The sequence below is a fragment of the Electrophorus electricus genome, chromosome 1 (assembly GCF_013358815.1).
Source record: "Electrophorus electricus isolate fEleEle1 chromosome 1, fEleEle1.pri, whole genome shotgun sequence".
Lineage (NCBI taxonomy): Eukaryota > Metazoa > Chordata > Actinopteri > Gymnotiformes > Gymnotidae > Electrophorus > Electrophorus electricus.
In genome coordinates this window covers 22,155,590-22,225,195 of record NC_049535.1, presented here as the reverse complement: position 1 = coordinate 22,225,195, position 69,606 = coordinate 22,155,590, and the positions used below count along the sequence as shown (strand labels likewise).

Below are 69,606 nucleotides of genomic sequence, written 5' to 3'. Positions count from 1 at the left end.
CCAGAACTCACTGTTGACAGGGTTTTTACTGCTTGGGATCTTTGAGTTAAATTAATTTTTCCACAGAAGTCTGCCATCAGACAAGATGATGAGTGGGTTTAAACTAAGTTTAAACCTGACGGCAAAGGATTTGGCATTTGTAATGTCTGGTATTGTATAGCTGCATGACATTAATTTGCAGGACAAGGACATACGTAACTATGTTTAGTATTTCTGAGGTTGGGGAAGAAGCAAAATTGACCATAAAAAGGCTCTAGACTGCTGTGAGTTAAGTGATCTTGAAAGATCTTTCTTCTTAATGCAGCTGGGAAACAAGATTCTAATTAGTCTTATTGTCACCAAGCGGAAGTGTTTTTCCAGAATGATTACATGCACTGCAATTTTCCAGTGTCGTTCAGTTCAGAAGGGATGTTTGCTGCTGGGAGGGATGGCCTCCCGTGCAGTTGCTGTGGAGCAGGCTGTGGTTGAGCAGTGGTCCCCAGGGGCCTTCCCACATCCAGGGCAGGAAGTGCGTGAACGAGCTCGCATCTCTGCCATTGTCTCTCACAGGCCCTTCTTGGACATGGTGTATAGCGCATTGGACTGTGAAATGGAGGACTACCACGCCCTCTTTGTCCTCTGCCTCCTCTTCGCCTTGTCCCACAGCAAAGGTACCAGACATGCATGGCACTTCGCCCAGCACTAGACCCAGTCTGTGACCTTTACCCCCTAACTGAAGCCCTCAGTAACCTAGCAACACACAGCTGCACTGTGGACACACTACAATGCCTTCATGTTCTTAAAAGACTCCAAGATAAAGAAACACATATTCACTTCCTTCTCCTCTACTCTGATCCCATAATCCTCTTTTGTATGTGTGTTCAGTACACAGTTATAAGATAGTCTTGGGTTTGTTAATGAAAGCTTGTTTCATGGCCTTATGCTGTGCACACCAGCTTGGGGAGAAACTGTTTAAGAGAAAATGACTGGTAAAAGTCTAGGAATACAAAGACCATTTTTCAGTGCTGTGCGTTTTGTAACCATTTTCATAACGCCTGCATTTAGTAGCTGAGAAATTCTATTACCTGTTTCTTTGTTCTGTTTGTTTAGTCCCTTCATTTTGAAAAGGAAAATGCTACCCTGAAACTGGGACATTGTGTGTGTGTGTGCGTGTGCGTGTGTGTGCGTGCGTGTGTGCGTGTGTGCGTGTGCGTGCGTGTGCGTGCGTGTGCGTGCGTGCGTGTGCGCGTGCGTGTGCGCGTGCGTGTGCGCGTGCGCGCTTGCGTGCGTGCATGCATGCATACAGGTATAAACCCAAAGCTGTTGGAGAAGATCCAGCTGCCAGTACCAGGTCAAAAGAAGAGTTCTTATAGTCAAGTTCTGGTAGAGAGGCTGATCAGGGTCATGAATCATGCTACTCAACCAGGTGCCTACACACCCACACACTAGAGCAGTAATCTGATATAAAGATAGTGATGCTTAATATTAGGTTTCAGTGTTTTTAGTTTTCAGATTCACTCACCTGCTAGCAGACATAATTTACACAACACATTGCAAGCCCTCAGTAGGAAGACTTGAATATTAATTGCTTTTAGCCTTTTGCCATGGGGGTGACATCATTCAAGCATATCTTAGTGGATTGATAGCAGAAACCAACATAGTAGATATTTAATTTAAAAAACAACAGTTTCTGTTTTAGAGCTCTACATGAGAAGCTATTAATACAATGCATTTGTATTTGTTGTTGGTTTGTTTTGTTTTCCCACAACAATCATTACTACATACCACTTCTCTCTTTTGAGGAACTCATTGAATGTCACCCTCTCCATAGTGAGATCTCTATTTTCTTCTCTAATGAGGTCAGATCCTTTTTCCGTTTGCGTTTAGGTTGTATGTGAAGTAGAACTTGATAGCATTACGAAATGCTATTTGGTGTCCGTTTGAAATTTTGGTTTCTAATGCTGCTCTTGTTTTTGGTTTTTTTGGTTTTTGTTTGGTTTTTTAAAGTTCCAATCATTTTAGCAGAAGTTCAACATGTGTTTGTGTGTCTGCATCTGTGTGTCTGTATTTATGTCCATGGTCCTTCCCTCCCATCTCCCAGATGGGAGAGTGCGCTTGGCTACCCTGGAGCTGAGCTGTCTGTTACTTAAACAGTCTGTCCTGTCAGGCATCCAGTGCATCATAAAGGACGTTCACCTGGCCTGTCTGGAGGTAGGCCTGCCCCCTCCTCCCCATTTACAGTGTTAGTCCTTATCATCCTCGTCCAAGCAGGAAGCACCTTTGAAGAGTTCTTGCACAACATGATGCAGGATATTCACTTCTCAAAAACAGTAGTGTCCTTCATGCCAGTAAACTGTGCAAGATTATTTGCAATCAGAAAACTCTCCTGTAGTTGTTTCTCTGTATGAATTGCTTCATCATGTGATGCAGAATTCACAGAAACACCTTCCCTGCCCCCTCCCTTCTGGTAACTTATTACCAGTTAGAAACCAGCACATTTATAGAAAGTTGCTGGTGTTTGTTTCAAATCCTTAAAGGAGAGAAAATCCTTTTGGCTTGGTTGTTGTTTAGTTAATAAAATACACAAATTGACTATATTTATTTTATATTGTAATTGTGATTATCTTTTGTAGGGTGCTAGAGAGGAGAGTCTTCACCTTCTTCGGCGATTTTATAAGGCAAGCTCTCTTTTGACAGGGAAGTGGGGGCATGATTTGTGTGTAACACCATTTTTGGCTCATAGCACCTTTTGGTTGGTTTATCCTGCCGTGTATGTTCTGATTAACTCTGTCTCGGCCCTTTTGTGTGTTTTCCCAGGAGCCCAGACTTGCTTCACTAGTAATTTATTTCCTCTGATGACACAATTAAACACTGACTTCACTTTTTGTTCTCCAAGGGAGGCAACTCTCAGCAATACACTGCCCTGACTTGTCAGCCCAACACAGCCCATTGCCCTAGCACCACAAAACAATTAAAATGCAGAGATAATCCTCAACCACACTGCACAACATGCAGAAAGGAAACCAAAACAAACACAACGCATACACCTTAACAGCTGCCCAGACTCATCAGACAGCTTCCTGCAACTTACACAGTCATTTGGTTGTGCTGTTGAATGCGAATGCACCGCATGTTTCCCCTGCTGTAGTTCCGTTTGGCTCAAAAAGAGAGCAGTACGTCGCTCTGCCTCAACCTGCTACACCCGCACCACTGCCTCCTGCCTCCACCCGCTACACCCGCACCACTGCCTCCTACCTCCACCCGCTACACCCCACCACTGCCTCCTGCCTTCCACCTGTCCGTCTCACATCAACAGACGTTGCTAAATGCAGGCTTTGCCTAACCCCTGGTGCAGTATCGCTGAGCCCACACCGTTTTGTGTTTTTCTCGCACCAACACACAGACACAGGGAAAAGAGGAATACCTAGTGTGCAGGTACATATACATAACATATACATGATTGGATTGGTCAGTTTGGCACTGGCTGCCAATTGTTATGCTTCTGAGGTCAACTTGTTCTCTTGTGTTCTTCTGTATGTGCTGGTCTGCTCCATTTTGCTGTTTAGGTGCCCTTCTTCTCTCCTTGCCCCTGGCATTCCCATGCAAGATCAACTGTTAGTGAAATCTGTTTTCCTCTGCTGTTCCCTAGAATATTTTTCCCCCCAATCCTGAACTGTTACGTTTATTGAGAGTATTCTCTTGCCAAAGCTTTAGGAATGTGATGAGCATGGCGCTGAGCCGTTCTCTCCAGTTTCCTCATTTGCGTTTTTTCACATAAAGCCTACCACTTGAGTAATGTTGCCTCTAATTGAAAATTGAGAATATTTTCATTGTCATATTTTCATTACCAAGGTTCCTGGTAATAGCACTCAAGAATGTGCTAGTGAATGTATACTGGTAGCATAAAAGCCTGAACTAATACAGTAAAAATGTTATGCACCGAAAATATTCACACAACCATCAGACAAACACAGACAAATCGGACAAAAAAATCTTAAATGCCTGGATTGATACTGAAATAAAATGAACTTTTGGTTTTTAGTTCACTTTTGGAGTACATACACAGCTATGTTACTGCAGCCTTCTGCATCTATAACTGCTGAGGTCAAGAAACAGATCTGTCAGTGAATTCATAAATATGCCATCAAATTATGATGCTTCATAAACAATTATATATATAAACTAGAAACTGGCTCCTTCATGCAAACAAGCTTGGATTGTTTATTTTGAGACACTTTCGTGAACTTTCGCTTTCAGAATCTTACTACCGAATGCTTTCAAGAAACATGAGACTGCAAGTTCAGATTTGCAACTTCCCAATGTAGTGTTTTCATGGGCTGTCTGGAACATTCAAGGGTGTGTGGGTTCAAGAGCTGAGCATTTCTCTAGGCTCCTCACTTACTTTTTGTGCATTTAAATTAGCTGATATCATAACAATTTGAAAACTATAATGCTTGGTGTCATTTCATGCTACAAAAGCATGTCACTATTAGGAGAGTAGAGTACATATATGTATGCACACACATGCTCTGTATGTCATGTCCTTCTAATGTCATTTATGTGTAGTTTTATGTACATACTGAATATAAGGGCATCTTTACAGCTTGCAATAACATGTGCTTTTGGTGATTGAATGACATTCGGATTTCATTGGGCCATATGAAACCCAGATATAAACAGTCCCATTATGATCAAACTATGGTCAAATTACTCAAAACGCTTTCATGGTGGGTGAGGGACAGATCTTCACTGCAATCGACATGAATGTAAGCAGAATTGTGTAAAAGGAACCATGACTGCTGAATGCTGTCTAATGCTCGTAATGTCCTCTGGACAGTAATGGCACGGTAGACCACTGCAGAAATGAAACAACTCCAAGGCATAGTCTTCTCCTCTGCCATTGCAGGCTGTCAGTGGTTTCACCCATACTGGCAGGTGAAAAAAAATTGTTTACAAAAAACATTTGTTTAGTACGTAAAATGGAAATGATTTTACACAGTCCCACTGGCAAAGCATTTAGTAAGAAGTGTGAATAGAAGGTAGCCAAAGTATATCCAGATTCGGGCCGGACATGAAACACATTATTGCACAGTGTAAACAGGCCCTAATAGGATAATACTCAACTTGCATACAGTGGGAAATTTGTGCAAATGGGGGGGGGGGGTTGGTGTTTGGGTTTGTTGTTTTTTTTTTTTTTTTTTTTTTTTTATGTTTTAAATGTTGTCTGGAACTGTGCTTTTCACTCAGGGGGAGGAGATCTTCCTGGATATGTTTGAAGACGAGTACAGAAGCATGACTGTGAGTCTGCTGAACTCTCTTAAACTTTGCTTTTGTTTGTCACATGTTGATGATAAAACAAACAATTTCTGACTTTGTTGTTCCTGAAACATGCGAAAGTTGCAAAAAACCTTAGTCTGCAACACGTGTTCACCAGCAACAACCCCCACCCTGACACTGGTGTTTATTGTCAAAATAAGGTTTTTTGTTGTTGTTTTTTTTTCTTTCTATTCATGTGTTTAGAGTAAGCCACTAAATGTAGAGTACCTCATGATGGACGCATCTATCCTGCTACCCCCTACTGGAACGCCGCTCACCGGCATTGACTTTGTTAAGAGGCTCCCGTGTGGCGACGTGGAGAAGACGCGCAGGGTGAGCCATCTTGAAGCTGAACTGCTTTCTCGCAGCTGCGACCGAGTGATTGCGGATAGGGAAACTTGCCCCTCCATCCTTGTCCTGAGCCCCACCCACTGGTTGTTGTGTCCCCACAGGGGGTATGCATGGACATCTGTGCCCTCTGTGACATCACAATGTGACTTCCAATTATTCAGTTAGGATTTCCACTTGCTTCTGTGGCTGTTCAGTTTAGTAGAAGGTAATAGCTGGCGCATTTGAAATTGCACACCGGGTTCTTAGGAAAGTCCGCAAAGTCTTAAAATATCTTGGCTATTTATTGTATTCATTTTCAGACTTGGAAAAGAATTGTAGATATTCTTTTGCCAAGGTTATGTGGACTAAACATGTCAAAGTTACAAATATGCTTCAGATTAAAAAGCACAGTCTATAGACATTACCTCATTCTGTGCTCTAATGCAGTCTCCCTATTGTCATATTTTGTTTTCTTTTTCCATTATGTAGTTAATGATCTTTACATAAGGAAGAAAAAATGTGAAGATTTGAAGGCTGTAAAGTTAAACAACTTAATTAAAAAAGTCTTGAGTTTCTTCATGAGGAGAGGACAAGAAACAGTCCTCCCTTTCCACCCAATCGGAGAGCTGATTCCAGTTTGGCGCTGAGCCATGTGTAGCTGCTTTTTTTAACACACATAAGATAACATCTATTTCATAGTAATTCACATTTCTTTATTACTGATTGATATTTAGCTTGAAAAAAAGGAAAGTTAGCCAGCCAAATTATAATTTAATATCAGTTGATTACACTGTCATGGTTTGAGGTCTCTTTTGAGACACACAAATTATTCCTACATAAGCTGTACCAATAAGAACTTTTCAGTCACAATACCACCGAGTATCTTTACCAGTCTGTAAACATAGCCAATGTTGACATAGTATTCACAGAATGAAATGCTTTTACCCCATGTCAGTTATTTATCTTGAGTATTTTTAAACTATTTGAGTTCTTATTGTTTCATGCCTTTATACTTCTCCAAAAGCTTCAAACGCTGTGGACACAGAATTGATCATAAAATGGTTTCTCTAGTATTGCCCTGCAGTCTCCCACATTTACACACACACCTTCACTCTCCTGCTCAACTCAAATTAGTGTTAGAATACAGGAGCATTTTATATGAATGCAAGGTTTGCGTGGTTAATGATGTCAAAAGGTTTGTCCTTTTTTTTTTTTGTTTGGTGTTTTCTTTGGGGGTGGGGGGTGGGTGGGGGGTTCTGAAAATGTTCCATCAAGTAATAAAGTGACTCATGAGCAAAGTGCAGTACTCTTGAAAAGCTTCCAGAGAACTCTGGCTTTGATTTGGTTTTGCTGAGATATGCTTCATAAAGCCATGTTGTGGGGATAGTTAGATAGAATAAGGTGGTTGTTTTGTTTTGGGGTTGTTGTTTTTTTTGGGGGGGGGGGGGGTGTTTATATTTATAGCCAGTTCAGAAATGTTAAGAACCAGGGGTCTTAATACATCTCCAGAGGAATCTTACAGATCTCCTTTATTGTTTTGCCTCTTGTTTAATTCCTCTCTACCATTAGACTATTAATCAGCTCACTAGTAATATTTGGCTTGCTCAGAATTTGTTTTCCTCAGAATGTATCAGGAATGCTGGGTTAAAGCTGAGTTGGATTAAAAATTACAGCACTTCATTTTGTCATTTCAGTCACTTTGCTTGGTGAAAGAAACTTTTTGTAAATTTTCTGTGAATTTATCTGCTAATGTGCTTCTTCTATACTATCATTTTCATAATTTTGTCTCCATGCATCAAAATGCATTACAGAGGAAGTTAACATTTACATTTATGGCATTTGGCAGATGCTCTTATCCAAGGTGACTTAGAAAAGTGCTTTGTCATTTAAACATATAATCCATCCTAGCCAGTACAGTAGGTTAGAGTCCAAGATACAAATGAACTAGAATACTGTAGAAATACAGGGTTCAAACCATTGTTAAATTACATACTTTTAACTAAAATACATTTCTCTCCTTGTGAGCTGGTTAAGCTACAAACAAGGTAAAAGATGGTGTTATTTTGTTGGTGGCCATCACTATTTCCAAATCAAGGCAGCTTTGAGAAGTGCTCTATGCTTAAGTAAATGTTTGGAGGAAACTGCTGATCTTAGTTGACCTTATCAGTACTAAGAACTTCACTTAAGGGCAAAAATATAATTTTTAGTCTTACATGTTATGATTACAAAACAAGTGTTCGTGTGTGTGTGTGTGTGTGTGTGTGTGTGTGTGTGTGTGTGTGTGTGTGTGTGTGTGTGTGTGTGTGTGTGTGTGTGTGTGTGTGTGTGTGTGTGTGTGTGTGTGTGTGTGTGTGTGTGGGGGTCGTCCCCGTCTCCCCCCCTTTCAGGCTATCCGCGTTTTCTTCATGCTGCGTGCGCTGTCTCTGCAGCTGCAGGGGGAACCAGAGACCCAGCTGCCCCTGACTCGCCCCGAGGACCTCATCAAGACTGACGATGTTCTCGACCTCAGTGAGTGTGTGATCCAGTCAAAGCTCAGGGCCATAAACCCAGTGGTATTATTATCATCATAATATTTATTTTAACATATGTGTACATGCCCTTATAGTCACTCCGTGATTTACAGTCAGGGACCTTCACTTTGAAGCATTTTTAAAAACTTTATCTTATTTCAATCTTAGTCATTACAATCCCCGTCCCACATTTCTTTCATCTCTCCATATACACAAACCCTCAAAATGTAACCACTTTGCATGTGACATCCTCCAGTCTTGGCTCCATCCAGTTCTCCCCCACCACCTGTCAATCCTCAAGTCACACGAAGGCCCTGTCTGTCACTCTTTCAGGTTCAAGGGGGCAGTGGTGTAGAGGAGAAAGGAGAGGGCAGTAGAGGGTTTCAGTGGCGTGAGCTCGCGCTGGCAGAGCAGTGAGCAGGGCCTTTCCCAGCACACACCTCGTGTCTAACAGTAAGGCTGTTCAGGCAGCACCCACGCAGATGCCCAGTGTGGGAGTGGCTCTGCCCACATTTTGACTCGCACGAGCCATTGGGAGGACACGCGATGCGGCTTCTCTGCCTGTCTGCCTGCCGGAGCTTCCTGCTTCATGGCTCTTTCCACATGCAGCAATTAAGTCGGGGCAGACACCTTGGAGGGGTGTGGGGTTTGGGTCTAGAAGCCCCTGCAGGCTTTGAATCCTTTTGGGACATGGCACTGGTACTCCTTTTTACTTTTCTTAAGCCCAGTGAATTATTACTGCATTGTTGTAAGGGTTTTCTTTCTCTCATTTCCCTGTATGAAGCAGCTGTTGGCGCAGATCTGTTGATTTAAAAATGTTAGCTAGGGTTCAAGCAGGGATGGCTACACATACAGCATCCTGTTTTGCTTGCCATTTAAGACTTTGGTTGACCTTTGTTCAGGGCGTCGGAAACAGGCATTTATAGCATCATAGAAGTCATCTCCAAATTCTATAACTGGAAAAGATCAGCCCTGCCTTCAGTGCGGCTTATATCGTATGTTTTTTGGCAGTTTTGCCTTGATATGCTCACTAATTGCAAATCCAGGAATGGGTCAGCAATAAAGAGATAGAAAGTGCCCTGTCTCCTATGCACGACTGCAGGTGTAATAAAAAAGACAAAGATGCGTGCACACACACACACACACACACACACACACACACACACACACACACACACACACACACTGATGGTGCTGATGTCAACTGCCCTATTTATAGACTTGCAGGATATGACGCTTTGTGTTGCTCTCTATCAGGCAGACAGACAGACACGGGTGATGATGGCTAACTGTTATGAAATTTTTTTGTGGGCACTTTGAATGTTTGTCAGTGGCTTCAGTTGGGGATCATTTTGAGTAAAGCCTGTAGACTATAGAAATCCTATTCCTTTTCAGGCGTCTTTTTAAGCACTCATTCTCTGTGTGTATTTGTATAGATATACATTTAGACTTCTTTTCAGTTTTTGGTCAGTCTTTGGCTGTGGTTACCAATTTAGCATCATTCACGGGTTGTTTACCCTTGCCTACACATAGACCCAAAAAGGCATTTACAGTAAATAGACCTGTTAATAGTTCCCCTTTCTCAAAAGGGATATCCACATGTGCACAGCAGCCTCTCTGGTCAGGCGCAGTCGCTCTGTCGCTTTAGCTAGTCGAGCCTGACAAAGAGCACTGTAGGGCTCATCTGGCATCTGCACAAGAATCATGTTCTTTGTTAACAATGCAGGAGGAAGTAGTCCCTTCTGTTTCTGTTTCTGAAAGGTCAATGTTACGAAAGAAGTGCTCAGAAAAGGCCCAGCTGTCGGCTGCCACCAGATACCTTGTAAAAATGACATCACAGTTTTGTCTTGTGACTATTAACAACGCCAGCTCCGTGACTGCGAGCATTATGGTTTTATTTCCACAAACCTCTCCATCATGCTTCACTTGCTCTTGAGCTCCTGGCTCAAGAGCGGAGGTTAGCCAGTCAATGTGAACATCAGCCTGCCCATTTCTGTGGTAATTCTTGGCTGCCAGACCGTTCATGAGCTGGGAAAGCGCAGTACAGAGAGAAGCCACGGTCCGGCCTGAGAGCTCAGACAGTCTCAGATGTGATGGTGGTGTCATTATAGATGTTAATGGAGTGGTAGGCCTGCCTGAAAACAACTGCACTGTCATGGCTTTGCCCTCAGCCTCTTCCCCCTCTCCTCCGTGGTCGATGTGATACATTCACTAGTTTGAGTCACTGGAGTGTTTTGAAAACTCCAGCTTGTCAAATGTTTGATATTAGGCTAAAGTTAGACTCACTACATAATCTTGTCTAAATGTCGGCCCAATGTCTGACATTTTCTAACCTCACAGTAAGTTAAGTGGAAACTAATTACCTCAGTTAGCCTTTGCTCATTGTGGGTTTCTCAGGAATCAGTGTTTAAGTTGGAAGCAAGTTCTCTTTAATTCTTGAAATGTCTCCTAACAGTATACTGCAAGTAAATTTAGCTCTATATAAATTCCTGGGATGATTGGCTGTGCATTAGTGGTACTTGTAGGCGTCATATATGCATGAACATTACATAAGTACACGGAATTGTTTTTGTGAAGCATTAACACAAATTACACAAATTCTCTCCCTCATTTTCTCTTTCTATCTCTTTATCTCTCTCTCTCTCTCTCCACACATCCCCACCACCTCACCTGTAATGTCCTGTAAAAGGTTTTGATTATCTTTTTATTGAGTAAAGTTTCTAAGTTTGTACATAAAAATTCTGTTCCTTTAATTCAATGTTTTGTGTGCATTTAGAGTTTATATATATATATATATATATATATATATATATATATATATATATATATATATATATATATATATATATATATATATATATATATATATATATAATAATAATAACATATCTTGTTTATCTAATAATTACCCAATCAGAACTGACTGTTAGCTGTGGTTATTCTTCCCAGATAACAGCGACCTGATCGCCTGCATGGTTGTGAGTAAGGATGGTGTTCAGGCACAGCGATTCCTGGCTGTGGACATCTATCAGATGAGCCTGGTGGAACCGGACACCAAGCGCTTGGGCTGGGGTGTCGTCAAGTTCGCAGGCCTCTTGCAGGTACGTCTCAGCTCCCATCTTACCCATCCCCCAACCTGTACATAAAGATGCTTTGATTTTCCACCTCCCCATCCCCAAGCTCAAGGATTGTATTGTATCCTATTGTATCTTGGGATATCAGATCTGGTCTATCTGGTAGTAAACCTACTCCAGCCATTAGCAGTCTTGTATATCTCTAACATCACACGATTCGTCTCTTATTTGGGAATGTTTTTGGGATATTGACACCATTTGTATCTTCATTGCCATAGTAGTATCCCAAAAAAGCCAAATACCATCCAAATTGGCCAGCTGATACAAAGCGGTATAGCTATGTCTGGGCCTGTAGGGTTTGAAAACACCCATGCACATAACTTCAGGAGATTCTGTTTTGGGTCCACAGTAAATAAACCTTTGGCTACAGAATGAATTGACTGTAGTCAGATCTAATTTCAGGGATATTTACATATTGCAGATAGCCACTGTGATGATTTTGCTTCAACCATTTGGGTTGGCATTGCTTTTATTTATAAATTATAAGTAATAATTTCATTTGCAGTTGCAAATTGGGTGCATCTCTTTCCTCGGGTAATGAGATGAAAAGTTGATATGGGGATTTTGTTGGAAAAACAATACATCTGCCGGCATCTCCAGATCTGGAGAGCTGCTGGATTTTAAAAACATGCTTCCCTTCTTATTGTTGTCGTCGTCGTCGTCGTCGTCTTCGCTGTAGGACATGCAGGTGTCGGGGGTGGAGGACGACAGCAGGGCCCTCAACATCACCATCCACAAGCCCACGTCCAACCCACATGCCAAGCCTCTGCCCATCCTGCAGGCTTCCTTCATCTTTGCTGACCACATTCGTTGCATCATCGCCAAGCAACGACTGGCCAAGGGCCGCATCCAGGCCCGTCGCATGAAGATGCAGAGGATAGCTGGTCAGTCCTCGTCCTTCAGACTAAGTTTTTGTTTGTTTTGCTTGTTTGTATGTTTGTGGGTGTGTATCTGAGATGCCCCTCATCTTCTTGAACCTCGGCGAAGATCTCATCGCCCTTAGACAAAAATGTGGAATTTTCAGTAGAATTGAGGGCATTTGTTTTTTGTTTTTTGTTTTTGTTTTTTCCCCCTTCCTCATCATGCCCTGTAGTTCAATAGAAACATTTGTACTCTTAAGGTACACCTCTCGTACGGCTGAGCAGCCACTGGTGCTAAACTACTCTGTGGGATTTTGGTGTTCAGTCAGAATCCCGCCTAAACAATAAAACAGCGCAGCAGCAGCGGTTGGTCTGGGTGTAGCGGGGCTCCCTCGCAGGGGACCCCAGCGAGTAGAGCCACCCGTGAGCGGGCCGGGCTGTGGCTGAAAGCGTTGTCTACGCTGTAAACGTTTGAGTCATACATTGGATTTTAACACCTTACAGCTACTCTCTGAACGCTGCTGTGTTTCATGACAAGTGTGTGTGTGTTCAGTGAAGCTGTAAAAAATGGCTTTAAAGGGCTTTTATCTGCATGTTGCTCGTACGTTGTACTGCAGATTAAAAGCCCTGTGTGTGAGGCTGCAGTTTATCCCTTCCACAGCCCTCTTGGATCTTCCCGTCCAGCCATCCTCTGAAGTGGTGGGCTTTGGCCAGACCTCCGCCTCTGCATCCCAGCTGCCCTTCCGCTTCTACGACCAGGCACGACGAGGTCCCGCCTTTGCTTCTGTAGATAAAGTTCCAGGTAACTAAGTGCAGCTGGTCTCCAGCCTCTGGGTCCAAAAAAAAAAAAAAAAAAAAACTCATCGCAGCCCACACATCTAGGTCGGGAGGACAAACGTTTTATTATTTAGCATTTATTTATTCAAGCCTTTGATCATGCTGCTTCTACAGTGGTCTATTCTATCTTCGTTGTGACTATTTTTATCTTTTTTTTGCCCCTTTGTAAGCATCCCTTAAAACTCCATGTATATTAACTAGAAATATAATAGCTAATATTCAATCACTGTCACTTAGTAATACAGAACCAGATATTAAAATAATAATCTTATGGAATAATTAAATAGCTATTTAGATCATAACCGTATATATCAAAACTTAAAACACTGTTTTAAAAAACCTGTTTAATAGGCTACAGTTGGCCCTCTGCAAACAAGGTGTCTTTAACCTATAGTAGCCTTTATTTTTATGTTTATTCAATATTTCTTCATTCAAAAACAGTATGATTTACTTATTTATTTGATTATTTATTTATAAGGCCATTGCAATACTATTGATTACATATTACTTAATGAAGAGCAGCCTTCTCAGTCAGTTAATTGCTCAGCAGTGGGACAACCCCACACCCACAGCAGAGTTGCTAAGGCAACTGTGACCGCGCCCCCTGGATTGCCTCAGGGTTACTAAGGCACCTGTGACTGCCCCACCTGGATAGCTCCAGGGTTACTAAGGCAACTGTGATCGCTTCTCCTGGAGGGCCCTGGACGAGCATTTTACATACTCTCACGAGGTGACTTGCTTCATAGTTCTGCGTCCTTCAGACTCTCCGGCGCAGTTCTGCAGTTCAGGGACTGTGGTTTCATATCACAGCTGACACCCTTGCACCACTCGCTGCTTCCTCAGAGGCCAGCCGCTATGGTGCGGTGTACGGTCCACATGCTCCTTCCTAATGTGGAATTCATTCTTCTTCTTTTCGGTTGCAGACAAATGGAACCATCACCTTTTGGTTTTAAATGGAATTTCAACTTGAAAGCTATGATGACTGTTCACAAGAACAGAGAACAAAAACGCATCCTGTTGATGACGTTTTCCTAAAGCTTTTTAATGAATAGCTGTGAAGAGGTCATTGTACATTATGTCTCTCACACAGTTCAGACACATTCTTCATAACAACCAATGAAAATGCTTATCATATTAACTTAATTGATGTATATCTTTTTCAGCTAAGTGAGCATAAGTATTCTAAGGTCCCCTTAGTTGTGTGGGTGTGGGTGTGTGAGAGAAGCTTTTGTGGTTCCCAGAATTAAGTACATGTGGGCGAACTTCTTTAAATACATCTGCTCTGGTCTCTTGTCACTGGTCTATGTTGTGATGAACCACAACTGAATCATTTCAGCAGGGGCTTAGCCTTTATTACATACCCAAATTTTTTTGCCAGCAAACACCAAATCACTGCCAAAAAGCACCAGCCTTTAAAAAAAACAAAAGAAACCCCACTATCTTGATATGTGCATCCAAGTAGGTGTAGATGGGTGGGTGTGTGTGTGTGTGTGTGTGTGTGTGTGTGTGTGTGTTTGGGAGTTTTTTTGGTTTACTATGTTACCAGTTTAAGTGGAGAATTTTTAGAGACTATGGTGGTGAATAAGTATTATTGTTATTATAATTTATTAATTATAATTATTGTTATTATGGTTTTGGAATATGCCATGATGTAGTAATTTTTTTTTTTAATCAAATGGGGATAGTGGTGAAGTAGATCTTTCTTGCTTCTAAGCAACAGATAAACTGCCATAGCCTCTTGATAATGCAGAGATGTGTGTGTGTGTGGTTGCGGAATGAATAAGGTTTTATAGTTAACGGAGATTCATGGAGTACAGAGTGTATTACTGTGCAGTATACAGCAGTATGTGCGACTGTGACACGTATGAAGGTTGCAAATGTGTGATGGCATGTAATAGAGTGATATGTGGGTTTTTTGTTGTTGTGACATGCAAAATTGTGTGGAACATCTTTGAGTGGTGTGTTTATGTAATGGTGTGTGAAGGCTGTGTGTGTGTATGCTTTAAGAGCCCCATATAGGGCCCCACATATCAAGTATTACTTATTAGGTCCTAACTAACGAAGCCACAATAAAGTCCCAATTCTCCATTTTTTGACTTAGTGTTGCAAGTCAACATTTTTGTGCTTCAGGTCTTCTTAATTTTTTCCACTGTCCTCAAGCGATCTACCTGTTCATTTATATAAATTACATGCACAAATATACCATCAGGAAAACATTTTACCATTGCGTTCTTGTTGTATACCATTGTGGTACTTGTAAAATACATCACAAGTCAAAGAATTTAGAAAATAATCTTTTCTGCATCATATCCCTACAAATTTAATTTAGCCCATTATGTCCCATAACAGCCATCACTGGCCTTCCTGTGTTCTACTCTTTACAGCTGCAGACAGCCATAGACTTTACCCAGTGAAGCAAAAGAAAGCTGATGTTACTCAGTCTTTGAATATGTAAATGGATCTCCTTCAGTTTGAAACCAGACATTTACTGTCATTATTAAGTTTTGTAATATATTGTTACATTAACAACTTTTGCCACAGATCACACCATGAATAAAGAATTATGACCAAAAATAGGACTGATTACAATTCACAGCATGTCACCCCTCTTCAAGCCAGTTCAAGTGTCAAGTCATGAGCTTCTCATATTTCCAGATCACAAAAGTCACTTGAGCTGAGTCGAGTCCCAACTCTGTCATCTCAAGCCCCCATCTCTGAAGTGTGTAACAGAGCTGTGTGTATGTACATGCACAGTATTGCATAATGTACATAATGTAATGTGTGTGTGTGTGTGTGTGTGTGTGTGTGTGTGTGTGTGGCATGCACGCTTTCCTGTGTGCTGTGTGTATTTTCTGCAGGTTTTGCGGTGGCCCACGTAGCCCAGCACACCCCCACCCCACCCTCCAATGGCAGTGTCAGGTCAGGTCGCTGTGACTCTGACAATTCCAGCAGTGTATCAGTGCAGTCTGCCATGCAGAACCCCTCAGGTAACACACACTCACACATGCATCTGTGATCTGAGACATCCTATTATCTGCTAGTCAATCGTCTCATTTTCTGCCTTGCAGACACATGCCACACTTCGTAAATGCCACTTTTACTGGCCCTATGAAACAGTCTGCCTTTGTGTCATGAATTGTCTGCACTGAAGACTGCCAGATGGAACTTGCTTTGGCATGTTTGACATGAGACACATACACATACATCTCTAACTCTACACACGTATGACAACCAGTCCATGCGCTTCTTTGTTGAATTCGAAAACAGGTGTGCCTCATTCTACTTGATCAGGTACTGATTGGGTGATCACCTGAGACGATCACCTGAGATCTTAATGAGCAATGTGAAAGACTGGTAGAGAGCATGCCAAGATGCAGGAAAGTTATTCCACCAACTACTCATCCTAAGTTACAACATTAGCTAGTATTGTGTTGTTGAAAAATTAATATTAACTATTTATTTGCACTATTCATGGTCTGAAAACACTTCATTTATTTTGTCATTCAGACCAGTTGTCATTTTCTGCAAATAAATGCTCAAAATGCCAGTATTTTATTTGGATTATGGAAAAATTGTCGGTAGTTTTTGGAATAAAACAAAAAAGTTCATTTTACACAAACCCAGATAAATGCTAAAACCAGAAAAATTTTGCAGTGGTTGCTTAATTTCTTTTGGGGTGGGAAGGTATCCAAGGAACATTCCAGGTGAGTAACTGTACTTTGGTAAAAGATGCAGAGATATTCATAATTGTTCGTACGTACCCAAAGTTTCTAGAGAAACAGGACGTTTTGGACATGGGTCCTTCATCAGCTATGCAGGCACAGTGCTTCAGAATTTGTGGGAGGAAGATTTATCATTTGCCTACAAATTCAGACGCGCTTTGCTTGCACAGCTGATGAAGGACCTATGTCTGAAACGCTGAAATGTCCTGTTTCTCTGGGTATGTATATAAAAACATAAACACACACACATCTCTCACAAGCATGCTGTGAAGTATGTAAGGTTTCCAGAGAAACAGGATATGCACGCACACAGATCCAAAATGTTTCTTTGGAAACTTTGTGTACCTTGGTACCTTGTGTAATTTTGAAATCTACACATACTCACAAAATGAATGGCCACTTATTAGAGACACCCATCTAGTAGCTCATTGGACTTCCTTTTGGTCTTCAGAACAGCAATAATTTGTCATGGCATAGATTTCACTAAATGTTAATTATTCTTCAGGAATCTTGGCCCGTGTGGACATGACAGCTTTTCGCAGTTGCCACAATTTAGATGGAGGTACTAACATGCTCTGAACAGCCCGTTCAAACTCTCCCCAGTGATGCTGTATAGGATTAAAATCTGTGGTCTGTGAAGGCCAGGGAAGCAAGGAAAATTCTGAGTTACATTCCTGGAACTAATCCATGACTAAATCACCCTTGTGCCGTGGCGCACTGTCCTGCTGAAATTGTCCTTCTGCCATTGGGTACACAGCTGCCATCAAGAGATGAACTTGGTTGGCCACAAATCTTAGGCAAAATGCTTAGGTAAGCCCTACTGTCTAAACGTCCATCTAGAGGCATCAGAGGGCCCAGGGTGTACCGAGACAGCATTCCCTCCACCATTACTCCACCAGCCTGAACTGTTGACACATGACAGGAAGGCCTCTTCGATTCATGCTGCTTGCATCAAATTCTGACCCTCCCATCAGCATGGCGCCACAGATATCTGGATTCATCTGACCGGGTGATGCTTGTCCACTGTTCAGTGATCCAATTTTTATGCATTTTTGCCCCCTGGAGTTTTGCCTGTTTTTCCTTAGACAGCAATGTCACGCAAACTGGTTGTCTGCTGTTATAGCCCATCCATGCCAAGGGGCAACGAGTTGTGTATTCAGACATGTTAGTTGGCGGACTAGCGTTGTATCCGGCAGCGGTTTCCTTGCTTGTGTACCGCCTGTTTTTCACAACAATTCTTGACATCCTCCTCTGATCCCTTTCATTGACACATTGTTTATGTCCACAGGATTCCCTTTCACTGGGTGTTTTTCCTCAATCATGCCAGAATACTCTCAACTGCATTACATGAGAAAACCCCACAAGCTTGGCAGTTTATGAAATACAGGCCCTGGCTAGACTAGCACTTAAGACCCTGTCTCCTTCAGTCATTCAGCTCACTTTTCCCATTCTAATGTGGATGTAGACTGAAACTGATCTGTGGAAAACATGCTCACCTGATTTTATGCTGCATTCCAGGTTCACACATCTCTAATGAAGAGGACATTATTTGTGTGTCTGTCGTGAGACAGCAAGAGCTGTAGAGATCATAATTGCCTTGTAGTACACAGGGCGTTTCACAGGTTCTTCAGATGTGTAAGCAAAGCGCTTCTGAAATTATAGGACATAGATGTTTAAAACAACATTCATTCAGTGGGGTTCTGACGTTTTGAAAGTGTTCTAAAGCTTTGAGAAAGTTTTCATTGAGTGTCCTAATGTCCTTGCTGCCAGAGCAACAACTTGCAACATAAACACACATGTTGTTAATGCAGTGTTCTTTAGCATTAAAATGCCTTGCCATTGAAGAGGACAAATCCTTAATGCTTTGGCATGTACACACAAATATGTTTGCGTTACATGCCAAAGCAAGTTTCATTTTGCAGTGCTTAATACAGATAATTCACAACACAAAGGCAGACTTTTTTTCAGGTATGTGTTCTGCTCCCATTCAACATATAGATGCCTTGCTAAATAATTGATGAGTTACAACAGCTATGTTAGTGGCAAGAAAATACAGCAAGTGCCCCTGGGCTAGGATTAAGAATTACTGACCTAAGATTATATAAAGATTTTTAAAATCTGCCCTCAGTTGTAAATAATGCATGAATCTATCTCATCCATCTCACAGAGCTCTCTCACCCAAAAATCACCACAAAAAGCAAATGGTAATATTAATTGCACAACTTTAATATATAAACTTTGTTATATTACTAGAATTTATTAAATTAATAGAAAAAAATTATATCTTAAGATTGTATATCTGATTACTTTCACCTGGCCCAGAATGCATGTGATTGTGATTCATGATGATGTAGGTCTAAATCGTGTTGTCTGTTACTACCCTTAGACTTGTTGGCACACATTCAGATATTGGCGCATTTGCAGTTTCCAACCCCAACTATGTTTGTTAACAGCATGTCTCACTTGATCTAGTGCTATGTGGTCACTCTGCCAAAATCTGAAGGGAATGGTCACGTACTGTCTTTTATTCTTTATACAAACAAACCCTTCTAAAGCCCATGCACAAATGGATCACATACAGCCAGAGTTTAATGCTTTATCAGATGTCTGATACTGAGTGTGGTTCAGTCACCTTGAGATAACACTCGAACTGGAATTGTGGAGTTCAGGACCCTCTTCCTGCTGAGCTCATCTTTATTTCTCAGAACTCCACAGGCACATTGTTTTACGGCAGTGTGCCAAAAGATGTGGAATGTCCTGTGTTGTTCCAGATAGAGCCCAAAGCTTTTTAGAAGAGGCCCCATCTGTGATTGGCCCAGGAGATGGGGCAGCCTTGACTGGCTTAGATTCATCCTAGGTGCCCACAAAGGCATCTAGGGCGTGTGGTTAACGGGAGCGTGGGCCAGCACTAAAGGGGCCATTGCCGCCTGTTCAACTGTAAGAAAATGGCTGGTGGTCGAGAAGTGTGGTTGTGGAAAAATCTGAAAGCCTTTCAGCATCTTTTCACCACAGAAGCCCTGGATGGAACCTTTGGTGTCATTTGAAGAGATAAGTCAGCATGTTGTGGCTTTTCTAAAGTCTCCTACAGATTTCGGGCTCTGAGCTGGAGGCGGTTGATTAATTCAGACCTAGGGGTTTTTTTTTTTCTTTTTGGTGTAATGCTCTCACCTCCACAATTAGCCATAAACAAACTGATTGAGAGCATCATCCAGAGTGCTGTCCAACACTCCCTTTCCCTTTACTAAGAGGAAGAGTTCAGCAGACGGCTGCAAAGATGGATGATGGTGCCATGTTCCCCACCCACCCCATATTAGGTCATTGTTTGGTCAGCCCACCCTCTCTCACACTGCACTCACATCCCCTTCTACAGTAAGACCTCATCTTATCATGAATCATACATAGCATGTTTTTCAATTCAAAACTTATCGTCTGCTTTAAACATACTGTGCATAGTTTTTATCCATCTTTAAAGGCAGTAGATGCTAAAGTTTTTGCCCCTTAAAGCATACAGACCTGATTCTGACATTGCTACTAACTGCCTTTTGGATCACTATAGCTGTGCAACTGGTTAAATCAAGACAGGCAGGGGTCTCTCAATTCATAATATGCGTTTTGTTTTGATAGTTTGATGTGCATTGTGGTTGGAATCAGAGCATAGCCAACCACATTGAATGCACCGTCTTAAATCTCACCACCTTAAGGAAATTATATGAAGGGCCAGTGTACTTTCAGAATCCACAGCACTCTTGGTGAGTATTGGGCGCATTCCAAGTGCCCTAGAAGTTTCCTACGAAGTGGACTACATAAGGAATTTGACCATTTTAAGGTAGATTCCAAACCACAGAGAGTGAAATGGTTGAATTCAAAAGGAATTTCCGACTGCCCAGGGAGTAGTGACAGTTTATCGCAATGCAGTCTACCCATCAATCACTGTGTGACTTGTCGAGATCTTCTGGTGAGTTGAGTATGTTGATTGGCTGATTATTGGAGAGCAGCAAGTCACTGGAAGTATTTTAGAGTATGTGTGAGTGCTTTTAATACTTCACAATCTTTTCCTGAAAACTATCAATGATTTGCAAGTCACCTGTTCAGAAAGTTACCAAATCAGCCACAAAACTGATTTATCTGGTTAACCCTTATCTAGATAGCTGATGTTAGTTGCCAAGTTGTCAAGCCAAATAATCCAGATATTCGTTTTATAGTTGACATTTCATAAATTCATTTTAGTATTTAACCACATTAGCAGTAATGTTTTACATACGTTTTTCACTTACCTCAGTCACAGTCTACAGTGAGAACATGTTTGCCATTCAGATTCACTGATGTAAAATGGTGGTCATCAGCTTCCATTACCTGTTAGTTTAGCATCAATGCTTCAAAACTAAAGAAGTGAACTTTGTTCACCAAACATGTTTGGGCTAAGCTTTGACATAAATATGTGTAGATTTATATAATGCCCCTTTGAAAAAAAACTGAATTCCAGTAACAACAAGGATGCAGTAGCCAGTAGTACCTCCCTCTGCATCAGGGCTACCTCATAGCTCCACAAGCACCCTCCTCTCCCCTCCCCTCTACTGTGCTGGTGTGAACAGATGAAGCTGCATTTTCATAGGGGTGTGTCAAGCTCTCACCAGTCCTGCTCTTCCTCTTACAGCCCTGTGCCCAGCCCTGGCCCCGAGCCTGACCCCTACCGCCCAACCCACCATCTCATTGCTGTCAGACGCGGATGGCGACGCGCTTAGTGTGGACTCCCTCACCCTGTTACCCCCCACCGACCCGCCCCACCTGCGTCCCCTCAGATCCGCAGCTGCAGGCCTGTCCCTGGAGGATACAGGCTCAGAGACATCCATTGTGCAAGTGGACGAGGAGGAGGAGGAAGAGGTCACTACGATATTGAAAGAGGATGAGCCTTCCTCTGACTCCGAGGCAGCAGAGGTCAGCCCGCCTGGCACGTGTATCAGAGAGCGAGAAGAGTCAGAAGACGAACCCAGGCCTCTGGAAGCGAACAAGTCTGCCGATCCCATTCCCCAGTGTGACTCCGAGCACTGCCCAGACGTGGAGCAGGAGACTGAAATAGACTAAGCGGATCAGCTCCTTTTTGAGATCCTGTCACCTCATCTTGGTTAACTCACAGCGGGGAAATCATTCGGCGCCTACTGTTTAAGAACATTCTAGAAAGCAGCATTCTTTCTTTGAGAACACTGGAGCACTCATGTGTACAATGGCGTCATTTGTTGGGAGTGTCCTTCAAAGCACAGCTTTGTTTTTTGTCTGAGCACCATTGTTTTGTTAGGGGTTTTTTTTCTGCCATGGTGCTACATCTGTAAGCAGTTTTGAGTCAGAAATGTGTCTACAAGAGTGAATGAGTAGGTTTGGACTGTGTGTGTGTGTGTGTGTGTGTGTGTGTGTGTGTCTGTCTGTCTGTCAGTCTGTGCGCACGCGCGACTGATGTGAGAGGAGGAGGAGAGCAGATCTGTTTTTATAAATATGTCCAAATGGGCGAGAAACTGCCCACTTGTTTTTACCAGTCTTAACACTGAGGAATGTACAGAGACGTTTGGGTCTGTCCGGCGGTGCTGTCTTCTGGAGGACTCTCACTCTGACTGAACATGCAGTTGCACTTCAACAGTAGCTTGTGTAAAGTCCTTTGAGTCATCTCCACACTCCCTCAAGGTTGTAAGTGAACACAGGTTTGTATTCAGTTGGCACTGAATTCACAAGGCATAAGAGGGGCTGCAGTGCAAACTGCACAGAATTCCTGATTTCCCCCGTCAGAGCCTATGCTCCCTAAGAAAGGTTCAGAGGTAAAATCAAGGTTTTGTTGTGCAGGAATTTTCATCTGGAGACCCACTGTGTCAAACAGTTTAGGGCTTAGTGTTTTAGATTTAGTTTAGTTTTGTGTTCCTCCTTGCTGAATTATTCCAGACAGCTCTGGTTTGTTAACACTAAATTTGGGTTAGCACGTCTCTCCAGGAATCCGGACACCTCTCGTTCAGGGTCTTGGCTTCAGGCCGAGGACATTTTCAAACTCTAATCCTGTGAGCACCTCCAGTCCGTTGACACATTAGAATGTTCTTCTTCCTCCCAGGCAGCTGCCATCAGGCTGTGTAATAAGATGGCTAGGCAAGATGGGGAAAGCAGGGGGAGACGGTGTGCCCAGGATGAGCACCGAATTGCAGCGCATTGGTGCGTGATGGCAGGCTTGACTAGTACAGTGTGGGTCAACTCTGTACTGAGGTGTTAAACCCAACTGCCGCTTGAACCCATAATCACCAGTGGGGGGAGGGGGGTTGTTTTGTTTTGTTTTGTTTTGTTTGTTTTTTTAGATTTTATACTCTTGTTAAATAAAAAAAACAAAACAAAAAAACAAAGGGTAACCCGCTCGGCTTGTGCGATTAATCCGCACAAAAGCCAAAAAAAACCCATCTGCTGGAATACACACCAGAAATACCAGATTTGTTCAGATGTAACTGGGTTTGCAGTGTGTATCTGAGTCAGTAGCCTTTTGGGGGAATTGGGCTGTCAGCTACCTTTTTATGATCACTTCTTTCCCCATTGTTCATGTAATTCTTACCCTCATGAGATGCTGATGACAAGAATTGGTTAAATATGTTAAATCATACAAGAATTATACCCTACAACATGTTCTGGGGGCACATAAGTCTGAAATCAAATTTAATTGTGATCTGCAATAAGTAATTTATTTTTTAAATAATTGACTAATTTATTTCAATTAACATTATTCAGCAGTAAAGATGGGAACTGACATTTGAATTTTTTCCACTTCTTAAACAGTAGCACATAGAAAGGGTGTACATATGGTCAGGTGATAATGCAAGAATGCTATGGACAAGTATTTCTCTCTGGAAGAGTTGTTTGTAGTAAAAAGCTGGCAGATTTTGTAAAACATAATATTAAAAGCAATACAGTCATTTGCGTGAACTTGCAGTATTTTCACTCTAATGTAAACTTATCCCTAAGCAGAAAAGAAAAACAACAAAAATGTGTCAAATGTTTGTTTGTATGCTGTGTAAATTGCAATTTGCTTTTAATCTATTATGATTCCTTTACCAAAAGACATTAAAGAACTGCAATAAATTATTCTACATACAGCAGTTGGATGTGATTTCACTTTGACCCACCTTTAACTCCCTTTGGGCACCATCATTTTCGTAGTTGAATCTTGAAGTTCTTTTCTTGGATACAAGTATGGCTGTAGCCATTGTCTGTAATTGTACTCTTGTCCAGATTTCCATTTGTTTCTTCTAATCTGTTGTGTTGCACTGATTACTTTCCAGATTTTTATATTCTCAAAACTGCACAAGGGCTTAGTGTTTTGTCTGCATTTTGGCATCGACAACTCCAGCTATCCATGATGTCGTCAGAGTGGAAAAGAAGTCTCTGCAATGGGACACAACTAATTTCTCATTCTATAAAATCAGCAACAATATCATCATGCCACATCTGTAGGTCCACAATTCTTCATCTGCCCAGAGTTCAAAGGTCTCGTCTTCAGAAGAAAACGGGTAGGTGTCCTGCTAGTTTAAAGAATCAAGAGGGTGACATTAAAAAATGTTCACAAACCACATTTGCAAAAAGTGGCCTTCCTTTAAGATCCAACTTGTTTCCCATAGAGTGGAATTTTGATATGGAGGAAGTTTAGACTGCCGATCCCTAGCTGGGAAGGAAATAAAGATGTTTTTATAGCTTCTATTAACAAAAGGGCAGGTGTTACGTGGATGTTTTTAACATAAATAAATACTGTAAATGCACTTGTGCTAACTAAACTGTTAAGAATGTAGCACAAACTAAATATATCCAGACAATCATATGGGAAGCAAATTAATGTAAAATTTATGTAAAAAATTTAAAAAGTTGAGGACTACAAGTTCTTTTAGTAGGCCAAGCCAAGATCAGGGTTCAAGATCATGAGTTGAGAATGACAACTGGTTGTCCAAAGTTATGCTCAGGCTATGAGCATTAGCTCATATGACTTTATAGGTTATTATCCCAGGCTAATGATCTAAAAGCACTGAATGGTCTTGCCCCAAAGTACCTTAGCAAACTCTTACGCTTTTATGATCCATCAGGTCTGATTAATTTAAAAACTGCAGGCTCTTTATTAGCAGCTGGAATAATCTTCTTGTTAATGTTCAGGACTCTGATACAATCTCAATATTTAAGGCTACACTGGAAACCTATTTGATTAGTCAGGCATATTGTTATATGCTTATCTTGGGTAAAGGTGTAGATCTGGGAGTTCATGGGGTTTGAGATTCATGGTAAACACGAATGTTGCGATGCAGTCATGTCAATGTTTTTTTGTCACTCAAGTTTGTTGACTGGGGGCGGCAGAGTGCTGTTTTTCCAGGGAGCCCACGGCCCTTTTACCTGTGCTACTATAGCTGGATCTGCTATATTATATATAGTCCACGCTTGCTCGTTATATACCCATATTTTACACACTGTAGTATTTGACCATGCCTAATAAGCTGTCCTCTCTTTCAGATTACTGGAATCTGCTGGGCTGAGTATTGGGCAGCTGTTTCTGAGTTGTTCCTGTACCATATTGGTTTTGGACACACTTGCACTCATCAAACCCAGAATAGACTCCTATTGCTTATTTTGCTTATGTAGTTTTTTATTAAAATTTTTTCCTGGTGTGCTGTCTGGTGTTAACCAGAGGAGGATGGAATCCCCCTTTGAGTCTTGGTTCCTTTCAAGGTTTATTCCTCATGCTTAGGGAGTTTTGCTTTTCAACTATCACCTTTAGCTTGCTACTGTCACATGCTGTCACATGCAATATTAAATAAATATTAATATTAAATAAATTTGTCTTGACTTGAACTTTCCAGGAGGACAACCCGGGGGGAACGATTGTGGATGCACATTTAGCACTTGAGTTAATCTGATTCTTACACAGTTATCTTTAAAGGGATGCATCTATTGCATAAGAGGATGCTGAGGAAAACATGTAGTATAATGAACATTTGAAAAAAGTCATGTTTTGAAGTTAGTATTTGCATAATTTAAATAATACCATGTTAGCCAACTTTCATTCAAAAAACATATTTTTTTTTTGTTAACAACATATAAACATCATTGATCATTAGTCTGGTCAATTCAGTTTTAAGCTCGTTATGTCTGTTGTGTTATTGTGGGTCTTGTCAAAAATTGGTTGTCTGTGGTTGTCACTTCCTCTCATATGCCTGACTTTCTTGTGTATCACCATCTTCAGTAAAACGCCTTTTGTTATATTGGCGTCATCTCAGCTGTGTGAAAACCAGAGCCAGGTAGTGAGACACTGCGGTGAAAGCTCAGCAGTGGGTCAAGAAACTGAGATAATTCTAGTTAGCTGTAGATCTCATTCAGCTGAGAGATGCCTACCAGTGACATTAGTTCTGATAAATGGTATAATAAAAAGTTTGTGTATTTGAGCCTGTGATAAGTAGCCATCCAAACTGAGGAGAACCTTCAACTGCTGTCATTGGACAGCCTTTGCAGCTCAGACTAGCTCTCCCTTTTCCCTTCTGCCGCCTCTCTGTCTCACACACGTACTCTGTCTCGCTCTGTGACTCACTCTTAAAACACTAAGTGGGCACTAACCTTGTCATGTTTTGTTGCAAGAAGAATGGAATGTGTCTCTTTGCTATGTTTGGATGAAACGCACTGTTTGAGAGGTGAAATCGCCACCCACCAGCTCTCAGTGCAGGCCACATGAGACCTCCTACCTTGATGTGGAATGAGGAGCTGTCATAGTTGTCATAGTAACAATTAGGTTGCAGGTGGCGGTATCTCTTGTCTTCCTGGAAATTCAGTCTTATGGCTTGAAACATAGAAGGTTAAAAAGTACTAATTTCAGGGGTCTTCTGTTGTGGTTACCATGGAAGAAAAAAGAGGTTACAGTGTCAAACACTGAGTCAACTGGTGCAGTTCTGGCTCAGTATATGTTCAGTCAGTGTGGGAAGTAAAATGTGTGCATTTATTTTTAAATGTTATCATAGCCGATATATTTAGCCTATTCAATATTATAAAATCGTTTAGTATCCGTAGTACAGAAGTACACGTATCATGTCCCCAGTGTGGTCCATTGGGGTCCAATGAGCATTTATGAACATCCTTTATAAGTCTCCACACACACCCAAACACTAATGTGATGGGGTTAGCACTGCCCCCTGAAGGAGATACGTTTGGTGTGGATACTTTGCTGTGTGTGTGTGTGTGTGTGTGTGTGTGTGTGTGTGTGTGTGTGTGTGTGTGTGTGTGTGTGCGCGCACACATGTAAATATGTGTGAGCTGAGGCCAGATGCAGTGGAGATTAGGGGCACTTCAGGGAAACCCAACTGTTTCCTTTCCTGGAAGTGACTATTTTCATGTATGTTCTTAACCACCAGCAGGTAAGGAGTGATGGTCTGATTATACCAGTAATGCCAAGAAGGTGTAATCCTGAATGCTAAAATGAACATATTTCTATAAAATAAACAAAGAAGACAAATGTTTACATCAGTAGTAGTGCATTAGACTGATCAAATGATGTAGCCTGAGTAACCTCCTTTTAACAGTCTCCATGTTGTGAATGTCAAGATGTCATCTTATGTCAAGACTGCAGTAAATTAGAAGATTCAAATCCTCATTAATTTAATTATATGAAAAACAAACTAGTCCAAAGGGTAAGTAAAAATATTAAAGAATACTTTGATTTCCACAATTCTTCAGAAATCTCTTTTCACCCCAGTTCTTTTATCAGAAATCACACATTTGAATTCCTAGGAAGATGATGTCCAGATCTCAACAAAGATTAGGCATAGCATTATGTATTGCTTTGTTCTGTAGCTGGTTTCCGTAACAAGCCACCAGAGTTTCACCCCAGTCTGCTTCTAACTAAGCAGTTACACTTTCAAGACCATGTAGTGATTCAAAAAAAAATCAGGAAGCTTTCAAGAATTCTTCATTCATGAGTGACATGAAAATCATACGCTGTCATAAATGTGGTAATTTCGTGGAAGCCAAGACTTTATGATTCAGTTGAGACTGTCTGCCAGAGCTCTAAGGTTTAAGTTCATTTTCTTTAAAGAACAGGGTAGGTTAAACCTAATGTTGTCTAGAACAGTGTGAGTTTAATTTTTATCTATTTTGAAGAAAGCAGGCTCAAACAAAACCTGACTTTAAACATTGATCAATAAAGCTTATTCATCTCTCAGCAAACTTTGCTGCTTTTTTTCTCTTCTAAACCAGGAAACACTGCATGATGACATAACTACACATGATTCTTTTTCTAATTGTAAAATCACTTCCTCCTCTCATGCATGGAATTATAATCACCGATTTACAGTTTACGTGAACGCTGATACATACTCGCCTTATCTCATTCTTACTCATTTCTTGAGTAATCCTATACACATTTGCTAAAGCATTTTCACTGGCAATGTCTGTGTACCTCACAGGCTCCGCCCCCTGTCTGTTTCTTGTAAATGTCTGTCTGAGCCATAAAGAGTTACCGTCACCGTAGCTCCGCCCCTCAGCTCTCCTACTACCCAGATCATTCATATGACAATAGTTGTTCCAAAAAGGCTTGTGTCATTTCAGAAATGCAGGTACATCTAGGCAATATGGAAAACACGTGAAAGATACTGTTACAATGACAAGTCACAATGTCACTTTTTACCAGCGAACTTCCATTTTTAGAAACTGACAAAATGTTATGAGAACTATTTATATTTCATTCAAATAACTGGAAAGCCTTTAAAACTTTGTTCTTTGTTTAGGTCCTTGAGATTGGTTTCATAAAATTTAAACTGTAACTCCCAAATCTACCTTTTGCTTAGATTTTAGAGGCAGTAAAAGTAAATCTGATAGGTCTTATTAGAACTATCACTTTACTCTCAGTGCTCTGAGTATCTACATCTGGAAGCAAATCTTAAACTGTCATCAGTCTCTTCTAATAAGGAGACAAGTAACAAAAGAATTTTTAAAAATATATTTATTACTAATATAAAAATAATGATATAGGAGTTTTGCATAGCTCCTATTTTTGCATAGCAAAAATATAGACACAGGAATCCAAGCTCCCTGTATAGTGTAAACATTCATGGTCAATGTAAACTTTCATTGCAGAGTGTTCAAGTCTAACTTTCAGAATTGTGCTACAAAGTGCCTGCTTTACACCACGAGGCCATATGGAATATGTCACGAGGCCATGCGGAGTATGTCAAGTATCCCAAGCATATCCCATATCCTTTAATGCCGTCCGTCAGGACTTCACAACCGATATGGGAAGGAGCGGAGGAAAGTTTTCATGGCAGGGATGACGGGGATGCTGTCGATAGCCTTCTCGCCACCGCACGTCTCCATGATCTGCCTTCGACACAGCTCTTGCAGGCTCTGCACGCGCACTCTCCGGTACGGCTGCCCAAGGCTCTTCTTGGCTGAGCTGGTGTAGTGTTCCAGCAGCTTGAACAAGGAGTCGAAGGACTCCTTGCTGCCGGCCAGGCTGAAGCAGGAGCCCTGGAAGATAATCCGGATACTGGCTGGGCCGTTGGGTGACTTATAACTAAGCGTGAAGAAAACGTCCTTTTGCTGGCTGTCCCGGATCAGAAAGGTGCCCAGTGGCTCTTTCTTTAGTCTGCGATGGGCCTCCTCCACAGTCATGGGGCCCCAGTAGAAGCCGCTCTCCTCTAGCATAGAGGTGGTCTCAACGATGATCTTGAATTCAGCCTCATTCCTGAAGGACCGGAAGTGGGTCTCAGGCCTAGCGGCTGTGTGCCTCGGGGAAACCAGCTCTCTGCGGTCTGCTGTGCCTGAGCTATCATCCACTGAGCTGTGTGCCACCATCCTACAGGGAAGACCAACCCATGTGGTCTTCCATAGCGTGCCTCATTAACATCATCTAAATGAGGCCAACCGAGTCTGCTGAAGCAAAGTGCAAGCCATATTTAGTGAAAAGTAACTACTAACTACATTTTACATTTAGCTGACAACAATGAAAAGTAAAACTAAATAACATGACTAGGACTTTTGTGAATGCAATTTATGGTAGAGCTTTATTTTAGCTAGAATCCTTATGCTTCAGTCACACGGTACACTCTACCAACTACTTAAGCATTTAAAACTTCAGACCTAATCCTTAAGGGTTGTGGCAAAGATAAACTGGAAGCCGCAAAAGCAGTTTCTATAAAATGAATTAACCTACCGTTAAACTGGTGGTTGCAGTTTTAAAGAGCAGAACGACAAGTCTGTATCGCACTGGGTCAGTCGGGAGTCATGAACTAATTCCAAGATGAACGAATCTTGAACTTCCATTGACTTACTTCACCGTTACGTCCGAGGTACAGAGTTCATAAACTACCTGTACGAGCTTCTCCCCTCATTACTGACTTTCGTATCTCTCTAACCACCGAGTTTTTATTCAGGTCTGGAGTGTATTGCTCCGCCCCGTGTCCATCGCCCATTTCCCGGAAACTTTCCTTTCGATTTAGCCGGGCTTCTCCGAAATCGGAGAGCTTAGCTACAATTCCTCCAGGACAGTTACTATTCCTCCAGCCGTTGTTCCGAATTGTTTAATTTCCAGATTAGTTTAAATACCGTGTTTATTTAACATTATCTATATGTATATAGAGAGAGATATTTTGTAGTCAATTTTATTAGAAACCGTCAGCAATGAAACACTTATTAATTTTGAATTGTTTACGAATTTGTTTTATGCAATAAATATCTGTAAAGCAATTAACAGCAGAATTCAGATCGGATGTGTATGCTTATTTGGGAGAATTACTGCCAAAGACGAAAGTCGTAGTGGGATTTGCTGTGGTCGTTATATCACAGGCATGCACATCTGCCCTCGTTTGCTGCATGTCGATTAACATGGAGCTTTATATAAATAATTATTTATCGTCATTGTGCAGCAGTGCAACGAAATGTAATGTCGTGCAATATGAGTAGCAACATAAACCCTGTGCAATAAACCTGACGGGATCTAGGTAGGGACTCCTTTTTACCCTGAAATGTAGCATAGGTTTCATTTCTTCATAGCAGAGAACAGAGCCTGACTTCTCCTTGGTGGATCATGCAAAATAGCTCAGACATGGGAAATAGCTCAAACACTGCAAAGCTAGCAACATTTAGATTACCATTAAACACAACAGCTCACAATGAGCTTCAGCGATGAGGCTTTGTATACATTTGGGTGTGTACTACAGTGCGACAATGCTTGTCTTATAAACTTACACATACAGCTGGTTCTAACAATGATTTCATTGTGAAACTAAAATTTCTTCTGCACTATCTCCAACTCACTGACATTTTGAGTCAGAGTGAATTACGTTTATAACTACTTTCGTTTCCATGTATTTCTCAGAAACCATGCTGCAGAGGGGACCTGGCCCATATCATAAGCATGCATGAATGACTTGCTTTCCTCTGAAAATCACTTCTTAGCAACTGCATCCATTTTGGAAAATCTGTCTTAAGCAAATGGGCGTTCTAGTTAGGCTACTGTGCTGCATTTAATTTAATAGCATACCCTTATAGTTTCACTCTATTGACATGTAGGCAGACCGACAGACAAAAACATATATTAGACATGTGGCCATTTTCGTTAGTCACAGTTGTTTTACAGGTCCGTTTATGTTTGGGGATTTTTTACTGGGAAAACGGCACTCACCTGCAGAGATGACGTTGATATTGGTGCGTGTTATAGTGCTCCTTGCAGAGCACGTCACGAGTTCAATCAGCTCCTCTCCGTCAATTCTGTTTTATTACTGCAACTGCTTTATTCCGAAAGTAAAAGAGAAAGTGTAGCTGCATAGTCACAGCCAATAGAGGGCGCCATGTCCTGAAAGGTTAGGAATTTCAGCGTCGGTGTCTCCCTTTGTTTTAGCATACCGTTTCCATAATACCATTGAAAGCTTGTTATTTTTGTCATCTGTATATTATACCAAAATTTACATAAATTAATAATTAATGTTAGACTTGGCATACAAGTCCAGAACCTTCATTTCCCTATTCACCAATCACTGGCTGGGAAATCATAGGCTACCACCACAAACAGTGTTAGGAATTCGCTTCAGTTAGGCAGTTTCGTTATCTTTGCTTACTTTCACATTTAGCAATATTCCCACAAGTCACGTGATCGGTGGTTAATCAGCGTTTTGTCCTGAACGCACAATGTCATCGAGCTGCAGTCACCCTGTGTAGCGTCGTTTGATTTATTTTAACAAGAGTTAGTAATTCGAAAAATCTCTTTCCATCACTTTCATAATGCCTGGTATACTGTCTTACTCCATTCGTATCCTGTAGCGTTAAAAAATTACTGCACTATATTCATATAATATTGTCAATAATATATGTAAATTAATATCTTAATACACTCAAAAATAAATTATGAATGGAGTTTATGGAAAATAATAAAGGGATTCCAACAGCACACATGACTGTGGCATTGACTAAGTGTATTAATGAATCAGTACATCATTTTTCCTGTTCTGCAAATTAATCTTCCAAAGTTTAAACATAAATCAGATCTTTGAAGCCGCCATTATCTATCCAACCCTTACATTGACATCAAATTACAACCACACTAAAACAAAGGCCTATAAAACATTTTGAACGTAAATAGGCAAATATACTCAGGGCGAACACCTGCAGCCACTGTCGGATACATCTGTCTTACATATTCCCTTTGACCCATTACAAACTAACTGGTTTTACATGTCAGGCAGTTTGTCAGCTCGAATTTATAGCTTTTACTAGTTAGTTTCGATCACAGGACCATAGACGACTGGAGAGTATCCAGGTAGTAGACCACTTTCATTACAACAGTGAGCCCACACTGTTAGTGAGCTGATAGTAGGCGCTGTTTTGGCATGAACGTGTCAGCAAGCAACAGTTTTGCTGGAGTTTTTAGACCTGTCTGCGTGGCTACTGACCTGAAAAATATCCTGCCAGGATTGCCTTGCACAATTTGTGAGCAAGTCTCTATCGGTGTTTCTGCAAAATTGCTAGATATTAATCTTAAAAATGATTGTTTTAACTCAGTGGCGGCGAGGGGACATGTGCATAGGCTTAGCTTTGCTCATGTTAATTCATTACGAAGTTGCCTAAATATTCTGAAATCCTAACTAAATACTGCCACCTATTGGTCTGAGTGAGGCTTCGTCAATATCCTATATTTACAGGCCCTTCACTAGCTTTTACTGTAAGGGAGGCATTTTGTTACTGCGTAACAAATGAACCAACAGTGCAATTAGTACATTATTTAAAGGATTTCCATGCCTGCTATGAATCAACACTTTAAAACTGAGCCACAAAGGAGTGTTGTGGCAACAGGGAGCACACAATGGCAGAAGTAAGCAAGACCCTGAAGGGAACACATCCACACAAAGCAGCTGGCCCAGACATCATCCCTACCCAAGCACTCGAGACATGCTCATTAGAGCTGGCTGATGTCCTTGCAGACATTCAAAATGATCCATGAATAAGCCACAGTTCTCACCTGTTTCAAGATAACCACCATTGTCCCACTCCCTAAGAAGATCCTGTCACCTATCTCAATGACTACCAGCTGGTTGCAGTAACAAATGTGTGATGAAGCAACTTTTACATGTGTACCATCAAGAGCATCCTCACCAGTGGCATCTTAGCCTAGTTTGGGAACTGCTCTGCACAGGAGCGCAAGGCACTCCAGAGACTAGTAAAGGCCACATCACAAGAAGGGCTCTTCAGAGGCTGGTGAACACCAGCAGAACATCACAGGTGCAGTCTTTCAATGACTGGAGGACATTTACCACACCAGGGTCATCAGAAGAGCACACTATCACAGACAGAACTCACCCCCCCACCCCCCCCCCCCCCCCCCCCACCCAACACAGTCTCTTCACACTCAACCATCATGAACCACGAGAGTCAGGAATAGTTTTTATGCACAGATCAGACTTGTGAATTACCACTGCTGACAAAAGAACCCTCTGTCCAACTATGTGATGTGCTCCAACACACCACACAGACTTTTTGCTGCTGAAACCAGGACTGTATTTGTATATTATACAAATTACACTTTGCTTGTACGGGACAGAATCGGGCAGATGCTTGTGGAAGATATCAAATGACAAAAAGCTCAGTGGTTAATGTACTCGACTAGTAATCAGAAGGTTGCCAGTTCAAGCCTCACTTGTGCCAAGCTGCCACTGTTGTGCCCCTGAGCAAGACCCTTAATTACTCACATTTATGACTGAATACAATTTATGTCACTTTTGATAAAAGTGTCAGCTAAATATACTTGTGTTTAGGCAGTACAAAGTTAGTCAAAATAGAGGTCAAGGTCAAAACCATGTAAAGTCTATCAAACCTTTATTTATTTATTCTTTTTGTAGCCAGAATGGAAAAAATGCAGAATAAGAATATAAATATTTAATTGTCCAGTGAATCTTGATTACAACTGAATTAAAGTGCATTATGCTGCTAACTAAGTCAACTAAAAAAATAAATGTTGATAAATCTTGTAAAAACACACAAAATGTTCATAGTAGATTTGACAAGCTAGCTAATAGTCAGTAACTGTAGGCTAAATCCTAAACATTGCTAAGAGCAATAGCCTAATTTACTAGTTTATCTACCAAGTTAAATCCTATAAGACTATATGTAGCCTTGTTAAAGTTATTCATTTTTGTAGATAGAGCATGTCTTTCTTTTTTTTTTAATAAATTTTCAGTCACAGAGGATCTAAAACTGCATTATGTCTGAAACTGTAGTTCCCTCCAAAATGTAAGCTCTTATCTTTTGAAAGTCGTTATCAGGGGAAAATAGCCTAGTTTTGTAGGCGCGAGTTTTTCATGCAGTGTCATACTTTCTTTCAGAGTACAATATTGAGGTTCTCGACTGGACGCACAAGTAAGTATTTAATCCACTGAATTATGCGCCCCCGATTAACTGTGTTTAGTCGCATATTTACAGAAAAATGTAACTTAAAATAATCAAATTCTCATCGGGTGTTGGATATTACAGCTAAAATATAATTACGTTTGTAATGTATAAATATCGTAGAGCTCTCGAACTGAGGCAATAAATAGTTTCCTAGAAAAAAAAGAAAAGAAATATTTAGATAGTATATATTTATAAATATCTCATAGTGCATTGCGTTATATCAGGAAAGGTGGAACAAACTTTTGAAATCTCTTTGGTTGACCCGGGATATATTACCAGACGCACTGTTAACTAGCAAAATGGCTGGGAGTAGCTAATGCTACGTTGTCCGATACGGCCTTTGTAACATTCTGATAACTGGTTAGATAATAGTTTATTCGGAGAATTAACATTCGGTGCTATGGCTGCAAAAGAATCCGAAACAGGCATGAGGAATCTAGGCAGTTATGTTAGCTAGTGTTTCAGGTGGCGTGAACATGCTAACGCTAGGTAACTGAATAGGTAAAATGCTAAATAAATACCTTAACCTACAAGAGGTCAGCGCCTTTTCCTTCGACTATGTAACATTTACAGAGCAACTGAAAATAACTTACTTGAATATAATTTGACGTTTACTCACAGCTGGTATTTGTAGTAACAGTCAACGTTTTTCGGGGAAAGGAAAGGCAATTCCATGAAGTCCGTTCTGCTTGCGGCATCTGGTTTCTATAGTAACGGCTGCACGATACGATATATGAAGCACCAAGAGTTCAGTACCTTGAATAGTTCATGTGTGAGTTAACATAAATACAGGCAGATGGATAAGAACTACCCCACATTTCAAAAGCGGTCTTTACCTCCGTCTTTACTGACTTGCTTCAGTGCAAACAGAAGAACAGTATTTATGATAGTCACCATCTTTAAGACCACTGATTTGTTGTTGCAGTTATAACACACATGTGTTTCCTCCACAGGACATAACATTCCTTTAAAAGGCCAGTCATGGTGTTGAAAATATTTTTCCCAACGTGCTGCAACACTGCAGACAGCGGCTTGCTCATCGGTCGCTGGATTCCTGGCCAGGATTCGGCTGTGGTGCTTGCGGTCATTCATTACCCTTTCATACCTGGCCAGGTGAAGAAGTACTTGAGCGAAACGCAGAACCAATCACAGGTGGACCTGGCTGTCCTTGGTTCGTGGAGTTTGCCCAAAGATGGCCAAGAAGGGATGGACAGCTTCTTGAAAGACCTTAGCACCATCTTCCCCAATTCACGCTGGCTGCAGCTGAGCCGTGAGATTGGTAAGAGGGGCTTCGCCTGCCAGGTGGTGCACAACAGGATAACACCACCTGACCCCGCACAGGGGGGTACCGACAAAAAAGACCAAATCATCTTTATCCATTATGACCAGAGGAAAGTCATGCTGTCCCAGCTGCACCCAATCCATGAGGAGAGTCCTGGGGAGGAGTCTTCTGAACTGCGTGCGGTTTTTCACACGGTCGCACAGAGCGGGCCCCTGTTTTTGCTCGACAGGTATGACGAGGGGCCCCTCAAGCTCACACACTGGCAGTCCGAGGGCAGGGAGGCAAGTATTGTCGTGGAGCTGTCCAAGCAAGCGTCTGTGCCACTCTGCATAGTGCTCACCTGGCTGGTGTCTCTGTGGCAGTGTGGAATCAGGTGAGTCTGACCTTGTGAAAACAGCCTTGCTCTTCTGTTTGGATCCCATGTAGTGTGTATGATTTTTTAATGTATGTATGTGTATGTGTATGTGTGTGTGTGTATGTATGTGTGTATACATTTTTTTTTATATATATATATATTTCATTCAAGTTCAAGAGGTTTTATTGTCATTTCAGCTATATACAAGTACACAACAAAAACGAGACAATGTTCCTCCAGGACCATGGTGCAACATAAAAACAACAGTGCAACAGACATGTTACACACACACACACACACACACACATATATATATACCTCCAGGACCATGGTGCAACATAAAAACAACAGTGCAACAGACATGTTACACACACACACACATATATATATACCTCCAGGACCATGGTGCAACATAAAAACAACAGTGCAACAGACATGTTACACACACACACACACACACACACACACATATATATATATATATATATATATATATATATATATATATATATATATATATATATGAGAGAGAGAGAGAGAGATTATGTTTCAAACAGAGGTCCCTTATCAGCTGTACAAGCAAAGTGCTTCAGAAGTTACTCACCTGGACTCTTTTTCAGAACTTCGGTGCAGTGTGTTTCTGTGTTTGTGTATGATCGCATGCGTGTTTGTGTGTGAACTGAAGAATGACAAGCCGGCATACACCAGATTATTTCTGTATGTGGTCTGTTGCAGGATACTGAATATATGGCCAGTGCAGTTCATTTCAAGCAAGATGTCTACCTGTGTTCAGACAGCATACAGGACGAATCATTTTCAAACTGTTTTCTCTACAAAGAAAGCCACGTCCCACATGGAATTCATGAGGTGCAATATTTAGTTATGCCAGTGTCGTTTAAGATCAGTTATTTTTTAAGATTATCATATTGGGTAAATGGACATCAGATGCCTTATCCTATTTTGGTGTTCTGTGATGTGCTCTTTGTTCTGTAGGAAGGCAAACATTTTTGTGTCCTTCCTCGTGGACATGTCACTGGGACTGCTGCTCGTCTCCTGGCTCTACAGAGAGAATCACATCAGCCAGCTAGCTAATACCTTAGTGCCGGTTGCTGATGTAAGTGCTGTTTACAATAACAACATAACAGAATTGACCTTGATACAGTAGTAACACTGTATAAGAAAATTATCTCTGTATAGGTGACAGTTTAATTAAACAAAAAAGAGAGAGAATTTTTGTAGTTTGTGTACTGTATAATGCTGTTTTCTCTGGTAATGTTTGTAGCATGTGGCTAAGGAGCTGCAGGAGCTTTTGGAATGGCTCATGGGTGCCCCTGCTGGTTTGAAAATGAATCGTGCTCTGGACCAGGTGCTGGGAAGATTCTTCCTCTACCACATCCATCTGTGGATCAGTAAGTAGGGTATACTGATGTTTCACATTTTGTAAATCGAGTTTACTGTTTTTCCTCCAATTACATGCTCAATAGCCTCCTCCCACATCCTTTAGGAATGGTAGCAATTACAAACTGCAGTAGATTAATGTCTGTTAATATGAATATTAGATATCATGTAGATTCTGTAATTCTGCTGACACTATCTTACTGCATTTGGAAACTGGAAGTTGCCTCTAGTTATTTAGCCAGTTACACCAGCCACAGTGTGTGTTCATGTCATTTCTCTCACCTTCTATGTCCTCAGGTTATATTCGTCTCATGTCTCCATTTATTGAGATGATTCTGTGGTATGTTGGCCTCTCCGCTTGCCTTGGTTTGACCTTTGCCCTTTCGGTGCTCTCAGACATCGTGGCACTTCTGACCTTCCACATCTACTGTTTTTATGTGTATGGTGCCAGGTAAGACCCAAGCTGTTGATGACAACATTGATAACTTTGCCAGCCATCCATAGACTATGGACTAGAGAACAAATGTTCATTTATTCGGTTATCGGCATGCACAGCTGTTTTCAGTTGTTACCAGTAAGCACAGCTGGTGTGTCTATATTGCATGGGCACTAAGTCTAACCACCAGCTGTATGAATAATATGAATCTAAAACTAATCAAATTTGTATTTGTAATCTTTACAAGTATTCAAACATCTGACAGGTGTGACAAAGATATAGCTGGAAAGCTATTAACTAGCCTCATTGAAGAAGATTGATAAACCCAGAACCCAAAAGATTCCATGTAGTTCTGTTATCACTTAGAAAGGTGCATAAAAAATTATATGGATGAAATAAAATAATGTTAAATAGTTTGGATTGTTAAAAAAATAAAACAGTAGCTTTTAAAAATTAACATTTCATACTTATGGTTTTCTACCACCAGAGGGCAGCACGTGCGTGCTTGTTCTGGTTTATTTTGGACCTTGAGTAAACCTCAGTAAAAAAAAAAAAAAATCTTAAACATTTGAAGAATAATTGTTAAGATTAAGATCCATTGTACAGCTTAACCTGAACATACTGCCTGAACTCAGATCTGTGCCAAGCACTGTGATGTTGAGCAGTTGATCGATCAAGCCTGAATCCAAATATGTTCTAAATACAGTGGTGTTGAGCAGTAGACTGGCCCAGTCTGAACCCAAAACTGTTCTGAGAACAGTGTTGTTGAGCAGTAGCTTGACCTACCTCTCTCTATAGGCTCTACTGCCTGAAGGTTTACGGCCTGTCTTCCCTCTGGCGCCTTTTCTGTGGCAAGAAATGGAACGTTCTGAGGCAGCGAGTGGACTCCTGCTCCTACGATCTGGACCAGGTACTAGGGCCCCTCCTCCAACACCTCTGGCACAGAGGGATGTGACCTGTTGTGGGGTTTTTTTTACTTAAAATGAATAAGAATAGTGACCAATTCCTGAGCAGAATCTGTGCCCAGCATTATGAATGTGTATTTTTAACACCTGTCCATGAGTCAAATTTAGTATCACTAATGCCATTTCCATTTTATATTATCCACATCCGCCCTCAGATTCTCGAAATCTTAGCTCCTGAGCCACAGTGACTGTGTTACGTGTTGAAATAGCCCGTCAGCTGTTTCTTTGGCTTCATTTCTTCCGTAGCTGTTTATTGGAACGCTGCTCTTCACCATCCTGCTATTTTTGCTCCCCACCACTGCCTTGTATTACCTAGTCTTCACTCTGGTGAGTTCTTCAAATTACATCGAGGTGGCTTGGAGTCCCAAGAAGAAAATCAACCTTTCTGTTTTATTGCTAAATAATCTTCTAGGCTGTGTGTTCATCAGCACCGTCCTGACTGGTGCTGTGTTGTTGTGCTGGCAGCTGCGGCTTGTGGTGGTGATGTTCCAGGGTGTCATTCATCTCGCTATTGACCTCATCAACTCCTTTCCCCTGTTCGCCATGGGTCTGCGGCTCTGTAGGTCCTACAGACTGGCAGGTCAGTCTTAGCAGCATCCACGTACCTTCAAACCGTTAAACATCACGAATGACTGTCCATGCTGCAACGCACTTTTGATAGTATGGAAAGATGTAACTGTTCTGCATTTTCTTGCCATCGGGTTTGAATTTCCAGCCGCTGGTTGTTTTTTAAGCTGTGCTGAGTTCTAGCTGCTGTTGTGCTTTTCAGAAGGAGTTAAATTCCGAGTTTTGTGTGAAGAGCCTGGGACTCCCTTGCATCTAATGATGGAGGTAACTGCTTTGAATCTGGTTCCTAAGAATGTCTGTTTACTGCTGCATCCAGCCAATAATATATGTCGTCTCTGTTTATTTAGTCCTTCACTTGTTTACCTCTACTTTCAAACGAATCTCACTGCTCCTCTCCATCTTCCCCTACTCAGATCAATCCTCTGAAATGCAGCTCTGTGCTACAGCGCTACCGGACGCCCACGTACAGCTGCTACCCCAGGGACTCATGGGTCGACCTGTGTAAGAAGCTTTTCATGGGGGAGCTTATTTATCCATGGAAGCATAAGACCACCAAGACAGACTGAAGGCTGAGACCCCCTACCCCCAGGCAGACTGCATCCAGACACACACCCACTGCTTCCAAGAGAGCGGTGGATAGACAGACAAGGTGCTTTCTGCATTTTGTGTCTGGGAGGGAAAAGAAAGTGTTGTGCTGAAGAGTTGTGTAGCTAACAAACATGATAGGAATACCTGAACTAGAGAGGACTCTAACACAAGCTGCAATGATTGAAAGTGATTCTTTTTTTTATCTTAATGAGAAATTTACATAAATATTAAAATTCCAGATGTTGACCAATTTTTTTTTTTTTGTATTATTAAGGAGATCAAAGACTAATGATAGACTTTCTGCTGCATAGTGTTTCTGCTAGTTTTAAAGGTCACGTGTCAACGTCTTAATCAGTTCTGTTGACATTTCTGTTGTTACTGTCTCTAAATTGTTCACTCACTACTGGATGTAGTCATTATTCTTAATCATTTGTCTGTCTAGTTGGTAGGTAATTCTGTGCTATGCAGTTTAGGCCTGATATTTTTGACTATTGTCAGTCCTGAAAAACCTTAATTGGGGGGGGGGGGGGGGGTGAAATAACATTGAAATTAGGTAGCTGTTTAATCATGGGTGTATTTTGCTGTGATAATGAATGAATGAATGAATAAATAAATATAATCTTTGAAAGGAAGGCATCAAATTTGTCTGATCAATTTTCACAAAACCGCAATTTGTCCAGTGCGCCTTGTTTGCTTTAAAATGTACTTTTTGTGTAGCAAGGTACAAAGCAATTACTGGATCCTCTCCATGACATACTGTTCTGCTCTAATTTGTTGGAGTATGTTCACATGGGTGCCAGATGTGCAGTTGGCAGGGTTGTTGTTGGGCACCACATTTCAGATCTAGTCTATGGAGAACATGAGCATGTAGGGCTCAGAACAGTCACATCCACCTTGAGGCGGGTTTAAAAGACCCAACAGGATATTGTGTAAAGGTTGTTTGATGGTATTGATTCCTACATTATTTATGCTAAAGAGATTATACTGTATCCACGGTGCATCTGTCATTAATTTAGCTAATGTCTTATAATTCTCAGGTTAGATATAATAATCTATTTACATGTATAATTATGCACAAAAACCTATTTGGGAAAATTGGGAGAAAAACACTTCTCTCGCTGATTAAAACAAGTGTGCGCACACATACACGTTTCAGTAGCTCATTTAGAATCCTGCAGAAGCTCCAGATGTCCCCTTGCCTCCCAAGAGATCCTCATGTTGCTTTAATCTAGATGTGTAGGCACAAAGGCTTCATACACCAATTTGCATTTTAATCTATTCTGGGGGGAAGGGGCTTGTCCTTTAATGTTTCTCTGAAAGTCCTCTGCCCTCTGGCCTCTTAACCCTTGCACAGCTGTCATGTGAATAGCTTCCAGTAACAATGTGAGTTTTTAATATGTGTTTTTTTTTTTTTATATCATTGCTTTCCTATTTAAACAAAACAAACAAATAAAAAAACATTTTTTAATGGTTAACGCAACACTATCGAGTACAGCAAAATAACTGGCAATATTGAAAATTACATGGTACTTAAAATACATTATTGTATCTTTTCAAAATACTACATTATCATCACAGTTTAAAAACGATGTGTTTCTAGACCTTCGGAGTCACTTTCATGTCGCAATAAATGTGAATATGGCAAATTAAACGTTCTTTCATGATATATGTGCCCAGGAAATGGTCTAAACTCAATCTGGGCCAATCCAGATCAAAGTATCAGAGGAAGGCGGGGTGTGTTTTGGTAGGCACCGCTGAATGTGCAGTACTGACGGTGCGTGCAAAGACAAACCAGAGCATGGGGCAAAGTCGCATTTTCAGGCGCACTAGCTAATTATACGGGCGGCGTGGATGAGAAGATTGGATTAAAGCATTTTTCGGTGCAATACCGCGTCTACGAAGTGCACAAGAAGTTCTGGTCATGTTCCAAGATGAACACAGCGAAGGTCTAAATCTTTGTTGCCCAGACGAGGGGCCTGGATCTTGTACACGGTGATCTTCACTTTAAGCCACAATAGCTTTACAATAGTAGTTAGCTAGCTCCTGTTTGTACGGTTGTACGAGAAAATGATAGGAGTGTGTTTTGACAAAGACGATACGCATTTGTTACTGTTGTAAATGCCATGGCATTTGACAGCTAGATAGGTACATAACCAGCTGGCTATGAAGGTTGTTTGCCTGTCTGTTAGCTGTCTTAGCTAGCTAGCTAGCGAGATAGTTTGGCTACACCAGCAACAGAACCAAGGAAGCTGTTGTGGTCTGGTTTGCACAAAGCGAGAAACCAGTTTTTTTTCTTCTGCAGACTGGTGCCCTAAAGATAATGCATGCTATTTTCCTTAGCTACATAGTACTATTTTATATGATTTTTTTTTAATTTGCTATGCTAGCTATCTATCTTCTTTGTATTGCGTTTGGTAGGCATTGGTATCTAACTAGCGAACAATGATTTATCAAACTTGTTTAACGGGCTAGCTAGCTATCCTAGCTAGCTAACCAGCAAGTAATTAAAAAAAGAAGCTGGTAGCTAGTGTTATATTAAGTTATATACTGTACAAAAAAGACTAAGTCAGCTAAGATCGCTAACTGGGCTCTCAGTGACTATGTAGCTAGCGTAGCTGGCTAACGTTATATGAGCTAACGTAGCTAGACGGCTATGCTAGCTAAGGAGCAACGTTAAATCAGTGTCTTTTAAAGACTGCTGTCTGGCACAAAACGTGCTGCTTGGTGGTCCACAACCGGAGGTCCAGCCAGAGTTGCAACCGTTTCGTTAACGTAAAGCTTTAAACTACGCGTACTGATTTACTAGCTACATAAAGCTAGCGTTAGTTCCGACGTATAACTATATCCCTGCCTGTTTTGGTCGGTCTAGTCTGAAAGTGGATTGAAAGCGGAAAAAAATCTGATCATTTGAATCGACTGCTTTGTGCATTTGGCCCAGAAGATTTCGATGACATAGTTTCACATTGCTCGACCGTCGGGCGTCAGAGAGCTTCAAACAGGACTCAAATCAGCGATTTACCTTTGGCTCTGATGCGAGCAAGCATGGGCACTCAGGGGAGCCCTGTGAAAAGCTATGACTACTTGCTGAAGTTTCTCCTTGTCGGAGACAGCGATGTGGGGAAAGGGGAGATTCTGGACAGCCTGCAGGACGGATCTGCGGAGTCACCTTACGCTTACAGCAGTGGTAAGTCCCCAGGTTTAGCGCACATCATAGTGCTAAATTAACCGTAACAGTTAAGTCACTGAAGAATGACATTCGAGTTTCAGAGGGCAGCCTTGAAGCGAGGCCAGGTTAAATGTTTGCAGAGCAGTCATGGAGAAACAACATGGCCTTGGGAATAACACAAATATGGTAGCGTCATTTTGCGTGTTGAGTCAATTCACCCTGCAGGCATTTAAACAGAAGTACAAACTATAACTTTTTTTTGTCCCCTCTGATGGGTGCTTGCATATTGGAAGCCTTTTTTCTGAGTCTTGTTTGGCATGATTTTTGGAATGCATTTCAATAATTATTAGTTGTGAATTTTTAAGGTTGTACATGTTCATTCTTGCAGTAATTTCTGTAATTCACAAATCTGCTTCAATCAACCTCTGCCTTATAAGGATTGCATTGCATTAAAAAGCTTATCTGTCTTGTAATAAAGTTATCTTCCTCAACATAAATCACTGAATGTCATAAAAGGCTGTCTATGAATGTGCCTTGGCTGGGCTGTGCAATACAGAATGTGCTATGTTCATGACTCCCTGTTCCACTCCAAGAAATCCATGAGCTGTTCCTTTTGGTTTCCCCTTTTGTACCTTGTTTGTATGAACTGGTAGAGCAAGGTGACAGCAAAACTAAGATCATTTTGTTCCCAAGTGAGCACACTGATATATATTGGACAACTGTGCAATCAAATCAATATGACTATAATGTACAATGTTATATAAATATATAATGCAGTTGAATTATGTTGATGCAGTTATGTAGTTGAGAAACACTGAGCTATATCCCGCCCTTGTGATTAGGCTTGTGGGGTCAAGTGGAAATGTCTTATGTATTTAGTAGATGAATGTGACTTGGTTAATAATATCTTTTTATGGCAAGAACGCCAAGTCTGGTTGTCTGGTTTCAAAAACACCTCCCAGGTCACAATGTTCAGCATGCCAGGACGAGCTGTAAAATGTGTCATGACTCTTGGTGCTTCTCGTCATAATCAGCATGTGAGACTTTAACCGTGAATCCCTCCACAAGCATAGGCCCAATTTCACTGGAGGCCTCCGATGGCATTTGCCAATGCTCAAAAAAAATCAGATCAGATGCACCCTTACTTTGTGTGAGGCAAAGTGATCATATAATCTTTCACTGCGGGATCGTGTGGTCCTTCACTGCGTGATCGTAAGGCATATAAGCCATTTCTTTGTGGTCTCTGTCTATACCTCTAAACTGCAGAGATGGCAAACAATTTTGAATTGGTATTTCAGTTTTTCAGTAGTTGACTTCTCTGATGTGGTAGTGTTTTAGCTGAAATAAGGAGTAATATGAGCAAACCTGCCATAACCAATTGGATTTGGTTTAGATGATTTGCAGTTGGACAGACCTCTGTGTGCTTGGATATCCTTTTTTTAAATTTTTATTTATTTATTTATTTTTATTATAACTTCTTCTGAATTAAATACACCTCAATAAACCACTATGACTGGACTCTCTCAAACAATTTAATGTTGCAAGGGTTGTCTTGGGGTGCTTTCCTGAAGGTCCCAGATAATTTCTATATTAGAAGCTTTATGAGAAGTAAAGTGAAAAGTCAAGTAAAATTTATTTATATAGCGCTTTGTACAACAGCCATTGTCACAGAGCAGCTTTACACGCGTCTGAGTCCAGGATCGTGGTGAGCAAGCCAAGCTCGACAGTCTAGAGGAAAAACTCTCTAGGGCATGAGGAGGAAGCCTTGAGAGGAACCAATACTCCAAGGCGGGCCCATCCTCCTCTGGCTGACAACGGACACCACAAGCATTGACTGGATTGTAATGTTCTATCTCTTGTTAAAAAAAACCAAACACACACAAAACAAGCTTTATCCCCTTCAGCATCACACGGCTGGCGCAGATTGAATGTGTATTCGCTGAGTTTTTTTAGGCATCTGTGGGGAGCGCCTGTCTGAATCCTTCTTTCTGCCCCTTTTGTGTCAGGGTGGTGGAAAGGAGCGAGGGCTCAAGCGCTCCACAAATACTCCGAACCCCAAGGCATTCGTTAATGGCCGGGCTGAGCGAGCGGTAGACTGCTGGCATGTGTACGCCGAGCCTTTTGCACTCATTGATCTGTCTCTCTCTCGGGCTGAAAGAACGCATCTGTAAATATTTAAAGAGCATGCGGCGCAGAGGGGGAGCCCAGATATTTTGGCTGGCTGGGCCGCCTCCCGATCACCGGCGGCACTCTGAACAAAGTGGCGCACTGTGCAATAGTGAGCTCAGGCCGCCGTGTGACGGCGCTCTTTCTACAGTGCTGCTCGTCTTCCAGGGATCCTCACATCCTAGATCCTGGGCTCACATGCATGGATTTTAAAGGCGTTGGTGAAGATCCACCACTCGCCAGGCATCCCCTGTCACCATCTTCCACTAACACGGCTTACTTGTATGGGGACCTATAGCCGCAGGCTAAGTTATGACAGTGAGGTGGAACTGGTTTGTGGCCTGGCTGCTTTCTTTTTTGACTCAAGTCTGTGCAAGAGGATTTTGTTTCAGCCCCCAGTTTGTATCTCCAGGGACTAATGTTCTCCTTGCATGGATAAATCACAGGTTTTAGAGCCAGTCTTGGACTAAAATGGGCCTCTATAGCACTCGTTGTAGCGTTATGATGTATACGTGTTACTTTGTGGCTCTTTGGTGCACCTGCTGCAGTGGTATGTGTCAGTTAAACCAGATTTACAGCCTCGCTTGGTGGCCCTGCTGTGCGTTTCCTCCTGGGCCTCTGAGCTCACAGGTTTGCAGGCCTTAAATCGCACCACAGAGGACTCTCACCCAGGCACTTACTAGAGTAGACGGGTTCTCTCTCATCTGTTATCCGTCATGTTCTGCCATGTTCAGTTTTGTCCATGATCATGAATAAGATTATGAGCCAAGAACATGTTCCCTAATCAACAAATGCTCCACAGGACAGGAACTCCCTGAAGTGTCTTGTGTTCCCGACCTCCCTTTTATCTCTTAGGCTTGCTTGAGGGCCAGAGGTGGGTTAGGTGCTAACTGGTCCCTGTAGGCCAGCATTTAGGCTAGAGGATTCCTTTCCTGCAGAGACCTCCTACGGACCCCATGAGGTGTTCACCTATGAAAGAGGTGACCCATACCCCCCGCGCTTGCTTCAGAGCAGGGAGGGGCCTTCCAGCGTGGGGGACCTGGACAAGTGCATGAAACAAACCAGCTCTTGAACAAGGTTCTCTTGCCCTTTTGAGCTATGGCTCCTGAGCTGTCTGAATGTTCTTGCTTATTTGTTTGTTGTTTACACTGAGCAGAAGGGAGTTCAATCCATCACATCTGTCTTCCCTGCTCTGCCGCCTGCCAGCAGAAGCTCCAGTGGCCATTTCCTCCTCATTGAGCGCTCCTGTACATGTACATTTAATAATGGAACCTAGGCAGAGCCTGCAAGCTTCACTGGATATATTAAGGCATCTGACAGAGTCAGTCTCCTCTCTCTCTCTCTCTCTCTCTCTCTCTCTCTCTCTCTCTCTCCCTCGCTCTCTCTCTCTCTCTCTCTCTCTCTCTCTCTCTCTCTCTCTCTCTCTCTCTCTCTCTCTCTCTCTCTCTCTCTCTCTCTCTCTCTCTCGCTCTCTCTCTCTCTCTCTCTCTCTCTCTCTCGCTCTCTCTCTCTCTCTCTCTCTCTCTCTCTCGCTCTCTCTCTCTCTCTCTCTCTCGCTCTCTCTCTCTCTCTCTCTCTCTCTCTCTCTCTCGCTCTCTCTCTCTCTCTCTCTCTCTCTCTCGCTCTCTCTCTCTCTCTCTCTCTCTCTCGCTCTCTCTCTCTCTCTCTCGCTCTCTCTCTCTCTCTCTCGCTCTCTCTCTCTCTCTCTCTCTCTCTCTCTCTCTCTCTCTCTCTCTCTCTCTCTCTCTCTCTCTCTCTCTCTCTCTCTCCTCACCCATGTTCACTAGATTATCAAAGTTTATGGATTAAATAAAACCTGTTGTTTTCTGTTTTCTCTGCTTCTTTCTTTAAAACATCTGTAACAGGAAGGAGCAATTAGGGGGGGGAGAAAAACCTTCTAAAATGGCAAGACAAATTTTGCAATACACTGTTTTGTTTTGTCTTGTTAAGACAAAAGCCACCGGCCAAACAGTGGTGGCATGTTAATAAATGTAATGTAGTAGTAATAATAATAATAATAATAATAATATATGTAATAATAAATGTAATGTTTTGTTCCAGACTCACCAAAATGCCTCTAATCTGCAAACGAATCTCTGTTGGCAGAATGTGGGGGTGGGGCATTTCGTAGCCTGGTAATAGATGCACCACCTTATTAAGGGCTGTCAGCACGTTGGTGTGATTTGCGATCAGATCATTAGAGTGCACTGAACAGTGATGCGGCAGTAAGATGAGCTCTGCCCACCATTGTGAACATTACAGTGTTCTGTTCGGTATGAAAAAAGAGCCACCCATCAATGTTCTGTTGGAGGCGGACTGCCTATTAAAATGCAAATCGGGTTTAAAAAGACTCCATAGCAGCTGTTTAGCAGTTTGAATGCATAGACTCTTATTCACGTCATGTGGTGTGTTGGGCACATCGGACAGACACAGTTTGTAATTATCAGTTAAAAAAAAAAAAAAGGCTAGGTGTTTGTGCATTGGTTGGCCCGTCTCTGCCTCTGTGTATGACGCCTCGTAGACCTGCTGGGTCTCTGAGTCGTGCATTAGAGCGGTAGTGCGGCTGCTCTGGCCTCTGCTGCGAGCTCGGCAGCCGCGGACTCCCCGAGTCGAAAGCGGGACATCCATCTCAGTTTAAGAGCCTGCTTGCCACCAGGAGCCTTTCGGAAAATTAGTCTAAGTGCTTTCAAACAGGAGGCTGCCATCGAGCTCCCGTGACACAGCCGAGCAAAAAAGCCCTCGTGTCTCAGCTTGTTTTGACATCCATCTCTCTCTCTCCCGCTGTCTTTCTCTTTCTCGGTCCGTCTCTCTTCTTTCTACCCCGCCCTCTCTCCCTTTCACCTTCTCTCTCTCCCTCTCTCCCCTCTCTCAGGGATCGACTATAAGACCACCACTATCCTGCTGGATGGGAGGAGAGTGAAGCTGGAGTTGTGGTGAGTGCTTTGCCTCTTCCACTGTGTGATGGGTGACGAAGGGTGACTGAGGTCTGCGGAGTATCAGCGAGTGGCGTGAATGTTACAGTGCTCTGGGTTCACCGCTGGTGGCCTGGCAGGGTGGCATGCTTCCAAGGATAACTGAGCTGCACTGTGGACTGAAAAGGCCAGACGCACAGCAAACATTTTTTGTTATCGTTGTGATACCCTCCCTCTCCCTTTTTCCAGTATCCCAGACCGTGCAGTGACATAAGGGTCCGGGTCAGGACATCCACGAAGCTTTTTTTTGCTTGGTTGTTTTGTTCAGATCATTCATTGCAGCTGATCTTTGATATCACGCCTTCTACATACCGCCTTATCCAAATACATTAGGAGGGAGGTTATGTTTGTAAACAAGGATCTGATCAGGTTAGAGCTGCTCGCTCCTCCTCCTGGTGCTTGACAAATAAACGAGAACCAGTGAGCTGGGTTAGCGCCACAACGATGAGCTCGTGCCAGCTGGTTCCCCGTCGCCCGTCATTCAAAGCGGCGGGGAGCACACAGGGGTGGACAGATGGGTGACTGGCCGTTTTTTCTCTGCAGAGCTTTTTGTGCTTGTCCATGAATTATAGTCAGCGGTTGATGTACCACCCCGAGGTTTGGTTAGGCTCCCCGTGTTCAGGCCCAGATGAAGAACCCGTGAAGAGGTGTACAGACCCACGCGTCTGCAGCATTGGCACCAGGCCTCGCCTGTGTGTCAGAATGGCCTGCAGTTACACATGTAGTGTAGCCACAGCTGTGCTCATCAATACAATACAGCTACAGGTACACTTTTGAAATAAAAGAATGTCAAATGCAGTCACTTTCTCTTTCTGTCTCTGGAAGCCAGAGCTTCCTTTTCACGTTGGGGGTGGGGAATCCATTAGACAGGAAGGGGCCCAGTGAGAGAGAGAGGGGGAGAGAGGGGGGAAAGAAAAAAAAAAAAAGAAAGAACGCACTCCACGGCCATCACACCATCCCCACAGCCCAAGGCCAGGCCTTCCGAGTCTGCGACGTCTCCCGCTGCAGTGCAGGTCGTTAAAGCGGCACATCCTAACCAGCTGCAGGGCACGCAGCCCTGCCAGCTCCCGGTGGTGCCTGGGGAAGACACCGGTGTGGACGCTGCCGTCCTCTACTGCTGTATGCCTGCTTGGTGTCTCCTGGCTGTGTGTTCGGGCCCATGTGCAGATGGGAGTAACACTAGGAGGGCTTCACAACGAGACGAGTGGGAGAATCGTGTAGATGCGTTCCTCTCGGTCCAAACCTTTAGAGCCCTTGGGGGAGTGTGTGTCTGTGTGCGTGTGACTGTCTCTTTGTGTTTGTGTGTCTGTGGGCTCTCAGAAACATTGTGTGAATGAAGTTAGCAAAGTTGCTAGACAGGTTTTTCCTGCTGGTGATGCCACAGCAGGGGCTGAGTCATCTTGTTTTTGTGTAAGCCCACACTGGTGCAATGCATCTAGAAAATTCTCTCTGTTTTTAAGATTCCAGCCTCCAAATTAAGCCAGCGAGAGTGAATTGAAAGAGGGGGATGCTCTGTGTGTCACCTGCCCTAACTTGTCGTGTGTGTGTGTGTGTGTGCGTGTGCGCGTGTGATGTGTGTGTTTTTTCAGGGACACTTCGGGACAAGGCCGCTTCTGTACCATTTTCCGTTCCTACTCCAGGGGGGCCCAGGTGAGGATGACCAAGCCCAGAGCTGCTTCCTGTCTCATGCGGCCATACTGAGAGGGACATTTACTGGGGCAATTACCAGGGCCCTGCCCTGCCCTGCCTCGCCTGCCTGTGCTTACTGACGACAATTACACAGCCACATTGGAAACCATAAATTGTTTCTCCTGACAGAGTGCAATGTTTAATAGTACTTATGCATTTGATCGAGTGGAAATTGTTTTTAGAGAAGTACGATATTTAGTACTATTTTAGAAGTCTTATGAAGACTATACATTACAATTTTAACTGGAATCTTTAAATAAATAAATACATGGCATGGTCTCCACTGCGTTGGCTTGGCCGGTAATATCTACAATGCTTTTAGTTCCTGTGGTTTCTGCGTGTCCAGGATGTGTCTAGGGGAACTTCATTGTTTGTGTATCCGGCACAGGGGATCCTTCTGGTGTATGACATCACCAACCGCTGGTCCTTTGATGGGATCGACCGCTGGATTCGAGAGATTGATGAGGTAAGAGGCAGTCACAGGGCCTCAAGGTACCTGTAAGGTGTGAGAGGCTCTAAGCTAGGACTGTGGGCAGGCAGCGGAAAGCTCCAGTGGCCTGTTCCTTTGAAGAGGCAGTGGGCTCCAGCAGGACAGCCACACACCACAGCAGCACACTATGCACATCCTCAACCCCTCCCACCCAGTTCCTGCTGCTGGTCACACACTGGAGCCTAGCCACAGTGGATGCACTCTCTCTGTAAACACCCCCCCCACCACCATACGGACTGTATATAAATACTTCTCTGCTTCTGCATATCTGTATAGTTTGTGTGTGTGTGTGTGTGTGTGTGTGTGTCTGTGTGTGTGTGTGTGTGTCTGTGTGTGTGTGTGTGTCTGTGTGTGTGTGTGTGTCTGTGTGTGTGTGTGTGTGTGTCTGTGTGTGTGTGTGTGTGTCTGTGTGTGTGTGTGTCTGTGTGTGTCTGTGTGTGTGTGTGTGTGTGTGTGTCTGTGTGTGTGTCTGTGTGTGTGTCTGTGTGTGTGTGTGTGTGTGTGTGTGTCTGTGTGTGTGTGTCTGTGTGTGTGTCTGTGTGTCTGTGTGTGTGTCTGTGTGTGTGTGTGTGTGTCTGTGTGTGTGTCTGTGTGTGTGTCTGTGTGTGTGTCTGTGTGTGTGTGTCTGTGTGTGTGTGTCTGTGTGTGTGTCTGTGTGTGTGTGTCTGTGTGTGTGTGTCTGTGTGTGTGTGTGTGTGTCTGTGTGTGTCTGTGTGTGTGTGTGTCTGTGTGTGTGTGTGTCTGTGTGTGTGTGTGTCTGTGTGTGTGTGTGTCTGTGTGTGTGTGTGTCTGTGTGTGTGTGTCTGTGTGTGTGTGTCTGTGTGTGTGTGTGTGTGTCTGTGTGTGTGTGTCTGTGTGTGTGTGTCTGTGTGTGTGTGTCTGTGTGTGTGTGTCTGTGTGTGTGTGTCTGTGTGTGTGTGTGTGTGTCTGTGTGTGTGTGTGTGTCTGTGTGTGTGTGTGTGTCTGTGTGTGTGTGTGTGTCTGTGTGTGTGTGTGTGTGTGTGTGTGTCTGTGTGTGTGTGTGTGTGTGTGTGTCTGTGTGTGTGTGTGTGTGTGTGTGTCTGTGTGTGTGTGTGTCTGTGTGTGTGTGTGTGTCTGTGTGTGTGTGTCTGTGTGTGTGTGTCTGTGTGTCTCTGTGTGTGTGTGTGTGTGGTTATTTTTGGCTACTGGATAAAGATTTCTCTTTCCTATCCCACCCCCATGCCACTCTGGGGCTGGTCCACAGCCACCTACAAAGAGACTTGCACATAAACACACATTCACGCACGCACACCTGCATGCAGACTGAGAGAGCAGCAGAGATATAAACATGAGGCACAGGGCGTGTGTGCGTGTACACAGCCATGTTTGCCTTACTTCCCTGTGCAGACCAGGGAGGCACAGCAGTGTTAGGACAAGTTGACAGAGCAGACAGCTCCATCTAGCTCTGTGCGCGCTGCGCTCCCTCCCTTTACTCTCTCCTGCTCTCCACCTCTCACTCGTATTCATCTTCTGTTACTTCCTTCCTTTTGCTTTCTGCCTCCCTGTTCTCTCTCCCTCTCGCTCGTCACCTCCACCCTTCCCAGCATGCCCCGGGTGTGCCACGGATCCTGGTAGGGAACCGGCTGCACCTGGCGTTCAAGCGGCAAGTGCCCACCGAGCAGGCGCGGGCGTACGCTGAGAAAAACGGCATGACCTTCTTCGAGGTGAGCCCACTCTGCAACTTCAACGTCATCGAGTCATTCACGGAGCTCTCGCGCATCGTGCTCATGAGACACGGCATGGAAAAGTTCTGGAGGCCCAACCGAGGTGAGTCATCTGTGCGTCCCCGTGAGAGTGTGAGTGTGAGTGTGCGAGAGTGACTAACTGCACACCCTGCAGGATACACGGGTTTTTAACAGTCCATGACACAGGAATGCCACAACCAAAACAAACTGCTTAGTCAGAAATGAAACGGGACTGTCCAAGAACCTGCTCCGCTGCCTCGCTTGTTGGTGAACGAGGTTCAGAAAGGGGTGTTGGACACAGCTTCCCAGAGCGCACCCATGCTAGAGCACGGCAGCCTGCATGACTGCCCTCTGTAAACTGCGGAGGGAGTGGAGTACTCTACTCAGAGGGAGGAAACCACAGTGCCTGCGGTCCACAGCAGAGCTGCAGAATTAGAGGCAGGAGACTTTCAGTTAAACAAGTGTCTCTCTCTCTCGGTCGGTCGGTCTGTCTGTCTCGTACCATCACTGTGAAGCTATCCCGTGAGAGTTCATAACGTCTTGCAGAATTGTCGTGCCTTTCATCGCAGTCGGTTCTAATAGGCACTTCTTTGCCGGCTTTTAACTCAGTTTTCCTCTGCCGGTTCCCATCACGCTCTGCTCTGTTCCAACACTGCATGAGTGGCATCCGTTTGCGCCGAGGGACCTTTCCATGCCTATTAAATTACACAAGCTGTCTAACGGTTACACACACAGGTTTGAATCAGAATGTCTTTTACAACTGAGTCACACATGGGGCCGGTGATTTCATATAATCTTAAACCACGCATACGTCCCACGAGATTAAAATCAACTTGTGGAAGAAGAGGCATGACTCCACTCCCAATTGTTGCTGGAACCGTGAATGTTGGGCCTACGATGAGGTCAGCTGCTGAAGAGAAGTGTCACTTGCGTTAGCCAAGTTTCAGAGCCACAATGTGCTGACTTGTGTTTTAGCATGGCCAGATAGAATCCAGGGAAGACGTTCAGAATAATTGGTTCTCATTATGAATATAGCGTCCACCATTACTCTGTTTGCAGTTGGAACAGTGTTGACTCTATCCATGTGGCTGTGTTGTGTTAATATTTGTGTGGTGTTTTTTTCCCTCTCTCTCCAGTGTTCAGCCTACAGGACCTGTGCTGCCGTGCGATCGTCTCCTGCACGCCCGTGCACCTCATTGATAAGCTGCCCCTCCCCGTGGCCATCAAGAGCCATCTGAAGTCGTTCTCCATGGCCAACGGCATGAACGCCGTCATGATGCACGGCCGCTCCTACTCGCTGGCCCACACGGCCAGCAGCAAAGGCAACAGCCTGAAGCGCTCCAAGTCCATCCGGCCTCCCCAGAGCCCGCCCCAGAACTGCACCCGGAACAATTGCAAGATCTCCTAGCCTGCAGCCTCCTGATATGAACGGTCTCAAGCACACAGACTTTAAGGAGGATTTGGGGCAGAGGAGGCTGGAAGCGTGGCTGCTCCATGGATGGGCGGAGCGAAAGTGTGTATGTGGGTGGAGTGTTACTGTGCCCCACCCCCACAGCCATTCTACTACATTAATAATATTCACACCTGAAGACATCAGACTTCTTACACGATTCGGCAGAAATGTCTCCCATGTAAACCCTTTGAGTTCTGTCTGCCGGTGGCAGTTGTTCTTTGACACTGCATGTCGCCTGTGATGCGTTGGCGCCCTCTGCTGGAGCGCATGCACCAGGACAAGTAGAGGACCAGTGTCTGAGCAGTTTGACATGGAAATTATTTTTTTTTAAATTCTATTTATTTATTTTTTTTTTAATACCTCAGCACATTTGACTATGTTGAAGTTCTTTTCATCAGTTCATAAAGCTTTGTTTTTCTAATGTCAATTTTCCTGTCTCCTCTCATTATAGTATGTCCTTATAATAAGCCTAAGCAGTCCTCTGCCCTCGGAGGACAGACATGCATTTGCTGGGAATCATCTCTACCATGTAATAATGAAGTACTTCTAAAAGTCGCCGCGTCTTGCATGCTTTTTAACGACAGGATGCTGAGGAGCAGCGCAGGATGGATTTGCTCGTGCATGATATTAAACCTGCTTCACACTGCAAGCTGGTGGCCTCTGAACCAGACAGATCTGCAGAGGCCGACATGCACACGGTGTGGCCTCTCTGGTGGCTCTGGGCAGACAGTGCTTGGACTCCCGGTGTCCTCTTTTAGCCCTTCCTGGGATGCTCGGGGCGCAAATGGCCTTGGAAGCGTTTCCAGGGGGGGACAGCAAGCGAACTCTTGATTATTTATCTTTTATTCTTTCATTCTTGTTTTCTTTTCCTCTGTTGGTAAGCCCCTGCACTGACACGCGTCTTGCTGACATTGTTTATTCCACCTTCACTGACATTTACACTTCTTTTCGTGAGTAATGCAGTTCTTCAGAGAACTGTTACAGGAGCAGACCCCTGCACTCAGAAGCACTGGCATCTGCGTATAAGCGCACCTCTCCATTAAATTTCCATGTTCTCACACTTCCATGTCCATGCCCTCCATAACCACATAGCCTGGACACACAGAATCTGATTCATTGTTTGTTTATAGGCACTAGGAAAGTTTGTCCTTTGAGTCTGATTTCAGTTTTTTTTTGTTTTTGTTTTTGTTTTTTAAAGATTCCTAGCAGATTAATGCACTCCTTTGTTTCAGTGTTGTATCGAGCCAGACTTGTGTTTGTATTGGCATGATTTAAACACACCTGTCTCTGTTCTGGCCTTTTTTTTTCACAGCATATAGAACAAAGTATGGTTTCTGTAGTGATGCTGTTGAACACATAGCAGTGATCATTTTGAAAACCCGTGAGCGGAGAGCACATTTGTTCACACCTAAATATCGAGCACAAGCTCAGTGATGATGTGATACATTTTCACCAGAAGAATTGGGCTTAAAAAAAAAAAAAAAAAAAAAAAAAAAAAAAAGCAGAACTAGCCCCACAGCAAGGCCACGCTCTCCTGAAGACATTGAGTGGGTCAGGAGTTGGCTGTCTTCCTGCATCTCGCCTCAAGCTCTCCGCTGCCAGCTGCTCCGGTGATTCCCACACCCAGTTGGAACAGCGGCGGTGACGATTCTGCCTTGATGAATCATGGCTGATGAATAATGGATCCCCATGCCACAGCTCTGCCCTGCACTCTACTGCATCATCCATCCAGTCTCAGTGTCCGCCTTTGTTCAGGAAGAGTGACGTTTAACGCAGTATGGCTACATTCCCATGCTCTACCCCCTCTATCTCAGGGACTTCCTAAATCCCCAGAAACTGCCCAATGAAGCATCCTCTGGCCTGGCTGAGAGGCAGGCTACCCCTTATGCCCCTACCCCACCAGAGGGTTGGCAGTCTTCACTGTTTGATGCATTTCACAGGTCTTCTGTACTTGCCTTTGGAAAGAGAAAATGCATGTCATCTGAAGCTGTATGCTCTGCCTAATGGCAACAGTCCATTGTGAAAGTGCTGGAAGAGCTTCTCTCTGTATTCCTCTGTAACTTTAACATCGGCTGTTTAAGAGGTTTGAAGGAGCGGGCTATTGTACTCATCCATGGCCAACTGCAGAACCCTTAGTGGTAGGTTTTAGTTTTCAAGGACATGGTGTAGGGTTCTTTTTTCTTTACTGCACATAAAGTGCAACAAAAAGTTGTGACTTAGTTGTGACTTTTGTATTTTTTTTTTTTTATATGAATGAAGTCTCCAATTTTGATCTTATTATGTATTCTGGACCTCCTTCCTTACACATGGCTTTTGATCATTTTAAATGGAAAGAGACTGATTTAGAGTTGAAAGGCCATTTTTCCACACATTACCCCTATTAGCCGACTTCAATAGAGAATTGCTATTGACGGTGTTATTTAATGAAACACCAGGCTTAACCAGCGTGTGTAAAACCTACCCTACAAGGCGGTGAGGAAGAACGCTCCTCCACACTCCTGTGGGTTAGCTAAAGGGAATGGTGATGTGAATGCCATGAGCATACCATTGTAAACACTATTTTTCCTTTTGGTTTAAGATAAAAGCTGCTGAGTTACTTAAATAAGGGATAATCTAGTGTTCTAGAAACAACAAACTGGACATGTTTTTAAATTATTGATTGTACAGTTCTTAGTGTATGAAGAGCAACACCTTTTTCACAATAAAATGAACGGTATAATTTAAAAGTTAACGTTTTATTTGTTTATAAAAGAATACCAATTAAAGTTTTGGAAAACTGCTACAAATGTACATGGCTTTTCATAAAATTCTTAACATCCTGAAACTGACAGCCATTTTTTTTAGATTAACATTGTCTTAAGTGCATGAGCTGGTGTGGTAGTTTGCTGACCACTGCTCTTAGAGAAAACCAACTGGACTGAGTACAGTAGGTGGTGGTCCTCAAACTCAGACTCCTGAAGAGCAGCGAGGTTTATCTCTGCCATTACCAGCTCAATTCAGCTCCTAAAAGACTTGATATGAAGTTGAAGAGTAGAATTGGATGTGTGAGAGCAGTATAAGATAAAACAGGCCAGTGTTCGGCCTCCATGCCTAGAACAAGAGCTTGAGATGGCTACTTCACTCAGTCCAACAAACTATGAACACCCATTTACTATTTTTCCAGTACAATCAAAAACAAACTAAATAAAGTGCAGTGTTTCACATATTCAGGGGAAAAGTGTTCATCCAGTTTTGGTTGAAGTAGGTCATCTCATCAAATTCCTGAAAGAGGAAAAGTGAGAGGTGAGAACACACGTTTGCACACCACTATCTGATTAATGGATTGTTTCAAAGGTAGAACAGCTCCATAATGCACAGGTCTTGTGTTACAGTGCCTCCCTGATAATAACCCTACACTGACTCAAACATCTTTAAGGCTCATTGTTGAGAAAAAATACCAGTTTTAACAGCTCATCAATCTGCCAACCTAAAACCGAGAGCATTCTTAATCCATGTCATGGAGCGCTCTGCTGCTAGGCTGGCTGAGGCCAGGTGTGTATGTGTGGGGTCCGAGAACACTGCCTGCCTCCCTGCTGGGAAGTTGTGGTGTCTTGGGTACCACACCTAGCAGTAGGGTGTCTCATGGGCAGTGAGTGTAATCTGGGGTACCTCTGAGGCCTGCTAGGCTGGGTGTCGAGAGCGGGTATTTCATCCTCCACCCAGCGCAGGCCTTGCCCCGCCGTCTTGGCTACCTGGCGTGGGGGTCTGGGTCTGGCCTGCCTGGGCCTTGGGAGGTTTAGGAGAATGTTTGGGGGGTGGTGCGAGCCGTCTGCCCTGCACTGTGGCTCTGCATAAGTTCTAGGGCCTCACTGCTGGCTCCTTTTCTGTAGCCGTTTCCACTACAGAGTCCTGCCTGGCTGTCTCTGCCCTAAAATGAACCTGAAATGCATTTTCGTTTTACCCATCAGTGGCCAAACACTGGTAGTGACACAAGGCAGCGGAGGGAGACTCCTAACGAAGCTCCTGAGGCTTTGAGACGTCTAATATTATTTCACTTTCTAGTGCAGATCGAGCCTTGAATTAACGGTCTATAGTTTGCGTAGTGAACGTGAAACTCTAGAATAGGAAAAAAGAATGCATTTCTTATTCTATATATCTAGAAAAAGAAAGCCGGAATTCAGGGTGGCTTCAATTTTGTGCCCTTTTCATTTTATAAAGAACCGAGATGGTGAGGTGGTCTGGTGTGAAAAACATTTTCACAGATCAGAGGGGAAATTAGGAATATAAATAGGAAGTTAGTCAGGGCAGAGGAATTTTCCGCATGGTCTTTCTCTTCAGCATCAGTTATAGCACAATTCCATGCTGCGCTTAGATCTGTGTCTGTTTAATTCCTCGCAGCTGGCTATTTCAACGCTAACAGATGCACGAGACAGCAGGCGCTTCCTCTCTCTGCATGTCAGCCCTGCAACATCCCCGACTTGTGCATTATGCGTGAGAGATTTCGGCCTGGGAATACACATAATACGCTGGCCTCTACTGTCCTTGGACTCCATCAGCACCAGCGATAGCAACTGGAGCAGTGAGGCTCCTGAGGGTAAGAAGCGCGCTCACCATAGGCCTGAAGCCTGCGGCATCGCTTCTCCCTTTCTGGAGGTTCTGTAGTCTGCTCAGCAGGAAGGCCTTGTCCTTGCCCTCCTAATAAACAAATGGGAACTGGACATCACTGATATCTTGCGATGACATCAGAACATGCCCCACCCCTCCCAGTATGGTGTGAGGTTGGCTGTTTAGCACTCACGTTGGCAATCTGCTGCCTTAGAGTCCTGATGAGCTGCTTCCGGCCCTGGGTGACTTGCCAGAGGAAATAAGTAAAAATGCTGGAATGAGGGAGAGAGAAGATGATGACAGGGCATTAAGGACTGTAAATGCCCCCACAATACCCTTGAATCTTACAAATAGCTTTGAATGTTAGTGTAAAATTAGATCTTTGATCTTGTCCTGAACTGAATGGAGCGTGGTATGGTACGAGTACTCCAAAACAGCCATTGGGGTCTAGGAGTTCTGGATGAGAGTGATGAGGCCCTTACAGAACAATGAGAGTGATGAGGTAGAAGAAGAGCTCATTTCTCAGCATGTGTTCAAATATCCACCAGGCCCAGCGACTGCCTGGAATGTTCGCCACTGTGCCCATCCACTGCAACACAGCCTGGAAGGGCGTGCTGAGGCCCTGGAATGGCCCACACTGCTCAGAAGGCCTCAGGCTGCAAAGTAAACCAGATGGGATGTTCTTTAATCCCTGGAGGGTCACATCTCAGACCAGTTTAATGCTCCTCGTTCTGAGGATGCAAATTCTTTTCAGTAAATAATTTTTAAATCTTAACTGCATTTAGCTATCCAGGCATACAACTGAACAAGAAAACTCTTACATATTATACTGCTGCTACATGCAGTTGTGTTATGTCTTGCCTAATGAAAAGCACAAGTAAACCCTTAATGTGTGTTAAAGAGTAGCCTGTATTATTTTGATTACGCACAATCGGATCATTTATCAAAAAAATCTACAGAACACTAATTGGGAGCATTTGTCAGCTTGGTCACAGTACACAAAATTTATTTAGTGATTTGTACAGTCTTACCATTTACAGCATTTAGTAGTGCTGTTATTGCAAGTTTAAATATTGTAACACAAAAGTAAACAAATAATAGATTGTGCAGGCCTACCATGGATGCAGTTTGACCCTTCTGACCAAAGCAATATTTCATGATAAATATTTCTTAATACTAAAGCGACAACAGCCAAAAGTTACAACTAAGTCCAATAACAAAGGAGTTCTTGTTCCTGTTTTGAACTCTGGCTAAAAAGTTTTACCATCCAAGTGAGATGAGAACAGACTGGTCTTGGTCTCCTACCTCCACACTGTGTAGGCCACCATAGACAGAGCCCCCACAAACGAGGGGAGGAAGAGGAGGGCAATATAGACGGTCTCCATCTGGGCGGCCCTGCCTATGCGTCTGGGCGGCTGGCAGTTCATGTTCAGGCTGACCTGAAGTGTGGGCCAGAAGAACAGCTGAGATCTACATATAGTAAACTACTGCATCAGAGGCATGAGGCACGCTGACATCATCACGGTACACGCCTACAGCATAGAGGCACGCTGACATCATCACGGTACACTCCTACAGCATAGAGGCATGCTGACATCACTGTATTTTACACACTTGGCAGAGCAACATACAATTTTCTATCATGTTACAGAGGTAGGCAAGTATATTGTTAGGAGTTTTACCCATTGACTGGTATAGCAAAGAGCACTTGCCCAGACAGGAGAGACAGTATTATTTTTCTCACTACACTACACACTACTGCGCCACTGAGAGGCAAGGTCACATCACAGCACCACATACCCTTTTCACGTAGAAGATGATAAGGAACTTAATGACTTGGATGATGGGGAGGAGTGGGGAGAAGTAGATTCCGATCCTGTGGGAAGGAGAAAGAAGCAAATACAGCGAGATCCGACTCAGCAGCCATGAACTGCAAAACACCAGTGAATATTAACCAGTGAATAATAAACTACCATGCCAGTGTCTGGGCGTAGATAAGATCAAGTACATTAGTAGCAATGTCGAACTCTGGGACACCAAGGCTCCGAATGCATCTGGTTCCAATTACACTGGGATAAAAGGCAAGAAAAACTAAAAGACGGGTTGCAGAAGGTACAGCAGACACAATCAATATTTTCATTCCACTGCTTTATTAAAGAGAAATTTTTCAAACAACCCAAACATCACATTTAAAAAGTACAGTCTAGGCATTACAGCAGGGCAGTCATTGTTCAGAAAATAAGCATACTTTATTTAGAAAGACAGGTGTTGAACTTACCTGTACAGGAACTCTCCAAAGAAAGAGCCAAGCAGGCAGAATATGAAGTCGACTACCACTAGCCGATACACACTCTGACCCACAAACGTTTCCCAACACTGTAAGGTGGCCGAAATAAGAACAGATTCACCAACACTCACCATTATAATTCTATGCATAATAATGCAAATGTATTCACTAGACTTACAGGCATGGTCTGGGGATCATCATTTAGCCAATAGTAACAAATAATTCCCAGGATGGACATCTTCAGCAGGACATTCCTGAGGAACACCACAGGAGTGAAAAAGTTGGGAAGGACTAAGCCATTTAGATTTTTTCCCCTATTTTAACAACAGATTTTTTCACTTTTGGGGAGGGGTATTATTTTACTACACAAAAAATAAAACTGGTCAAATAAGCTCATTTATGCTGTACTGTAAACACAATGGCTGCAGCTTTGGGGAGCAGACCTCAGGATGATGATGTAGATGTTGGTGCGAGGACTGTCGTAGTGCTCCATCTTATTAATGAGGGTGTAGATGAGAGGGACGATCAGGTTGATAAGAGACACAACGACAGGCAGGAGCAGTGTGGAGGCTTCGGCCGTTAAATCCCCAGTGTAGCCCAAGGGCCCCTGGGACACAACACAGGCAGAAAAAAAGCACATAAAACTGGTAAAATGGACGTGCTAGTAACCTTGCTCATGCATCGTATTTTGGTCTGGAGAATGGCAAACGGTTTGTCAGCTCTACATGATCAGATTGAGAAGGAAAATAAAACCCCAAAACCCTGCCAAACGGCATTTTGAGACACTTCAGTTTGGTAATGTGAACCAAACGACCCCAAGTTGGAAACGCAAGCGAGAGCTCACCAGCTGGCTCTCGCGGGATCCCAGGAAGTAGATGGCAGTGCAGGAGGCCACAGCGAGTCCCACAGACAGCAGCCAGGCCAGGAGCTGCAGGGAGAGCTGCTGGAGCATGTCTGACACAGTCGAGGTCCGCTTCATCTGCAGCCGCTCCGCAAGAGACTCCTGCGCAGCAAGTATGGCGAGGTGAGCATGTGCTGTAGCACCTTAAAGCCAGCGGCAGTCGGTGCAGCACAAAAGCAAGGGGTGAGATGGGCGGAGACCCCGAGAGGGTGACCTTCAGCTGGATGCCGAGGTTGTTCTTGAGGTGCTGGATGGCCTTCTCGTTGATGACGCTAAAGTCCCAGCTGCAAAGGAGGCGCCAGGCGGCCCCGTAGACGGGACCCGAAATCAGTGTGAAGTTCCTCTGGAAGGACCTGGCCATGCTGGGGGAGGAGCACAGGAAAGCTGTCCATTCATCACAGACCACATATCTGCATATCGGAATATGCAAATATGTGGCTAACAGTGAGTAAAAGATACCGCATCTCAAAACCCTAATCTGATATCCTGTTCTCATCTCTCAGCGACCTGGAAATACTCCCTAATCCAACGTGTGAAATGCTGTGCCAGTTTTTCCAAGAAGACAAATAAAGGATAGAAAATATGTATACTGAGCTCTTTATAAGAGAGATGATTCCAGGCAGTAACTGCAGTGTAGTGTAGTTAAACATCGAGTGGTAGTAAAAAGTGCAGTAGTAAACTTTGTAGTAAACTTCCGAAAACCCAGGATGTTCTGGACAGAGGTCCTTCATCAGCAGTGCAAAAATCTGTCGTCTTTACCTCATGTGCTACAATGCAGTAAAGAAGAGAATGGTTGATAAACTGCATGGACTCTAAAGTTTGCAATTGTACATCTATAAAATGTACATATATGATAGATTCACCTAATAAGGTAGGCGTTTCTAATAAAGTGGCTGTTGAGTATGTCGGAAGATACTCGTGTGTGTCCTTTGAAGAAGAGAAGGTCATCTATAGCCCACACATGGGTGACAAACATAAACTGATAATTTTCCATATAAAAAGTTGCTCTGGCCCTTAATAAATACATGAACCATGCAGATTTTCTGTCTCGGTATTAAATGGTGTGTTACTTATGTAGCTGGCCACCCCACCCTCATTTATTGCTGACCTTTGATCGACCAACGAAGACAAGGAAAACGTTTTAATGTTGCTACACAGCACTGCGTTTGCCTGTTATAAATGTACCTTCCTTGCTAGCCATGTGAGTTAGCTGAACAAAAAACCTTTTCTGTATTACTGTTTTAGAAGTGACAGCCACATTACCTGTAGATAAGCAACACTCCACATAGCACCAAGTAAGCCGCGATGGTGAAGAAATAAGCCAGCTGCATGTTGTAGGAAGGCTGCGTCACAATGACTTCACCATTATAGCCTCCGTAAAAGAACACCGTCTGATTGAAATAACCCTGTTGACAGAGACATGCTGAATTACCACTGAATTAAACAGTTCATGGGGTCAATCTGATCGACGCTGCTGATAGTGAATGTGAACAAATGTCCGCCGGAGACTACAAATTCGCAACTACTCTACGGGCCTTGTACATTTTGCCTAAACCATTTGCTTGAGCTACGGACAGGGTGGAAATGAGCTCACTGCGCCTGTGAGCAGCTCCAGCCCTCTAAAGCTTGTGAGGTGGGTGACATTGGGTGGGTACACAATCTGCGGGATGGTGATGAAGCAGAAGTTGATGAACAGGGAGAAGACGTTGAACATGAGCAGCCACTTCAGGAAGCGGAAGTAGGAGAGGACCGAGGTGCCAAACCTGCCCCCAATCGCCTTCAGAGGGTCCTGCCAGATCACCAAACGCTCTTGGGCTGAGACCAGAGAGGAGCCGAACCTGCGGAAGGACTAAGAAATGGTACTGTCACACAGAGAAGGGAACTGGGCTCAGACTGTGTCATGTAGGCAGTATGGATCGTCATATACATGGATATTGTTCAGATAGTGGGAGTATTCTTGTAGCATTAAAAGAAAGACTGGGCAGAAAATTAACTCTACACAGTTTCCACCAACTCAGAACGTAGAAATTCAGCCACAACAATGTTTGGTAAGCAGCATTTGCTACAAGAAGCTAAGTGAACGAAACAATCCCAGCGATGATGAGATTGAGTTGTGTTTTCTTCTTATCTGCAGTCTAGAATTCATCTGTTTTTATGCATTCAAACACTGCCTCATAATTTTGTGTATTTATGGAAAAGATATTACAGTTTACTGAATAACAATACTTACTATCTTTTTTTTCCAACTCTTTTTTAAATGTCTTTAACTCCCACATGGTAGGATCACAGATGTGGATGCTGCTTTGGTAAGAGTGTCTTAGGCACAGCAGTATCTCTGGCCTTTTTACATGGGTGGTCTAAGAGCTAACAGATGACCAACACAAGCACAATGCAATTGTATACAACAACAGGTTTGCTATAGCTGTACACCCACAAGTTATAGAATGGTGTTTCTAAATAAATGGATAAATAATAAAGGGATGGTGACTGTATATCATACATATTTATGGACATGCACTGTTCGGATGTAAATATTACCGAAGTACACAGTCTGTTGAAGTAAAGAACCTCCTTGAAAAGTGTGAGGCATGGCATGGCATCCTCCTTACCAGAGAAACCTGCTCTCTGAAATCAGTACAGCACATAAGAAGCACGTTCTTCCTGGAGAGTCTGACGGATATTACTCTGCTCCTGGAAACAACGGACGTGCATGTAAATACAGATGTACAGACACGCTATCTTGCAATTATATTAAATGGCCTACATACATTTGAACCATGTGAACCTGAAGTGGCTTTCTGGATATGGGATAAGTTAAATATGAAAAGCTGTTATAAAATAACAAACAATAACCTGATATTTCTTCTGTCTTGGAAACTCATGGGCAAAGCTTTGATTGCTCGTATTCTGGCCCTGGTAGGAAGCTTAACGAGCTCAGAGACCAAATCATCTGTGTCTGGGAACACAAGGAAATGCGAGTGGTATCAGCCAGTCTTCAGATATACACACACACACACACACACACACACACACACACACACACACACACACACACACACACACACACACACACACACTAAACTCAAAAAAACCATTCGGTTATATTGAGTATTAACTGGTTTACCACAGATCACACTGTTTATTTTAGAGCAGTCAAGCTAAATGCAGCTTACCATTCTCTACCTCCTCTCTGATCTCTGCTTCTGTCAGCCCAAGGTTTCCCAGAGCTGAACTTCGGTGAGGCAATAATCTCATCGTCTGCATTTTGTTTTCTGTTTACTATGTCGTCCTAATGATGAGAAAGGAACCTGCTTCTGTTACGTTCAGCATCTGAGCACTGATGAGAGGATAGCCATGTTCAGTTAAGCCTGATTTTACTGCTTAAACAAGGAAGTCATGGTTTAATTATTGAGAAGGATCCAAGGTACAAGCTTACTGCGTTTACAAGCTGTCGTCCAGGCAACAGTCTTTCAGCAACCAATAGCCAAGGAGGTGGGGGGTGGGGGTGGGGGTGGGGGGGTCAGATAATGGGCAGGTGTCAAATAGCAGCTACACAGAATTCATTAGTTATGCATTAACTGTGTTGTAGCATGTCAGTGGAAGTCTTTTTAATGGAACTGCATAAATATATATAACTGCTAAAATAAAAAATGTCAAAATTATAAAGGAAATGAAAACAAATAAGTTGAAAACTGCTGCATTTATGTTTTTGGAGAAAATAATGTGTTGACTTGTTAAAACCCATGAAGCAGTTAAAGTTAACACTGTCCTAAGAAGCTAAACTCATCCATGTGTATGCTTTTGATTGCCATCCTGTATCTCTCTGTAGTGTCCATTGCTGTCCTAACAACTGCTATGGAGGTCACAGCATACTGTTGACATTCCCAAGCTTTGTAAAGTCTTTGCAAAACGCAGTTCTAAATCCCGTGGCAGGACTAGCCGGCTTTAGGCCGACTTAAGTTGCTATTATACTCCATTCAGACCTTCTTTGACGAGTGGTTTCTCATTGTTTTGTTTTCATGGTGGTTGAATTCAATGTAACGAAAGGGTCCAGACTGGTTAATTTAATCAACGTGCAATTTTCCAACACTATTTACAGAATGAAGTTAAAATGTAGAACCCCCACCCTTGAAAGCTACCATTCTTTAATTTATGAATGAATTGTCTTTATTAGCAAGCGATCCATGGTTTTACCAGATGCTCGTCTCTACCTTCAGCTCCAGGTGGCAGTGTTGTAGCAAGCATCATCGCTCTAACACTAGCCTAGAAGGTCTCATTACAAGGTCTGTTCTGTTGTTGACAACCTTTCTGCCCAGTATCAATACATATGGAGTAGGATGCACATTTAGCTCATTTTGTATCTATTCTAGTGTTACATGCAATTTGATGCCATCAAAGCATCTTCGCAGAGAGGCCACTCTCAACACTGGACTGCCCTATCTCACTCTTTTCAGGTTTCCCTGTACATGCCACTAGACCCTTTCAGATGCATGACTCATAGCCAAAAACTGACCAGCTGCCTCACACCTGAAAACACTAATCTCACCCTGCACTATATGCCTCACCCCGCACCCTTCCTGACTTGTCTTAAACCACTGCTGCCTCAAGAGACAGGGAAGATGCAGCTCAGGATTCTACAACAGCACTCAGGTATTGGAATGAACTTCTAATGCCTGTCCCTACAGCAGCATAACCATTGACTTTACCTTCACATGTAGACTGAAAACATACCTAAAGTCACTTGAATGATCCCTTACTTACTTCATATATATATATATATATATATATATATATATATATATATATATATATATATATATAAAATTGGAGTGATGGATAAACAGCTGAAGAGGGATGTAGTAATAAATAGATGTGGCAATCCCAAGTGATAGCAACATCAGGAACAAGGAATGTGAAAAGCTTGAGACATACAAAGGGCTGAAAGAAGAGCGATAAAAGGTGTGGCGAGTGAAGGCACCTGTGGTTCCCGTGGTAATTGGAGCACTAGGGGCTGTGACCCCCAAACTGTTCCAACAGATCCCAGGAACAACATCCAAGATCTCCGTCTAGAAAATTCAATGCTGGGAACAACTTCCATGCAGGACCCTCAAGCTCCCAGCCTGTAGAGGACTGCCTGGAGGAGGGCGAGTGAGTGGGAAATTATATATATATGTATATACACCCTGTTCCTTGTGTGCTTAATGGTATACTTGGCCCAAAATTGCTCAGAGATTACTTCTGTGGAAACAACAATGTACTTTTGTAAGTCACTCTGGAGAAGAGTGTCTGCCAAATGCTAATAATGTAAACGCAACTGGTTCAATCAGAACTTTCACAGTGGTATTCAATTCAAAATGGCATATTTGACACTTTATTAAATTTAACAGAGGTTTTGATTATGTTTAATTAGACAGATTAGACAGTCAGTTCAAGTCTGGAGAAATGATAATCAAAATAGTTAAATGCTACTTAGTTATGATCTCCAGAGACAAGTACACCTCTTAACCAAAAGAATGAATGCTGATTTTTCGATGCAGTTTTTTTTTATCCTTAGGGTATGCACTTCACTGTAACCTCTGAACCAAAGGCCTGCCTGCATGCCTTGCACCTTGACATTAAGACTACTTATGGGAGGTGAGTGCTGGGCTGCCTCCTATTTGCCTGCATTTAATCCATACCAAGCTGTCGGCTTTTTGCTTTTTGCTGCTGGCTTGACCTCGGAAAAACAGGTCTGACCACTGACCAATCAGTGAATGACAAGCTCACAGCAGTTAACTGGCAAGCACAGCCCACCATAGCGGCCCCCCTGCATTGCTGCTCTGACCTGATAACACCAAGGTAAGGTCTCCACAGTGACACACGACAACCTTCCAGCAGCCTCAGAGGTGGTGGAGGTCATCGTGCCACTACTAAGCCTTCTGATGCTTTGGTTCACAGCATCACTCCTGTGTGTGTGTGTGTGTGTGTGTGTGTGTGTGTGTCTGTGAATACTTATGTATCCAGTATACAAGCTGCAGCAGATTGATCGAATGAACCAAGGCAGGGTGAGGCAAAACAAGACCTTGCCAGGTTCAAGAAATTCCCTTCGGGCAAATGTGGACTGAATTAATTTACTGCGGGATATCACATTTCGATGGAGAAAAATGAGCCGAGTCACTCTGACCCCACTGCTTCTATCCACTGAGGTTTGGTTAGGCATTGTTGCATCTTGTTGACCGTCTTTGAGTTATTCCTTGCAGGGAGAGGGCTCACGGCAGGGGCCAAAGTCAACCACTACTGTCATATAGCAGAGATGTTCTGTTTGTGAGCCCAGCTGGACAGGAAGAACCCTCCAGAGTTCAGACTACGACGCAACGCTTCACTCGGCATAGTGAATCACCCATCCCATCAGGACGTGTTGATAAAGATGCAAACAATGCAGGAGGTGAGCGGAGCGTGGGTGTGTGTGTGGGGGGGGGTGTCATGCATCCTGGGATAGGGAACACTGTAAAAGCACAACATCAGCGTGTTAATATAAGGCCTGGGTGACTCTTCTGTTCTGTCAAAACGACTCATGAAATATTCATAGCAGTAATGGGGAGGGTTATCCTAGTGCGGCGAAACCCGATTAGAATGGGTAATTGTATCTAGTGCCTCAGCGCAGAGGTGGCGACGTAGCTGAGAGGAGCCTTTAACCCGAGGGACAGGCGGCACTGGCCAAGGCACTGCAATGAAACGCAAAGCCCAGGATGGATGATATCCTGCTGCAATTAAAAAAAAACATGGTATTCTCTCTCCTCCCAAAGTTCTCCCCCGTCGGCATGGCAGATGTGTTCTTTGAATGAAAATTTGCGAACTTTTATTTTGATGACCAATTCAGTGTGACCTTACACAGCTATAAAGGCTGAATATGTGCTCTCTTTTTTAATTCACAAAATGACTTTAAAAGAAAATGCAGTCAGTAGAATATGTGTAGCCTTCATTTCCATTTGACATATTTCCTTCACTGAGTGACAGTGCATAAAATGCATAAAAATGATGATGATGATGATGATGATGATAATGGCCAATCAGACTGGCACCAGTTGATTTTTTCCATCAGATTGTACAAGATCCAAATGGGTCTGAGGAACTCGTGAACACTGAGCTCCATGGGAGACTGAATGAATGTATCAGGACAGCTTTGCCTCTCTGTGAACAAAACACCTACCTAACATTCCCCCAGCTTTAGCTGAACTGATCTGTGTCTGCCAGGCACACATGACATGGCACATGGCCTCTGGGGCCCGATACCAGCATGATGTCCGTCGTAGTCCTTAAGCCCAGGCTCCTGAGCTTGCCGCACTATCACACCGTGGAGTAAAGCCACCTTTCTATAAGAGTCAGTCACTCTGGCACTGAGCTTTTCATCAGGGCCACCGTGGGTGCCTCCTTCTGGGCTTGGGAGATTGTCCAGTGTGATATCACATTATTTATCCTCGGTCACATCTCCATGATCTATAAATGATACGTGGTATATTAAAATATCCATGTGATGACGGTGGTACTGAATATCCTGGAACTTCAGCCTTTTAGAAATCAGCTTCCAGTGGCTGACTCTTTTTGCTTTTAGGCTCGATAAGATTTCGCCAGCGCCTGCCACTACTTATTTGGCTTTGAAAGGAATATTTACAGTGAAGCCCAAAAGGATGTATTCTATTTTCGGATTCAAAAGCTTGCTTCCTGAACATGCCTTTGAGGAATAAATGTTTTATCTGCATGTCATACCTTTACCTTTTTTATATTTTAAAATCATTAAGTTCCCTTCCTGAAACAAAATTGCCTCAGAACTATCAACATAAATGCGCCTTTCTCAGTTAAGCTCTAAAACATATGCTTTAGAGCTGTGTTTACTTGTTAGAGCCACTGCATATAACAGGTTTATTGCTCTAACAGGTTTATTTTGAGGAAAGCTTTTCTTTTCGATTTTTTTTAATCCTGCCAAAGTGCAGAGAAGAACCCGGACAGCACACCAGTAG

The 69,606-nt window shown here is 43.0% G+C and overlaps 5 protein-coding genes across 16 annotated transcripts in view; 3 read left to right on the top strand and 2 right to left on the bottom strand.

Moving 5' to 3' along the window:
- The window catches only part of clec16a (C-type lectin domain containing 16A), a 43,494-nt gene extending 19,694 nt beyond the window's left edge, over nt 1-23,800 (top strand). For all 4 annotated transcript variants that reach the window (XM_027002732.2, XM_027002730.2, XM_027002731.2 and 1 more), the window contains 12 exons: nt 550-650; nt 1,286-1,405; nt 2,081-2,190; nt 2,613-2,657; nt 5,227-5,277; nt 5,500-5,628; nt 8,013-8,133; nt 11,085-11,236; nt 11,949-12,153; nt 12,791-12,931; nt 15,825-15,953; nt 21,343-23,800. In XM_027002732.2, the coding sequence (XP_026858533.2) occupies nt 550-650; nt 1,286-1,405; nt 2,081-2,190; nt 2,613-2,657; nt 5,227-5,277; nt 5,500-5,628; nt 8,013-8,133; nt 11,085-11,236; nt 11,949-12,153; nt 12,791-12,931; nt 15,825-15,953; nt 21,343-21,770 (1,732 nt within the window). In that variant the 3' untranslated portion in view covers nt 21,771-23,800. The remainder of the gene's footprint in view (nt 1-549; nt 651-1,285; nt 1,406-2,080; nt 2,191-2,612; nt 2,658-5,226; nt 5,278-5,499; nt 5,629-8,012; nt 8,134-11,084; nt 11,237-11,948; nt 12,154-12,790; nt 12,932-15,824; nt 15,954-21,342) is intronic.
- Nucleotides 23,801-28,675: 4,875 nt separating this feature from the next.
- Nucleotides 28,676-31,456, bottom strand: socs1a (suppressor of cytokine signaling 1a). 4 transcript variants are annotated; one of them, XM_027002775.2, is made up of 2 exons: nt 31,348-31,456; nt 28,676-29,594 (listed from the first exon to the last, which is right to left on the bottom strand). In XM_027002775.2, exon 2 carries the CDS (start codon nt 29,517-29,519, stop codon nt 28,947-28,949), a length of 573 nt encoding a protein of 190 aa, XP_026858576.1. In that variant the 5' UTR covers nt 29,520-29,594; nt 31,348-31,456; the 3' UTR covers nt 28,676-28,946. The 4 variants fall into 4 exon arrangements, with proteins under 4 accessions (XP_026858576.1, XP_026858577.1, XP_035383648.1 ...); XM_027002776.2 differs by having other exon boundaries at nt 28,676-29,597; nt 31,348-31,452; XM_035527755.1 differs by lacking the exon at nt 31,348-31,456 and adding an exon at nt 29,878-30,087 and having other exon boundaries at nt 28,676-29,597.
- A 3,416-nt stretch (nt 31,457-34,872) lies between these two features.
- Nucleotides 34,873-40,827, top strand: pigq (phosphatidylinositol glycan anchor biosynthesis, class Q). Of its 6 annotated transcripts, none has more exons than XM_027002813.2 (11): nt 34,873-35,093; nt 35,558-36,259; nt 36,977-37,108; nt 37,235-37,355; nt 37,524-37,650; nt 37,937-38,090; nt 38,874-38,985; nt 39,287-39,367; nt 39,506-39,620; nt 39,810-39,871; nt 40,021-40,827. In XM_027002813.2, exons 2-11 carry the CDS (start codon nt 35,586-35,588, stop codon nt 40,171-40,173), a joined length of 1,731 nt encoding a protein of 576 aa, XP_026858614.2. In that variant the 5' UTR covers nt 34,873-35,093; nt 35,558-35,585; the 3' UTR covers nt 40,174-40,827. The 6 variants fall into 6 exon arrangements, with proteins under 6 accessions (XP_026858614.2, XP_035389056.1, XP_026858612.2 ...); XM_035533163.1 differs by having other exon boundaries at nt 34,873-35,105; XM_027002811.2 differs by having other exon boundaries at nt 34,873-35,140.
- Nucleotides 40,828-41,954: 1,127 nt separating this feature from the next.
- Nucleotides 41,955-54,264, top strand: rab40c (RAB40c, member RAS oncogene family). The gene is made up of 6 exons (XM_027002764.2): nt 41,955-43,379; nt 48,400-48,460; nt 50,089-50,149; nt 50,577-50,654; nt 52,244-52,466; nt 53,521-54,264. Exons 1-6 carry the CDS (start codon nt 43,226-43,228, stop codon nt 53,790-53,792), a joined length of 849 nt encoding a protein of 282 aa, XP_026858565.1. The 5' UTR covers nt 41,955-43,225; the 3' UTR covers nt 53,793-54,264.
- A 761-nt stretch (nt 54,265-55,025) lies between these two features.
- tmc5 (transmembrane channel like 5) lies at nt 55,026-64,981 on the bottom strand. The gene is made up of 17 exons (XM_027002763.2): nt 64,783-64,981; nt 64,463-64,565; nt 64,219-64,300; nt 63,204-63,458; nt 62,873-63,015; nt 61,824-61,971; nt 61,553-61,711; nt 61,152-61,315; nt 60,887-60,962; nt 60,700-60,797; nt 60,395-60,490; nt 60,222-60,297; nt 59,727-59,860; nt 58,904-59,077; nt 58,615-58,693; nt 58,428-58,511; nt 55,026-57,098 (listed from the first exon to the last, which is right to left on the bottom strand). The coding sequence occupies exons 1-17, from the start codon at nt 64,871-64,873 to the stop codon at nt 57,036-57,038; spliced, it is 2,025 nt and encodes a 674-aa protein (XP_026858564.2). The 5' UTR covers nt 64,874-64,981; the 3' UTR covers nt 55,026-57,035.
- Nucleotides 64,982-69,606: the final 4,625 nt, after the last annotated feature.

Coding starts and splice junctions, on each gene's coding strand:
- socs1a (XM_027002775.2), bottom strand. CDS start 29,519: ATGGTGGCACACAGCTCAGTGGATGATAGCTCAGGCACAGCAGACCGC.
- pigq (XM_027002813.2), top strand. CDS start 35,586: ATGGTGTTGAAAATATTTTTCCCAACGTGCTGCAACACTGCAGACAGC. Junction 36,260..36,976: donor CTGTGGCAGTGTGGAATCAG/GTGAGTCTGACC, acceptor GGTCTGTTGCAG/GATACTGAATATATGGCCAG. Junction 38,986..39,286: donor GCTCCTACGATCTGGACCAG/GTACTAGGGCCC, acceptor TTTCTTCCGTAG/CTGTTTATTGGAACGCTGCT.
- rab40c (XM_027002764.2), top strand. CDS start 43,226: ATGCGAGCAAGCATGGGCACTCAGGGGAGCCCTGTGAAAAGCTATGAC. Junction 50,150..50,576: donor CCTACTCCAGGGGGGCCCAG/GTGAGGATGACC, acceptor TATCCGGCACAG/GGGATCCTTCTGGTGTATGA. Junction 50,655..52,243: donor GGATTCGAGAGATTGATGAG/GTAAGAGGCAGT, acceptor CACCCTTCCCAG/CATGCCCCGGGTGTGCCACG.
- tmc5 (XM_027002763.2), bottom strand. CDS start 64,873: ATGCAGACGATGAGATTATTGCCTCACCGAAGTTCAGCTCTGGGAAAC. Junction 61,712..61,823: donor ACCTCGGCATCCAGCTGAAG/GTCACCCTCTCG, acceptor CTTGCTGCGCAG/GAGTCTCTTGCGGAGCGGCT. Junction 58,694..58,903: donor CTCATCACTCTCATTGTTCT/GTAAGGGCCTCA, acceptor CCCTCATTCCAG/CATTTTTACTTATTTCCTCT.